The following is a 72089-nucleotide window of genomic DNA, read 5'->3' as shown; positions in this document are numbered from 1 at the left end:
CAAAAGAACTTGGGGAGCAAGAAGAATTTGAGAACTCACTTGTAGAAGTTGTCATTTTCAAAATGCACAAAAAAAAACTTCAAACGAGATTATTAAAGAGCTTATTCAGTAACCTCTTGAAACAACCTTTTGTGCTTCAAGGATTGCCCTAAGGTCCTTTAGGATAGAAGAATGCCTCCAACCCTTCTTCCTTCTTGCCCTTCCTGGACTGAGCTATCAATAGCTTTCCGTTCACTTCTACAAACTCAAACAATAGTCAGTCTGTAACCAAGCATACAATCAATGAGGCAATCAATCCTTGACTGTCCATACACCTTTCTCACAAGCAACCTTTTCCCTGTCAATCAAGAATTCTGATACAACCTTCTTTGAAAGTGGGGTTAATCAATATTAAGCTCTGATACCACCTGATCTGAAAATATGGCTTTTAGGCTTCTTGTCTAACTTACAAGAACCTCTCCCACTTCCAAAGCTTTAAATTTTCCCAAGTCTTAATGATTAACCAATGTGGAAATAAGAATACTTGAAAATATAGGGTTATGCTTGTATTTTTTTTTTACTACTAAGTGCTTATGTTCATTTTCTTATGCTGATGTGAAACACAAATAACAGTAAATAAAGCAGCAATTCAACAAACCCATAAGGCAACAATATAATATGGAGTTCACCTTGATATCTTGGGCTACATCTCCTTAAGCTCTAATCAACTTGATTAGGCTCTCTGGGATTATGGCCCCAATTCTTTTACAAGTGCTACACTTAACTCCACTGGTTTACAGCTAAACCAATGGGCTTAGAATGCCATCTTACCCCTGGTTGTCCTTGTTCTGCAGACAGGTCTAGGCTTCTCTGGACTTGACTCCTTCAGTTAGTGCTGTGAGCTTCTCGAGCTTCTGGCTTCTCTGACTCCCTCAGAACTCTGCATTTGTCTCTAGAACTCCTTCTCCTATCTTTGACACACCTCAGACAACCAACAATAGCTCGATCATTCGATCTCCTGTTGTGCTACAACTTCACTGCAGTCTCATGGCTCTTTAGAATTCTATTAGAGCTCTTTGGCTCTTCGGCACTGCCTCCAACCTCTAGTGGCTCTACCTATTACAATGAGCTCAATTTGAGTCTCACACAATAGATACAAGCAGTAGGATTATACTTGGATTCCCCAAGTCTCTCTGGAGTACACAGACTGTCCTACTCTGTTGATTATAATGGTATGAGTCCAATCTGAGACTCAATACCTGATAGGAAATATAGAGGAGTTCACTTGAACCTCTCAAGTTTTCTCTGGAGTACCCAAACTCTCTGACTCTATCTATCTTTATCTTAACCCTAGTTCACTTGCTGCCTTTTCTTCTTCAGGTCAGCTCGGCTCTAGTTTCTCTGCTTCTAGATTTTCTTACTGCTTCCTAGGCTTCTCTCATCAACTCTTTGTCAGTCTGTGGCTTTAAAGCCAATCTGCTTCCTGACTGTCTATTTCCACTTCTCAGCTTTCTGGTTCCGTGCCTCTGTCTGTTCGAATCCCTTCTTTCAGCAGTTACACTAACTGCATAATGCCTTATAGGGAGTTGGCCACTTATTCTTTTAACGGATGAGCGTGTCAGGTTCACCAGAAACACTCGATCATTTGAAATGGCCATTATTTCCATTTACTCCAAGAATGCTCGCAAAACACGAATCTCTTCCAACTCATCGTCCATGTCGAACTTCAAAATCTCGTAAAATCTGCTTTATAACTTTGTCAAATCTGGCCATCCATCGGGTCACATCTCCGCTATTGATCTAGACCCTCCCGATCCTACGATCATTGCACATATCGGGCGGATAACTTGCTCGACGTTTACCCATCCGATGTGAGTGGTTTTCTCCCTCTTCCATCGGATGTGTGTCACTTGCTGTGTGGCACCGGGCGGGCCTCGGTCTAAACCGCTTACTCTTTGAAGCCCTTCCAGTATCCTGCTGGTCTCTGTGGAATCCCACCTCGGATGGAACCGAAACACTTTCCGCTAAATTTCATGATTTTTCGAGTCCAGGAACATGTGGCTCCCCTTCTTTGAGGGGTTTGCCCTGCAATATGTGATTAGTGACTTGTCACTAATCGCATATCAGATTCCTCCCACGTTGACTCAAACCATCACTGACTTTGCTAATTCACGATAGTGCGTGTTACCATGGTTCTCCGCTCTGTCCGCTTGATCAACGGCCCTCGTTGATCCGCGCTGATCGCAATTAGAAACTATCATGAGGATTCCTTTGATAAGCTTGATCTTCACAAGATTTTTAATCTTTGGCATAAATTATAGAGAGTTCATGAAGACTTAGAGAGTTTTAGGATCCATTTTGGATCACCAACATCTGCATATATTGTTTCTCGATCTGTTGCAGCACTTCGGTGGTGGTATCCCTGATTGTATCCATGATCTCATTGAAATCGCCCTCCATCAAGACCATGGGATCACCCTACGACTTGTCTGATTTCTATTTCTTCCTTGTACCTCCCTGTTGTTCCTTTCCATGTCTCTTGAGAATAAATGGGGTACTCTACCCCTCATCTCCTTCGCTACGTTGTTCTGATAGTTGTTCCTCCTCTATCTGTGTTGAAGGTGACCTGCCACTTCTTTATGACTCGCACTGCTCTTATTTTGCCTGCTCCTTGGCAGCGCGCTCTTGCTCCACTCAAGCCTTCTCTGCGGCTTCCTTATTTTTATGCTCTGCGAGTGTACACGCAACTTATTTAGCCACCTCCTTTCTCTTTTGTGCTACCAAAATTCCCGCGCACTTGCTTTTTCCAGCGTCTAAGTTTGAGGAGGGACGCCACTCTGCAGGCCATCTCACGATCACTTATTGCACATCTGTCTCTGTCACCAAATATGGAAATTCATGCCATTTCTATTGTGGATCCTTCTGTGCTTGAATGTATACTCTCTGCAAGTTAGCCTTGAATGCTGCATAACCTAACATTTACGTGTACAAGGTCGGGGTAAACCTTGGATGTTGGTTAATAGCCATGCGGATACTTGATTCCATCAAGACCCAAAATATCTTCGTCTCTATGATCCATGTGGGGTCCTTTGTAGCCCAAAAGGATGTAAATTGCGTTGCTTCCAGTAATCCTTCTTCAAGTAGAGGAAACTGGCTATCCTCCAACAGTTCTTGTGCAACCAACATAATAGACAATAGTAACCAACCGTAATGAAATGGATTGGTTTCATCTTGGGCCTCGCGGTAATTTGTGAGGAATTCTTGGCACAAGTACCTGGACCAATTGAATTGTACACCTTTCATTCACTGAGCAGTTAGGGACACTACGGGTGCTGTAACTTCGTTCATGCGGCATTTTCTCATCACCTTCCCTGCTAAAATTTGGGTGGTAATTTGAACTGTAGGGTCTATTAATAACAGGATGGGACACCCTCGCGCCTTCTTCACAAGGTCAAATTCTATCTTCATTCTTTCTGCCAGGTCCTTTTCCCCCGTCTTTCCGCCAAACTCCTTGGCCAGATTCATTCCTTCGTATGGTATGTGCGTAATCTTGTGAATTAGCATGTCAATGATGGGGATAGGCCCTCCTAGCCATAAACACCCATCATTCACCAAAGTAAGTAGCTGGCACACACAAATTTTGTTGATAGGGGTGTGTGATATTGGGGCACCCACAACAAATTCAATAACCCCAAATTCTCCACACCACAGATCCATTCCACCGTCTCTAATGCGGTAACACTTGACTTCACGTAGTAGATGTGCTTCATGTACTTATTTGTTGCTAAGTGTGGAAACCTAGCATGATCTGCGAGGTCCCAATCCTCCATCTTTAGCAGTGAGATCCGTGCAAGCTGCGGACCTTCAAAGGGAGCTTTCTCAGGTAGTAGGGGTGTAGAAATGGAAAATTTATCTGAATCTGAGTCCTTTGTGACCTTCGCCTTTCCCTTCCATGGAGGGATATAGTCAGGTAGCTTCGTGATGGGCTCCACTCCCTCAGCATCTATGTATTTTGTACCCTAGCCTTCTTCTGCCTCCAGGTCAACTACCTTCTTGAGCTGCTTATCTTTCTTCTATTTGGCTTGTGATGCGGAATGCTTTCTTAGTGATTCGTACACCGGTAGTGGCCTTTTCTATTTATCCTTCTTTGGTTTAACTATTTGGGTTTCTCTAGCAAGGGTAGGCTTTGGCCTAGGCGACCTCAGTGCCATAGGTACAGGAGACAGAGCTTCCATACTCACAACTTCTGGGGCAGCTCCTTCAGAGGTAACATCACCACCAGTACTCATGGTTTCTATGGGGCTTGGTCCAAGCATTTTTACCGGGATGAAATTTGGATTTAACTAAGACAACTTAGCAAATGCAGGGCTCACGACTAAATCCTCCCAATATGATTGGTTTATAGGCAACAAACGAAAAAATCTCAATAACAACTCTAAGGGCACAAAGATTTCTCTGTTGGACTAGCACACATAGTTTATAGGGATTTTTGAATTCAAATCCAACTGTTCCCCTAATATTTTGACAATTAATGTTGTTTTGGTGACATATCTTCAAATATTTTTGCCTTAAATACCACTGGCCCACTCCTCTTAACCATCTTCTGGCTATCAATTCATGAACAGTGACTCCAACGGTCACTTTTCTTCTATTCTACACAGACCTCCCTCCATGGTGCAGCTTCCTGCGTGCAGCTTCATATGTTGCAACTTCACCATTTTTTATGTAGCCTGCCTGCTGTGTAGTCCTCCGACCCTGGAAATGTAGTTTATAGTCCCACACTCCCTTGGAACTACCTGGGGCACTAAGATTTTCTTGCCACCATATAGTTATTACACAAGATCCCCTGTATACATCATCAATCAGCTCCTGTTCACTCTTTCTGGGAAATGTTTTCCATTCAGCTTCATGAGCACTGCGCCTCCATCTATAATTTATTTGATAATATATGGCCCCAGCCAATGCATCTGAAATTTCCCTGTAAACTTAGTGAATTTACTATCGTATAACAAGACAAGATCATTTACCTTGAACGTGTGAAGCTTTATGTGGCGATCGTGCCATGATTTTTCATGTTCCTTATGTACTTGCTAATGGAATCCTACGAAGAATTGGTCCTCTTCAAGCTCCATCAGTTGCTGAGTCGTTCCTCCATGGCTTTACGATCTTCCATACTTGTGAGAGCTATTATGCATAGACTAAGAACAATATACTCCATTAGCATTACAGCTTCTACCCCATAGACAAACCTAAATGACATTTGTCTTGTCATCTTCTTCCAAGTAGTCCTATACGCCCAAAGTACTGTAGGTACGTGCATATCCTAGCCATTTCTCTACGCATTGCATATCTTTGTTAGTGTGTTCTCCAAAATCTTGTTGAAGGCCTCAACAGTTCCATTGGCTTGTTGATGATATGGTGTACTCTTTTGATGGTAGACCTGGAATTCCTCTGTTAACGCACTAATTGTTTCATTCAGAAAGTGCATGCCTCTATTGCTCATCAACACTTTTGGGCAGACAAATCCAATTAAGACATACAAAAAAAAAATTGATGTTGTAGCCCTTGTACAATAGTTAATTGGCTTTGCCTCTACCCATCTAGTTAGATATTCCATCGCGGTGATGATATAGTGTGCACTAGTTTTCTTCCTTGGGATTTGAATTGGACCAACAAAATCAATCACCCATTTTTCAAATGGTTCCAATGATACTTGAGGATGTAATGGCAATTCATCCCTTCACGATGGTCTACATTTCTTCAACATGCATCGCATGCCTTGCAATACTCTTTTTTATCCTTGTGCAACATTGGCCACCATAGAACTGCGCACAAAATCTTTTGCGCAATCACCTTTCCTGCATAATTTCCTCCCACAGCCCCTCCATGAGCTTCAGCAATAATTTTATTCCTCACAAAATTTGGCACATATCTTTGCAATATTTCATCTGCACCCATCTTATACATATGTCCTGTAATAACTGAGAAATCTATCGCGCTCACTACTAGTTCCTTCCTTTTTTGACTTTTATACCCTTTTAGTGCCATCCCCATAGTCAAAAAGTGAATAATATCTAAAAAATATCTTCATCGCTGTGATCCATGTGGGGTCCTTTATATCCCAAAAGGAAGAAAATTGCGCTACTTCCGGTAATCCTTATTCAATTGGACGAAACTAGCTATCCTCCGATAGTTCCCATGCAACCAACACAATAGACAGTAGTAACCAAGCGTAATGAAATGGATTGGTTTCATCCTAAGCCTCGCAGAAATTTGCGAGGAATTCTTGGCACAAGTACCTGGACCAATTGAATTGCACACCTTTCGTTCACTGAGCAGTTATGGACACTACGGGTGCATGAAATTCATTCACGCGACATTTTCTCATCACCTTCCCTGCTAAAATTTGGGTGGCAATTTAAACTATAGGGTCTGTTTAATAGGATGGAATACCCTCGCACCTTTTTCACAAGGTCGAATTAATTCTTCGTTCTTTCTACCAGGTCCTTTTCCCTCATCTTTCCGCTAAACTCCTTGGTCGAATTCATTCCTTCATATGGTATGTGCGTAATCCTGTGAATTAGCATGTCAATGATGGGGATAGGCCCTCCTAGCCATAAACATCCATCATTCATCAAAGTAAGTAGCTAGCGCACACAAATTTTGTTGATAGGGGTGCGTGATATTGGGGTACCCACAACAGATTCAGAAACCTCAAGTTCTCCACACCACGGATCCATTCCACTGTCTCTAACGCAGTAACACCTGACTCTACGTAGTAGACATGCTTCACGTACTTATTTGTTGCTAAGTGCGGAAACCTCGCATGATCTGCGAGGTCCCAATTCTCCATCTTTAGCAGTGAGATCCGTGCAAGCTACGGACCTTCAAAGGGAGCTTTCTCAGGTAGCAGGGGTGTAGAAATGGAAAAATTCTCTAAATCTGAGTCCTTTGTGACCTTCGCCTTTCCATTCCACGGAGGGATATACTCGGGTAGCTTCATGATGGGCTGCACTCCCTCAGCATCTATGTCTTTTGTACCCTAGCCTTCTTTTGCCTCTAGGTCAACTACCTTCTTGGGCTGCTTATCTTTCTTCTGTTTGGCTTGTGCTGCGGAATGCTTTCTTGGTGATTCGCACACCGGTAGTGGCCTTTTCTATTTATCCTTCTTTGGTTTAACTGTTTGGGTTTCTCTAGCAAGGGTAGGCTTAAGCCTAGGTGACCTTAGCACCGTAGGCACAGGAGTCGGAGCTTCCATACTCACAACTTCTGGGGCAACTCCTTCAGAGGTAACATCGCCACCAGTACTCACAGTTTCTGCAGGGCTTGGTCCAAGCATTTTTTCCAGGATGAAATTTGGATTTAACTAAGACAACTTAGAAAATGCAGGGCTCGCAGCTAAATCCTCCCAATACAATTGGTTCATAGGCAACAAACAAAAAATCTCAACAACAACTCTAGGGGTGCAAAGTTTTCTTTGTTGGACCGGCACACATAATTTATAGGGGTTTTTGAATTCAAATCCGACCGTTCCCCCCAGATTTTGAGAATTAATGTTGTTTTGGCAACAGATCTTCAAATATTTTTGCCTTAAATACCACCGGCCCACTCCTCTTAACCATCTTCTAGCTATCAAGTCATGAACAGGGGTTGTCATGAACAGGGGCTCCAACGGTCACTTTTCTTTTGTGCTACGCAAAACCCTCCTCCATGGTGCAGCTTCCTGTGCGCAGCTTCATATGTTTCAACTTCACCATTTTTTGTGTAGCCTGCCTGCTATGTAGTCCTCCGACCCTAGAAATGTAGTTTATAGTCCCACACTCCCTTGGAACTGCCTGAGGCACTAAGATTTTCTTGTCGCCATATAGTTATTGCGCAGGATCCCCTGTATATAGCATCAATCAACTCCCATTAACTCTTCCCAGAAAAGGTTCTCCATTCAGCTTTGTGAGTTAAACTGCACCTCCATCTATAATTTCTTTGATAATATATGGCCCCAGCCAATGCATCTGAAATTTCCCTGTAAACTTAGTGAATTTACTATTGTATAACAATACAAGATCATTTATCTTGAACGTGTGAAGCTTGATGTGGCAATCATGCCATGATTTTTCATGTTCCTTATGTACTTGCTGATGGAATCATGCCAAGAATTGGTCCTCTTCAAGCTCCATCAGTTGCGTGAGTCGTTCCTCCATGGCTTTGCGATCTTCCATACCTGTGAGAGCTACTATGCGTAGACTAGGCACAATATACTCCATTGGCATTACATCTTCTACTTCGTAGATAAACTTGAATGACGTTTCTCTTGTTAGCTTCTTGCAAATAGTCCTATATGCCCAAAGTACTACAGGTACATGCATATCCCAGTCATTTCTTTGTGTGTTGCATATCTTTGTCAGTGTGTTCTCTAAAATCTTGTTGAAGGCCTCAACAGTTCCATTGGCCCATTGATGATATGGTGTACTCTTTTGATGGTAGACCTGGAATTCCTCTATTAACACGCTAATTGTTTCATTCAGAAAGTGCGTACCTCTTTTTCTTATCAACACTTTTGGGCAGCCAAATCTAGTTAAGACATACTCAAACAAAAAAATTGACGTTTTAGCCCTTGTACAATCCTTAATCGGCTTTGCCTCTACCCATCTAGTTAGATATTCCATTGTGGTGATGATATAGGGCGCACTAGTTTTCTTCCCTGGGAGCTGAATTGGACCAACAAAATCAATCGCCCATTTTTCAAATGGTTGCAATGATACTTGGGGTTGTAATGGCAATTCATCCCTTCGCAATGGTCTGCCATTTCTTCGATATGCATCGCATGCCTTACAATACTCTTTTTTATCCTTGTTGAGGGTTGGCCACCATAGAATTGCGCACAAAATCTTTTGCACAGTCGCCTTTCCTGCATAGTTTCCTCTCGCAGCTCCTCCATGAGCTTCATCAAGAATTCTATCCCTCACAAAATTTGGCACATATCCTTGCAATATTTAATCTGCACCCATCTTATACATATGTCACGCAATAACTGAAAAATTTGTCATGCTCACTACTAGTTCCTTCTTTTGTTAACTTTTATACCCTTTTAGTGCCATCCCCGTAGTCAAAAAATGAATAATATCTACAAAATTATTATCTGCTACACACACCATGAAGAGTTGCGCATTTGGCAATCCTCCCTCCAAATTATTAGGCTCCTCTCCTATTTTGATCCATGATAGATGGTTAGGCCCTGCATTTAACCTCCCTGGCTTCACAATTACCTCAAAGTCATATTCGTAGTATAATAGAAACCATCTGTATATCTTCCCCCCTAACACAAGCTTATTGACCAGGTATTTCAAGGCAGAATGATCTGTGTACATCTTGAAATTCCCTCCTAACATATAGTGCCTAAATTTCTACAGTGCGTATACCATGGACAATCCTTCGCGCTTAGTAGTTGAGTGATTTTTCTCAGCTTTTGATAATTTCGTACTCACAAAGGATATAGGATTGTCCATTTCTCCTTCACCGGCTTGCGTTAACACTACACCCAACGCAATGCAAGAGGCATCCACATGTATGTGAAATTCCTTCTTCCAATCTGGGAATACAAAGATCAACATAGTCACCATCTTTTCTTTCAAGGCATCTAAGCTGCGTTGACATTCTTCGTCCCAACAGATTGTTGCATCCTTCTTTAGCAGTTTCTCCATAGGCGCAGTAATTTGAGCATATTCTTTGATAAATTTCCTGTAATATCTCATATGTCCCAGTGTCGTGCGCAATTTCTTAACATTTGTTGGGGCCTCCAGATTCACTATCACCACAATCTTGGCAGGGTCCACCATCAGCCCTTACTTGCATACCACGTGACCCAGAAAAATTCCAAAGGGAACACAGAAGATGCATTTCTTCAAGTTCATCACGATCTGGTATCTGTGACATGTATCCAACATCAAGCGCAGACTTGCTACATGGCGCTTTACTAGTCCAAACACTATCCATTCATCAAAGTACACTTCCAATAACTTATCAATGAACTCCTTGAACGCTGTGATGACTACGCGAAAAAATATTGCAGGAACATTCTTGAGTCCAAACGACATCACAGTGTATTCAAAACAAACCCACTCCGTCATGTCGTGAAGGTTGTTTTTCTCCTATCCTCAAGTGTAATCTTGATCTGATGGTACCCCAAAAGCCCATCAGTGAACGAGTAGGCCTCCTTCCCTCCAATGTTGTCTAATACTTCAATGGTAAACAACATCAAGAATGGATCATGGACACATGCATCATTAAGCTTGCACAAATTTACACAAATCCTTATCTCACCCTTCTACTTCTTCTCTTGAACCACCATCAGGCTCACCTAATTAGATTCCTCAACCAGTTCTATGATGCCTAATTCTAGCATCTTATCCAGATCTAGGCGAACCTTTTTCTTGTCTTTAGGATTAAGGTGATTCGGCCTCTATTTAATAGGCTTCCTGTCAAACTTTAGAGTGATTTTCATAATGCCCGAGTCTCCTATTATTCCCTTCAATTCTGAAAACTTGGTAGGGAATAGATCCTGATATTCATGGAGTAGCTCAGAAACTTTATCCACAATATCATCGTCCCAATAATCTCCAATAATTTCAAACTTCGGTTTTGCTATAGTCCCAATGTTTACTTGCTTTTTTTTCAATGGTGCAGTGATGTTCGGGTTATCAATTTGTGGGCCCTCGACTTTGCAATGCCCTTCTACCTCTAGAATGTTAATCTTTCTTGGATCTTCATCCTCCTCCAAGGTGGTCACATTATAACATTCCAGCGCATGGCGCAATTGGGTGCTCCAATCTGGTTGGACCCACTCCAAAGGTTCTTGTGGCATTCTAAAGATAACTTCCTTAATCTCCTATAGGGCTTCGTCGATGCTTATGAATCTGTCTTCGAAACTGAAGGTAAATAAGAACCCTTTCCTCAACATATCCCACTCTCTGGTGCCATGGCGGAGCTCCATTTCTAGATACTAGTTCATGGGAATTATATCCAAAGTATGGAAAAATAAGTGTACCCATTCTAGTTGCAATTTTGTCCCCCATGCTTTAGTCCATTTCACTAGGTGTTCGTAGGGATCATCCTTCCCCCTATATTTCTTAGTCAATCTAGTGTTAGGGTGCCCAAACCATAACCTCATCATTCTTCTGTAATCCCGCCATCCATCAAAGCTATCCTTGTGCATACCCCACTATCATGTAGGAATAGCTCACATAGCCAAATCTAATGCTTAGAAGCAGTGATCCTCAGGGACTTCGCGCTCAAATGCATCCAAAAACTTATCTACGTCAATCAAACCATCATAATATGGTAAGTTTCTTACTTCTATCGAATAGCTCGCATAGCTAAATCTAATGCTTAGAATCAGTGATCCTCAGGGACTTCGTGCTCAAATGCATCCAAAAACTTATCTACGTCAATCAAACCATCATAATAGGGTAAGTTTCTTACTTCTATCGAGACAAAGTGTAGCAACTTCATCATCATATTTCACCACAGCATGGATACTCAATGCAGTCGATTCTGCCAATGTTCCAATTGTTCATCTGAATCAGAGGTATAGGAACTCTCCCAGTCCCATGAAATTCGCCCATCTGCCATTGGATTGATCCAGTCCCAGTCTCACACTATTATTTTTTAGATCTGATCCAGTTCATCCTCACTTTCTTTGTAATCGCGGACTGATTCAGTGTAGCGTGCCCCTTTTGCAGGGTCCAATGACAGTACAACCCAAAGTGATTTCTTGTCAAACGCCATTGTCCTCTTCTTCAATTTGATGATCCCATTCATGTCAATGGCCTAGTCAATTCCCAGGAGCGTAGGGTATGGATTAATTTCATCAACGATCTCTATCACCTTAAAGTCAGCCATCGTGCTCGCACTTTTGATATCAAAAGTTACTCCATATAATCATCTCATAGGGATGATCTTTTTCTGGTCCACCATTCTGAGTTGAATTGGATACCACTGTAGCACAGGTCTCTGCATTTGTTCCCATGTTTTCTTTGGTAGTACGTTCACATAACCCCAGATCCAAGGTGACCTGGTCCATCTCATAATCTCCTATCTGCGTAGTGAGCCTCATCTCACGCCCTGTTATCACCTTATGCTTGCCAATTTTTATAACTATGTGGTGTCCATCAAGGACATTCTCTTTGCTGACGCATTTGTTTATTAACTCCTGCAGGCCTTTCACAACTTTTATATCATGCAGCAATTTCATGTAAGTCTCTAAGAATGTAGTAAGAACAGAGTGATCAAATTCTGCAGGTATGCTAGTGTCTTACATCTTGTCCTGACTTCTTGAGGTGGATTCCTCGACAAATCTTTTCTTAGCCACTATAAATGTTTCCTTAGCATGCTCCAAATCAAAACCAACTTCCCTTTCTGGGGCCTTGCGGACCCATCCATCCTCTTCATGCTATTTCCTTTATAATAGCTAGTTGTTATTCCACTTCTAAGAACTATATTCATGCTTTGATCCTCTTCGCGTGGCTTAGATCTCATCATCTGTAAGTTCTACGTAGGTTGCTAACGCTGTGCCTTTTTCTCCTGCATCTTAGCTATTATCACCGATCATTCTTCTATAGTATAGTCAAATCGGCTACAGTAGTGACGTGATGGGCGTGTCTGATTCTGACGCTCTTGCGTGTAGTTCCCTAATGTCCCGCATTTGTAACAAATAACCTGACCCCGACCTCTACCAGGCCCTCCTCCCCGTCCCTAATATCCTCCGTGTGCTCCTCTAACGCCCTGCTCTAGAGGCTAAGTTTCTTCTTGCATCTGGTATGTAGGTGTCCTTTCCATCATCAGTTCCTAGTTGTGGTAGTGGCGTTCATCTTGGCCTAATGATTTGTAGAAGTTATAGAATAACTGTTGCAGTGTCTCGATGAACTTTTGAATCAAATGGAAATTATATGTCACATGTTGTCCAACAACCTGCCAAATAGCGCACCATAGCATGGCACCCACAGTCGACCCTGCTAGAGCTCCTGGCCTAAGGGGAATTGGTCCCCCTCATGTAATATAATTCACGAATATGGGACAGTGGTCTTTATGTTGCCCCTGGATCTTACACTTCAGACACTAGACTTCCGCGCGCACCTTTGGTTTCATCGCCTTGTATTTCTTCAAGCTTTACAATTCTAAGCAGAGGCTCTGTAACTGAGATTGAATCTGTTATACCCCCAAGGTCGCATCCTGAATGGATGTTCCATGCAACCCCATCGTGATTTCAAAAGCTTTCGCCTGTGTTGCTATCTTTTGTTGCGATAGATAAATCATCATGTGGGGCAGAAGTGAAGCTATAAACCACCCGTGATGTTGATCATCCATGAGCTGCATGTTAGCTTCTTGAATCACACATTTCAACCTTTGATCTAATTCCCAAGGCGTCTCATCAACCCTCATCATGATTTCCTTAAATTCGACTACTTACTATGATTCAAACTTAGGCTTACTAATCTATTTGTTTAAAGCAGCCTTAGTCTCTGCTAGCAATGCCAGAGGATTATCAGAACAATACTTAATATACCAAGTTAGTGCGTGATCCTGTAGAGCGGTAACCAATTGTGCCTTCTTTATGCTATCATCAATAATATGTTGCACCATCCACACAACATTCGCAAAAAACTAGAATTTCTCTGTATCTTCACTCCCTATGCCCTCTAAAATTGGCAGCTTCATTGCATTGGACATGTTGAATGATGATGGTGGTGGTGGAGGTGTGGGCGAATGTGTATGCGGCGGAGGTGGAGGTGGAGGTGGAGTGGATGGATGATGTGTCCATGGAAAACCCTGTGTTATTAGTTGGAAAATACTCCATGATGACGCTCATACCGCTTCCTTGTCGTCACTCGAAGGAGGTCCGATCAATGGGCTATATTCAAGACTTGATCTCTCTAGATCTCTAAACAATTTTCCACTTTGCGTAGCTCCAAACATAAAGGCAATGGCACAACCCTTTTTTCACATAATAACATTTTAATCCAGGCATTCAAAGATCTTAAATACTTACCTCATGGTCCTTTGAAAAATCATCACTCCACTTCATTGTAGCTGACTAAGGTATCAACTACCAATTCTGTAATAAATCCTCCCAAAATCCAATCGAGCCAATGATCAACAACCCGCGCGACCCGATTTTCAGAGGCTTCTAATCGTCGCACTAATTCGGGAGTCCACACTATAGGATTATCAATCTTCTAACTTCCTTGGTTGTTTTTCAACATAGCTAACCACTCATATAATTTGATCAGGAAGGTGCAAAAGAAAATTTCATGTATCTCCATATACAACTACTTATCCAACCACTGCTCCTTTGACAGGCACGGATTCTTGTTTTCCTGCACCACGAATTCATGAATCTTCCGATCCAATCACTTCCCAATTTATTTCTTGGTCGGGTTCCAATTCTGCAACATCACACATCTCCTTCAAGCAGATCCTGGTCCGAGCAATGGAACCATTTGTTGGCTTAGGGGGTCTTGACCTAGTTTCAGAGTTAGTTGCGTCAACCAAAAAATCCCTATGCTACTTTCCCTTTTGGCAACAACCCATGTAGTGCATGCTACAGTCTCACTCGAAGTAGTATGGGGGGATGCAAGAACCAAGTATCTTCATCCAAAGATGAGTGTGATGTCTTTTAGCACCTCGGATCTTCCTTTGTGCAGATCGATAAGCCCTTAGGGATTGGTACTGCAACTCTACTAAAACATTCTTCATACCTTCGCGAAGGTCTATGATCAGCCTTTGCAGACCCTTAACAGTTGATTTATCCACTTACGTGCATTAGAGAACAATACTAAAGTAGTGTTCATGCAGATCTACTTAAGTTAATTAGTAAACATAACAGAATTCATCACAGTCTTCGTGAAAGTACTTAACATGCATTGTGCACATTTATTAAGACTTATTCAAGAGACTCATGCATCACGAGATCAATATTCCATAAACACATTATTCATCAACATCGTATATCATTAGCATAAGTAAACAGATATACACAAGAATTCTTCAGTAACTTTCTTTATTGATCTTTAGTTCATCTCTACAGACTCAAAACTACCCTGCGCACTCAGCTGCAGGGATCCGCGCACTCAGTTTTGGACTCTTCCTAGGCCTCTACGCACTTAGCTACAAAGCCTTTCTTCTCCTATCTGACCCACTTCTCTACGCTAACACTTCTCTTCTATTGACCCATTACATCCGAGATTATCTTCTAACATGCCTTAGACTCTCTAAGACACACCTATTTATAGCCTTTTACATATAATCCCATGGTCCGCGGACCATGGGTGGATCTCAAACCTGACTCAAACTTTACATGAACAATGGGCTAGAAGCCCTTTGAATCCTAATCCTCTACGTGCTCCACTTCCACAAATCGCAGAGACTTTACATTACTTACAAAACATACATCAAAACTTGAGTTATTTTAACCCCAAAACTGACCTAGGGGACCCCATCCCAACACATCTCCACCATGATAAAGTGTATCATTGGTAATAACATATTAGGTAGCCTCATGACATATATGTTAATGCACATTATGGTATATTTGATTCCAAAAGCATCGATTCTATAGATATAGCAAAAACATTTCCATACCAAGGGTAAAATGAGGTAATGAGTAATAATGATTCATCACGAAATGTGTAACAGCCCTCGTTAAAAATACATGTAAAAAAAATATAAGACCAAGGTCATCAGACACATATTCCAAGCTAAATGTTGGGAAAAAAATCCTATTGGGTGTTCATTTCAGTTATTATGGCTAAAGGAAATTGGCAAAGGCAATGGCAAAGGCTTTGGAAAGGCAAAATGGCATTTTTGCCACATTTATTTATGAAAATAATGGAAATTAGGAGAAAAGGAAGGTGAAAGATTGCAAGTTGCATGTGAGGAGGAAAATGAAGGAAAAAAATGGAAAATGAAGAAAATGGTGGCCTCATTGATAAACAGGCTTCTGAGGATCAGTTGGCAAGCTTCTACTCAACATTGGATCAAGAAAGGCAAAGGAGGAAAGAGGAAGCAAGGAAGAGCATGATCAAGTAGATACAAGAAGATTCTTTGCAGGTATCAATTTGCATGTGTGTTTTCCTTGCTAGATTTGGCATGCATGGTATTGCATGTGGTTCTTTGCTATTATGGCATGGGTTTCTCCAAGCGTGATAGTATTTTCAACCTAGCTTTCCCATTTTCAGATAGCCATGGTGTGATGGGGTTCTCATGTTTTGGTTGAGCTAGATTCTCAGATGGATTCGAAGCTAAGTGAGGTGGATCTTTGAAAGAAACAACACATGGCCTAGTGATCCCTGAACCAGACTATGGATTGTGGTAAAGCAACTGGCCTAGTGACCCCTAAACCAAACTGTGGGCTGTTGTAAAGCTAGGTATTTTGTGCCTTGGTGGGCCTAGGAATCCTCGACCAGTTAATTACAGGATGTATGGTAAAGCCTAGAGGGTGGAGCCTCGGTTTAGGGCCTAATGATCTAGTGTGGATTGCGATAAATCCTAAGAGACTAGGGGATAGGAAAATTCCTCACAGTGTAGGTGGAGAAATTCGGTGGCATCCATGATCGTTTTTCCCTAGTGATCTACTAGAGATCATGGTAAAGCCTGTTATTACACATTTACTGTGTTGGCCTAGTGATTTGGTGTGGATTGTGGTAAAGCCTAGTTTCTATTAATGAGGATGAGGTGCTTTAGCCTTGGGCTTCCCTGGTTGGTTCTTTTGGTTTGAGTCCCACATTCATGCTTGGAATATGGAACGGGGGTGATTGGCTAATGAGCGTTTTGGCTCAACTAATCTATGGTCGGGTGGAATGTGGTAGTCCCATACCGAGTTGGATTTTTCATTCATCGATAATAGGGTCTTTCCTTGGTATCTTATGTGTAAATGTATTGGTTTATATGTGGATTATATGGATGATGTATCCTTGATATTTGTGTTGTTATTATGCTATTTATAAGCATGTATTATGGTAGTGATGATGTATGCCTCGTCATCTTTTGACTTGCAAATGAATGAACATTGTATCTATGACCTAATAGATGATAATGCAACTAATGATATAAGGAAACAATGCCTCACAGGAAATCTTAGATAAGTATGAGATCCATATGCTTAGCTCTGTTGTTAAGGCCTATAGATTACATATTGTGACATGTTTGACGAAATTCCAATCATAGCTAGTAGGGGTCCAGTCTAGACCTGGTCAATGTGTTTGCAAATGTATCATTGTTCTGTTGTGTAAATTCATTTCTGAACCTATCATTGATTTATGGTCAGTGACCTCAGCTCTGTGCCTAAAAAAGTGGCACAAATATTGGAGTCACAGGCATAGGTTTGAGGAGAAAAGTCCCCAGATGCATGCATACCCATGATGTGGGAGTGTTTAGAGCCTCCCAAACGCACCCTTGTCGATATCAATGGAGCGTCTGAGGGTTTAATTGTATAAAATATCAGTGCAACCCATGGGATGTTTACTTGAGTGGTTCAAATGGTCCTGGGAGGTCTTTTGTTGATGTGGAAGGTCTTTATGGTGTGTTTTCATCAATTCCACTTCATTAAGGTGACTTAGGAGGTTGAATCCCATTATAGTCGCCTCTCGTCGCATATTTACCCTGGTTGGCTGGTTACTTGGGTAGATTTGGGATGAGGGTGTTACATAGTGGTATCAGAGTGGGTTCCATTCTCTTTGGGTGTTTTCTAGTTTCTATTCTCCTTGTTTTATATCTGATACCACAGATTGGTATCAAGCATGGTTCAACATTTGGTCTAGATGGGTGGTGTGTTGGTCATGCATTCAGGTCAGTTGCATATGTATTCCTTATGCTTGTAGTCCATGTGCTTGTTTCATTTGCATGGTGTTGATCATGTTTGTAGTGATGTTTCCATGTGAAGGTTGATCGTGTTGTTGTGGAATGTGTCATCATGAGTGTATGGTTGTAGATGCATTTGTGATGACCACTAGTATTGTAGCAAGTATGTTGTAACTCCTAGGCTACCAACTTTACTTCATCAACCCGGGGTTCATACTAACTTGGAGGTGACAATGCTATATACACAAATAAATGTAATGGGTCCACTCTTTGTCACTGCTGAGCTAGGGCCATAGACCACTAGGGTTTCTCAAACCAGCCTTCTATTGATTAAAAGAAGTCTAATTACCAACTGAGAAAGAATAATTTTACCCTAATTGACAGAATTGAAATGCTACTTACTGCAATAATGAAAGACTGAAATAAATGCCTACAAAACACATAACTCATCTAGCTATTTTTTAATATACCTTTCTTTCAAAATAATTCTAAATCAACACATGTGAAGTCTGATCTAAACAAGCACTTAACTGTTGTGTGCATGAATGAATATAAAGACTTTTTCTTTTTATATTTTTGTAAAAATGTAAATGCTAATCCTTCTTGGTTGCATGGAAGGTGAGATAGGTATGGAGGGAGATGAGTGCAATGGGTCAGATGGATTGGGAGGCAAGTAGGGGTCTACTCCTAGCTTTAGTGATGTTTTTTTCACAATTTGGGCTCAAAACAGGCCACTACAGGTTTTCCTACAGGATGTCTATAGGATGTCCTAGTTCACCTACAGGATCCCCTGTTTTCCTATAGGAACATGACGAAAGCATAGGTTGTGGTTTGAAAGGTGGTATGGGGCTTGGAGAAGGTGAGTAAGGAGGAAATAAGGCAAGGGAGTGGTAGGCACTCACTCAAAACTCAAACCAAAGCTTTACGATGGTTGGATTTTCTCAAGAAGCATGGCAAGTTTTCCTTGTAAAACGAGAATCCAAATTGAGAACTTAGTGGCTTTTGGTGATCATGGGTGGATATGGTTAGGCTGAGGCTGATGATATGAGGTCTTCCTACAATATAGAAACTCCTGCAACATACACATCATTGTTGGAATTTACCCATAAATTCATCTCAAAATGAGAAGGGTTACTAAAATAGAAGAAAATAGAATTTTCATCATTTATTTGAATGGGAATTCTTGACACCATTATGAAAGAAACATGAAATAAAATACAATACCTAATAGATTAGAAATTTCAATTGCAACCTATCTTCTAAAACTGAAAGATGATGACTTAATTAGCAGAAAAACCCTAAATTTCATAAGAACTAGAATTTTGTCTTTTTTAGGGTGAATGGGAATTGTTCCTCAAGACATGGTCCTAGGAAGGGAGGAATGAGGTAAGATCCACTTTTTATTAGCCTTTTTTTAATATTTTCTTATCCCTGTAATGCTATTGTTAAATCTATTCACAAATGGAAGCAAACTAATCAAATCTACCAATACATGCAAATTAACAACACCAAATTTAGTTTAACAACTAACTATGAGATAACCTAAAAATACATATATAGTAATAGGAACCTCTACTGCAAGGGTTGGGCCTAACCCAAGAGCTTCATCCCTCTAAGTCAACTCAGTGTTCGATCAAGGGAATCCTGCTCATTTTCATTAACATATAAAAAATACATCAAAGTGTTTGGTCACAATCCTTCAACTCAAAAACTGCTTAGATATATTGCACAAAAATCCTAATCCTAATGAGGCTCTAGGCCTCTTTATTTATACAACTAAATTTTCCAACAACTTCCTTAAATCTAGAGAGACTTGGCTCCCAATATTGAGATTAACTAGTTCTTAACTTTCATTGGCTTAGCTACCAATGATCCTCATGACTCAGCTGCTTGCAACTCCGAGCTGGTGTGATTTGATTGAGGGATCTTCGAGTGAGTCAGGAGTTAAGGAGGGAGATCATATCTCATAGAGTCTCTCCTTCTTGTCTCATTTGAGTTCCTGCATCCTAATTAGCCACAATTTTCTCCAAAAACCTGTAATCAATGCACATTAGACCACTAGACATGACATCTTACTTTTGCTCATCTCATTAAGCAAAATATAATTAAAACATGTAAAGAATTATGAGAAGAGTTGATTTTAGTAAGATGGAGGTTCATTAAGGTCCATTTATTTTACCCATTGATGAGCCTCATCGTCACCCCCTACTGAAAGTGTTTCTCATCCTCTGAGAAACTCAACTATGTCCATGTCCTTCATTGCTTTAGTGGCTTGCCTGACATCACATGCTTCTGCGGTAGTCTTGGAAAGGCATAGTTCCTCTTTGTGCTAGGGTATTTATTCGGAATTGTAGCCATTGTTCCTTGAGGTATAAGGCATATGACATTGCTAGAATTCTACACTAGATTGCCTCCATGGATAACTTGCCATAGTTTCCAATTGGTGTTCCTTTTCTTGTAGCTACTTCCTTAGCCATGTGTTCTCAACCTCCAACTGAGATTTAATTATTACTTCTGTGTCTCTCATGCTACTTAGTTCTGCGCCCATTTCTTGCAATTTCTCTTCCATGTGGCCTACATCCACTACCACTTTTGATTTAGCAATTTGCATCCACTTGTGTGTCCTTGTCCTCTATTTTTTAAGTTCAAAGAATAGAGGAATGGCAAACTTTTATGGTATCACCCTACATCCTTCAATGAATTTGTACTAGGAGTTGAGGTTTGGTTGTGGGCTATGTTCCTTCAGTTCCTAGGCCTCTTCCTCTATTTCTTCTTGAGTAATTCCTTCCTAGTCCCTTTTCTCTGTTTCCTATAGGTTTGACAGGGTTTCCTGTAGGATTGTCTTTGCTTCTTGTAGGTATGACTATGTCTCCTGTAGGAGACCTTTTCCTTTGTGGAGGTTGACCTGGTGACAGGCCTCCTAACAAAGGTGATTGGAGAGTTGGGAGAAGCTTTTTTTGATGTTCCTTCTCCTGCCTTTTTCCCTAGAGAGACTGTTTTCTCTTGTTGTTTTGGTGAGTCATCTATGATAATTGGACTTTTCGTAGGGGTTTGAGGTCTCCCTTGTCTAATCCTGGTTCTCTTTCTTGTCCTGAAGTAAAGTGGAGTTTGTCTTTGTCTCTTTCCTTTTGAATTGGCAGGTGTACTTAGGGCTGTTAGAGCAGCGGTTGCTTCTTTCTATGTAGGCTCTAGAGAAACTCTTGGTGATTCTTCTTCTTCCCTGCTCTGAGTTGCAGACTTTTGTTCATCTTTTTGTCCTTCATCCTCTTTTCCACTTCTTTTCTCATCCTCTTCTTTGCCTCCTTTTTCCTCTTCTATCTCTTCATATGTTTCTTCATTCTTCTCATCGGTTTCTTCTTTTGTTTCCTCCTATGTTTCTTCTTCATTTTCCTCCTCTATTTCTTCTTCCTTGATATCCTCTATTTCTTCTTCTCCCTCACTAGTAGTTAGGATTCTGTCATACTCAATGGCTTGAAGTTCTCCTTCTTCCTGCATGTCTGTAAATGTTTTCCATGCAATAGGAATTCTTAAGTTTTGTAGAGCATCTTCAAGGATGAGTTTTATCAACCCATGATCGGCTAGTTGCTGATGTTTTCCTTCTTGTTCCTTGATGCTCATGTCTATCATGGATTATAACAGAAAATAGGGTATACCCAGTCTGTTATGACGAGGCGCGTTCTCTCCAAATATCAATTCTTGGAGGAGTCTGAAGTGGTATCCATACACTTGTATCTCCCTTCACAAGAAATATATTTTATGATGTGATAACTGAATTCATTCCAAGGGTATGGAATACTCTCCCTTCTAACCCCATTTTTGGCTTCAATTGGCTCTTCTTCCTCCAAAAAGAAACTTTTCTTTGCAAGGGTTCTATTACTCTTGTCCTCTTTTCTCCATTGCAACCCTAGGGGGAGTGTAGTTATCCTACTTATAACCTCAGGGGTAATTTCTACTGATAAACCCTTCACTACAGCAGTGGCACTGGCTCTAGTGAGGGGTATGAGTGACAGGGAAAATTCTCGGACCACATCATCATCGTATCCTCTCATCCTCTCAAAGAATCCTATTAGAGTCAATATTTGCATACTGCCATCAATGATCAAAACTCCTCTTTTATATCATATTAGAGTCCCATTCTAAAATTTTTGTCATTCCACCTAGGTCCTCATTCAAAAATTTACTCATTGATGGTAGCCCTATGTCAAAAGCCCTACTCTCTCTCAAAAATAAATATTTGTTGGGCATCCTCCTTGTGTCTTACTAAGCATACATTGACCATAAAAGCTCATTTCATCATGTTTTGTGTCAGTCAAGTCCACATTGAGTCTGCTCATTCAAGGTCCCATTAGGTCACTAGGTTTCATTTTTTCAAGGTCCAATAATATTCCATTTCACTGCATAAAGCTAACAAAAAGTATGAGAGTGAGAAAAATAATATCCTTTTGCCATTTAAAGAGGATTGGAAAACATGTAATTATGCTTGCCCAAGTTCTAATTTTCATTCCAAGTATCAATTTTAGTTCATATTGTAATTTTATTCTAAAAACAGAGATGTAATATTTTTTTCTAATTTATGTAATTTTATGTTCATTATATGTAATAAGTTACTATTCCTAAGCTGTCAACTCAAAAAAATATGTGCCAACTTCATCCAAGCAAATTCAAATGTGAAAAGTGCCAAAACTCCAGCATCATCCACCTGCAAAAAAGAAATTCAGAGTGTAAAGGGAAAGTAGCAAGCATTTCAAAAAGGAGAAGAGAAACATTAGAAAGTGGGTTTTTAAAGCTAATGATCAATTTCACTCATGTATAAAGGCCTTCCTAGCATCTAACCCAACTCCATTTTCCTCCTATCATTGCTTGATCAAACCCCAAAGCACCATTCCTCACGATTTTGGGTGAAATTAGAAAAATAGAGGTAGGCACTGCGCACGGGCTTAAGGCGTTGCGCACGGGCCGAAGGAGTTGTGCACGCACTAAGGGCACTACACACCGGTCAAATTTTTCCCACAAGCTCTCAAATTGCAAAAAAAAGGTTCCTAACCTTAGTAACATGGTTTCTAAGCCTCTTATCAAGTAAGTAAAATTATGTCCATCCATTCATACATATTTCAAATTCATCGTTCATGCTATGAAGTTCGTTGTGTGAAATTGGGAATTCTAAAGCCTTCCAAACCTTAGCTTTTTTCCTACACCCCTAAAAATTATTCCTAAGACCCTACAACCCTTCCCACATCACAATAAACTCCATCCCTACCCCTATGTCGTTAAATCCATATCCCAAGTGCATTCTCCCTTAAACCCTAAGTCATAGGCAACGGAATCCCTAGGCAGCCACACTACATACCTGTAATTAAATATCAAATCCTAAATCCCATACACATTTAACTCCCTATCGCTTCCCTAAGTTGCCTAGTCCGTTCCTCCACTCCCTAAATTTTTCCTACCCCATTCCCCCTCCTATTTCCTAATCCCTACAGTTTCAAGAAAGAGGAAATAAAACACATAATGGAGGAAGTAAACAGAGATTTTTAAGAGGAAGAAGGCCAAGAAGAAAGAAAAACACACAAAGGAGGAAGAATCTTGAGGTTTTAACCTACCAACACCAAAGAGTTAATGGCCTTACTTATGATGGTCACTTCCTTCAAGCATTTGGGGTGTTTTGATTTTTGTGTGATGGTACAAAGATTCCAAAGCCATCCTATTTTGACTAGAGTGTTCATTTCAAATCTTGAAGACAATCAAGTGACCCTTGCTAGGGTAACCTTCACCATATGCTCAGACATTATTGTTGTTGCTACTAGAATACCTAATGTGGGTGAAAGGTGGTTTAAAGCTCAAAAGCTAGATCATCAGTATTATGAACCATATTTTAAGCCTCGATATAGAAATGAGAGAAAGAGAGTCTTCCCTTTCAGCCACCTTCTTGGTATTTATGCTCCCATGATGAAAATCATCATGAAGTACTTCACTTGTGAAGGCAGATTTTCCATACTTTATTCATACCATATCAGAGTGCTCATGCACTTCAAAAGAGTGAAAATGCTCAATATCCCTTATTATTTGTTCAGGAGCATTGAGAAAATGGCATACACAGTTCTGGGAAAAAGATATGAGCAGCAAATGAACAGTCTTTCCCATCACTCTTTGATCAAGATCATTGTCCTCCATCACCTTAACTAGCTGAACATTGCATGGGACACCTTCATTGCCAATTGTATTTTCACTGGTCTAAAACCTCCACATGCTCAAGATATGCAATCTTCATCTCATCCCACTAATCATCATGATGAAGACATACCCCCTCCATCATCACCATTTCATGATCATGCAGGATTACCTGGCACAGCTAAGGTCATCAAGCCTAAGAGGGTAGACTTCAGCACATTGGCACATACTTATCAGAGAGGCCATAGGCAGGTGTTTTCCCCATAGATTGTGGGAGGGGCCTTTCCTTATTCATCAACAAGGCAGGGACACAAAGGTAAAGAAAAGATGACATAGGTATAGATCCAGTAGCAGGAGGAGGACCTCCATGAGACAGAAAAGGATTTTGAGATTGTTGATCTAAATGAGCAGGATGACTATGAGAACATTAGCATAGTCCTCAAGGGGAAGGATTCAAATATTATAGAACTCCAAACTAATCTTGACAGGGCCATATTTGTCATTAACTTCTACAAGCAGAAGAATAAGCAGCTGAAGGCAAAGCACTTCATTGATGAAGTGAAATTCATAATAGCACAAAGAGAGGTAGAAAAGGCTAAGGCCTTACTTGATGAAGCATATGGGGAATATGATGATGAGATGGAAGAACAAGTGCCAAGAAAAATTCCAAGGACCAGAGGCCTAAAAAGAGCATTGGAACAAGAAAAACAGAAAAAATTTGAACTAGCCAATGAGTTTACTCTTAATGAACAATTTTCCATGATAATCAATGAAAACTGGGAGCATTGGCTTGAGAGGGTGAACAACCATCTTGAAAAGTTCCTAGAAAAGTATAAAAGGGACAATGACATACAGAGGAGGATGGAAAAGTACTATTGCCAAAGAAGCCAAATAGCAAGTTCTAAGCGCAAGAAGATGAAGTTAAAGCTTGAAACCCTAAAGGTGAAAGAGGAGAAAGGAAAGTTGGATATCCTTGTTGAGGCCTCTTTCCATGCCTAAAACACATCATCAATAGCTCATAAACCAATTTTGATAGGATCCTGGGAAATTTTTGGCATTTTTGGGTTTTTTGCAATATTGGACAGTTGTGGCACAATTGAACTATCCTATGCGTAGCTCCCTAGGTGTTGCGCATCTTCTAGAGGCCTCCAAATGGAAAACCAAGACCATAATTGGATTGAAAAGACCAAGAAAATATATTTTTTACTATTGGCACACCCAATTTGGACCATTCGATAGGGATAAATGGCCAAAAACACCTCAAAATTCACCTTTTTTCCCTCTTTTTCAGCTAGGCACTGTGCACAGAAGAAGTCATGGGAGATTGACTTTTTGGAGGGTCAAGTCTTATCATGTTTGGGAACCAAGGGAATTTCTGGAAATTAGATAGGATAAGATTTCCAATTAGATATCCTACGATCAATTTGGACATCAAAAACCACTTCAAAAATCAGCTTGAAGTTGGCATTGTGCACAGGCTTAAGGCATTGCGCATAGGGCAAAATTCCCTGATTGTTTCACTATTTTTCTCTAGTTTTGATTTTCACCTTTCGAAATCAATTTTCACTTATGTAATTGATGAATTAAATGTAATTATCATGTTTTTATTGTTACCTAGGGTAAATACATTAGGTAAATGGACTCAATGAGGTATAATGAATCAGTCCACTTAAGTTAGCGATGAGTCACTTTGACCACCCTACACTCTAGCTATCAGTTCAGTTTTTGGTGGAACTGCTCCTCCTCTCATGGATTCGACCCCGGAGGCTGGGAGGAGTTGTTTTGCAGCCTATATCATGTAATTTTTCAGTCATTCTAGAGGTTAGACTCAGTTGGATGTTGTACTAGTGATTAGAGACATTCTTGTAATCAAACTTTGGCATGGAATATTGTTATAGACATTTTTGTGCCCTACAACCCCAAGCATGAAATGTCCATAAACCAAGGGCTACTAAGTCCCTAAATGTGTTTTTCTAACCCCTAAAGGAACAAGGTCAACAGATTACAGCTTCTCCCAGAAGTTCTCCATGAAAAACTACTCATAATTGGTCAAAACAGGATCATTGCAGCTGCTCCACTGGCTAGGTGCGTTGCATCTCACCCAAATAAACTGTGAGGGTGCATTTCATTTCAAAAGTCCCTTCTATAGGGTGCGATGGGTGAGAAATGACAAATGGCAATGTCATTCCGCGAGGTGGAGAGGCAATGGAAGCTTCCAGAATCTTCCCCTGTGACACTTGCCTCACTGAATTCGACCAAGGATGAGTAAGAGACCCCCAGTCTCTAAGTGGAAGCCAGAACTGTCAGAGAGAAGACACTAATCATATCACAAGCTAACTCATCCCCCTTACAGATATCTATATATGGATCCCTCATCCCAGAGATCCAGAGGCTGGAATTTGCATATTGTAAGGAATTGTTGTTGGTTTCTAGAGACAAAACATCAGATTGTTGGGTGATCTAAGCTTTGTTTGAGGTGAAGAGGGGCTTATTTGCTGGGAGGTTGATGCTGGGTCAGAACAACCGGTTGTAACTCCTCCTAGATCTTTTCGTGTTTTATCAATAAAAGCTATTTGAGTTTTCCTCCATGCTTTTGTATCATTGATGCTTGTTACATTTGCATGGTCAATTTACATCTGATACTAGATTGTTTATGAATATAGATCCATGTCATTGTATAGTGCTATATTTCTGTGATCTTGCAGGTACTTTGTGAAGCTAGGCGTGCAAGGGAACAAGTAGCTGGGGACCATCAAAGAAGAGAGGGATCGAATCAAGGGATTAGCGCAAGACAGAGGTTAGTCCTTCTATTCCTCTCTATCTATAATTCATAAAGGAAAAACATAAGTAGCTTTTCTCTGTTTGTTTCTAAGGCAGCTATCACACCTTAGTGGGATAGAGCAGTTCTATATAGACACTTTTCCCTGTAACAAAATGGCGACTCCACTGGGGAGATAATTAGTTTGTTTGTTTATCATTCTTTGTTGTTTGTTTCATAAACTTATAAGTAGCATTCGAATTGCATTTTCCATATCAAATGCAAAGTAGATAACTGCTGCTTCAATCCATCCACTGGATCTGTTTATGATTAAAACAACTGATTTACAAACTATCCGATTGCCCTTGTGATAGCTCTTAGATCCTCCTTAGATCTACCCCTGATTGTTGCATTACTGATTGCTTTTTACTCTGCCAAAAACCAAGAACTGAACTGCAAACTGTGACCCAGAGAGCGAACAAAGTCTCGTTTCTGGCCCAGTGCAGGTACTGTTCAGAGATTCTAAATTTCAGTGCACTTCCCGAGTGGGCAACCTGCGTTGCATTTCAGATTCTCTGTGTTACAGGTGCGCTGATCAGACTAGCTCTGTGCAGTTGTGGTTTCTGTGGATCATTCTTTCCAGTTCTATTACTGATATTTGCTGCCTATGATCAGTGTATGTCTGTTTGAAACACCTTTTCCTTGTTTTTATTCCGCCTCCTTTGTACAAAAGAACTGTAGATGTTTTTGTGTGTTTGTTGAGTCGTTTACAGTTCTCCTTTGCAAAAGTAACATAGTCGTACTGTCGCCCTTTGATTTGGAACTGTCGCAAGTGTCAATTTCAATTGTAGGAAAGAGTTTGATTGCTGTTGATGGTTGATTATCCTGTTACTATTGCTTTTGGTCTAAATTTGTAATTTTCTAGTGCAAGAATGAGTGTTTATTTCAAAATCATAAGATGTCATAATCGTCTCCATTTTTTATTTTGAAAAAAAGCTTGTTTATATTTGTCGCTTGAAAAGAAATTCAAATTTGTGCATCAACTTTCTTTTTAGCATCCATATACTAAGAAAGTCGAAAAACAAATACATGCATGTGCATTTCCATATAGACAGTCTGTTTGGCTTGATTTAGGAAAGTGCATTTACAGTGTGCTCTTTGCTCTTTGTGAAAAGATTCTGTCTTTCTTTTCCATAGTAGCTAGGATTTTCATTGCATAAAAGAGATAAAAAGTTTGTTTATCATCTTAGATTGCAATTTAGGAATTACATCTACATCTTGTGGTGAACTCGAAAGGAAAACTTCATAAAAAAGATCAACTTAAGATAAATTCAATGAATCTAACAACGCTTTGGAACTTAACGCACAACATTTAGAGATCTAGGCTAGAGACGTATTCCGACATCGTAAAGCCTGGTAACTATTGTTCTCACTGATGGTTGGGTGATTCCTCCACTTTGAGATGATAAGTGCCAGTACGGACTTGTGCTCCCACGTACCGTCGAGTATATTTTGGGATACCCCTATAGGCTTAAATCCTTTATCCATAGGAAGTCGTGTCTGCCACCCTATCGATCGCAATGCACTGAACACAGCATTCGGGAAGACTGACTGCCGTACCGTAAAACGTATTCTGCAGTTTTGCGATTGGTCTGGTACTCCCTCTACCTAGACTTCCAGAGTAGTCCCTTTCGTTCCTTTTTAGACTCCTTAAGGGAAAAGGTCCATCTGAGCACTTTTCACTTCAGGCTCATTAAAAATCGAAGGCGACTAGAGTCATCTTTTGTTTTTTCTCGACTCTTAAAAACTGAAAAAACAAGTTGTGTCAAAGCGTCTAAAATTTATTTTAAACGGAATATTCATTACCCCTTTCCTACATTGATCTTGGGTTGAGAAAATGGAATCCACCAACCAAGGAATTCCCCTTGGAGGAAATCCTAGTCCCTTCTCCTCTTGGGGAGATTTTGGTGCACCCCATATGGCCACATTGTCACTTCCAGGACTGACAATTGGTTTACCTGTATGGATCTTCTCGACCTCTGTCGTTCAGAACACCACAATTCCTGAACAATTGAATCAGCAATTAGACGAGTCCAGAGTTACCCACCAACCTTCTACTTCCTCTAATTCTTCGTCTCCTCCTTCCTCTTCGCTTGATGGGGCTGGTAAAGCCAAAAGTTAGGTACCTAAGGAGAAGAAGGAAAAGAAGAAGAAAGAGAAGAAGAAGAAGGAGCCAAAAGCGAATGGGGGCAAACGAGTGTCGTCTAGTGAAAATCCACACACTGCACCGACCAGGCCTAAATCGCCATGTGTCATTTGCAAAGGAGACCATTATCACAGAGATTGTCCTTTCATCCCTCGTATCCTAAGGGACTGGTCTCCTCATTTGCACAACCCAATGTCGTCAACCTCTGATGATCATGTTGAAAACACACCGTCAACTAGTGAAAGTGAAGCCCCAGGACAAAAAGGAAAACATAGATTTCCTTATAAACTGTGCGAAGGCGATCATGTCATACATCGTTGTCCCTTCTTAGACAAAGCTAAAAGAGTTTTGGACGATCATCCGGTTTCACCGTTACGACTTCCTCCTAGATAAAAAAAACTCTTGCCGAGTCCGTCACTAGTTGAAAATCCGGCTGGCCCGCTCAGGTGGTCAGTCGAAGCACCTATCATTGAAGATAAACCATCTGAATCCATACCAGACGAAAGTCAAAAGGTCGAGGCAGCAGTTGACCTGGTATTGCCTTCAGAGGTTCCATCTTCAGATGATACAGTCACTGAAGAGAACAAGGATGACACCGTCCAAATTATTTTCATAAGCATAGACTCTAACGAACATGGGGGCAATTTACCTGTTCCTTTACCGCAGGAAGGAAGTTCGTCAAAGTCGTACCCGACCGTCTATTCGGTCCCACCTCCAAGCAACCTAGTTGTCTCCTTCGACTGTAATCAACTAGGCAGACCCCGTTTACCGGCCAGTATACCATTCCGGATTATTGTTCAAATATATAGAATGGTTATGGCTGGTACCATCATAGATGAGGGGGCTTCTGTGAGTATCCTTTCCTCAACTGCTTGGAAAGTGCTTGGTTCACCATCGCTTTTGCCTGAGATGAGAAATCTAATAGGTTTTGAAAAAGGAACTAGTCTGTTGTGGGGGAACGTATCCAACTCGGAATGACCCTAACCCACTCTAAGGGTGACAGTTCCTTAGAAACAGTTGAAGCAAAGCTATCTAAAGTTACTTCTTTATGACATGCAAGAGATAAAAAGAAAAGATCCACTTACCGATGTCTTGTGCAAATGGTCGATCCAATCTCCTCTATTTGCCACTTGCTCCCAGCTCCAAGTCTTTTCACGGGCCCAGCTACACGAGATCCTGCAAACAAGACAAAGAAAGGAAACTACAAGAAGCATGCATTCATAACTGATTCAAGGATTATCATAAATCAAATACGCAAGTAAGACAATACACCATTGAAACACATGCGAATAGAAGAACCTCAAATGCTTTATTAATATATGGAAGTAAGGTTCAGGCGGTGATACAACCATGAAAGGTCTAATCCAGCATCACCTTCCCGACGGAGAGAAATCTCTTCTTCACCTCCCTCAAGCAATCACCCAATGCTCACAACTGTAAACCAACAACAATTCTTCGCACTAAATTCCGCCCTCTAGATCCCATGGGATGAGATCCTTATATAGAGTTTTGGAGTGAAGATAAGTCAGCTTGATGTGTGACTTGTTGTCCTCTTCAACTCCAGTTGTTCTTCAGTCCTTGAGTCCACTCGGAGTTTCTACCTTCCACTTGGAGTTTTAGAACCTCTTAACTCATCATTAGGCGAATCTTCTGATCCAAGTGTCATTTTAGAAGCTTCCTGGGCACTGGCACATTGAGAAAAGATTCCTCCACATGTCAAAGTGCGGCCAGCATAGGTAGCCTTTATTGCACTTGCTATGCAGCGCAGGTACACCATAGAGCTTTTGACATTCAGCGCAGATGCTTAGTGGAGCAACTGCTTTCATCCAAAATTGACCTGTTTTGAGTGTTTTTTCAGTGGAGAACTGATTTGCAGTGCTATGGTTTGCTGACCTTGTTCCTCTAAGGGTAAGAACAACATGTTTAGGGACTTTGGATCCCTCAGATTATTGACATTTCATGCTCCATGCTGTAAGGCAAAAAAATGTCTATAACAGTTGCCCCCTAAAGTATGAGGTCGTTTATCGGGTGAAATGCTTTATTAGGAGGATCCGAAGTTCATTCAATCGTCGGGAGGTGACCTGTAACAAAATACAATACAATACATTATCTTTTCATACTTTCTTTTCATGATCTAGCTGATGCGGGCATTTCCCATGCTCAGCTTTATAAATACATTTGCTGTACATAAACAGACGATCGTCTGATAATAGACTGATAATTATCTGTTTTTAATTATCATCCTTTTAGTAGGATGATCATCTGCTGCACATGTCTATGTTTTTATCTCTTGAATATATATCGCAGCCTGGATGGATGAAACTAGATCCGGGGTCTTCAAACTTGTCCGATCTTCACTCTAGTACAAGTCGATCCATGTGATAATTTCTTGAAGTCGAACATGGAAAGACATCGCTTGATTACCAGTCAATAATGTGAACTGTTAACAAGCGCGAGAGGAATCACTGATAATGATGATGACCCTCAAGGTACTGCAGCACAATTCACGTGGTGTGAATATAGGATCTGACGTCGAACACCACGCAAAGTCTCCAGGTCGAAGGTCATTAATGTATACCTATCGCCGGGAGTGAGAAACTTGCCATTGAGGCATGCAAGCTAAGTACTGAGGGGGTGTTCCTAGACCAACTTCTTGGATAATAAGCTGATGTCGACAAGAAGTGATCCGTCAAAGAAGGCCCTTAATGAATCCCACATCAGTGACACAGAACGGAGCTAGTGATGATGGTGAAAACGATCTGTGAAATATGATTCAGGGTGGCGGTCATGGAAGGATGAAAGATGATGTACGGTAGTGGATGGGACCTGGTTGACACTTTCTGAATGACATCTCTTGAACATATAACGACACTGATGTGATGGATCGGTAGCATTACCCCATGTATGGATGGTATGGCGAGACCATGGTGAAGGGAACGGTGAATGATAATAACCCAACCCGATATTTACGGAGGCAAAAGTGTCATGTTCAAGAGCGACTTGCTACCATTAAGCTTTGAGGTTTTCCCAATTTTTCCACAGTCATTTCTGACCAGTACCTCTTTATTTTTGTCAAGCTTGAGGAGGATAACATATGCTTGTTCTATAACCCGCCCTTCGGGCAAGCCCATCGCTATGTTTTAACGAGCCTAGCGATAGGGAAACTCATTCTCGTCTAAAGACAAGTTTGTCGCTATCTAATATTTTTAACGAGCCCAATGACAAAGACAACTCGGTCCTTTTCATTTTTAGAGAGTCTGAAAAGGGTACATAAAGTAGACTCCAGGGGTCCTTTTTCGTCATCTAATCCCTTAAGTCCGAAAAAGTATAAAACAATACAGAAGGGATGAATGTTCGATAGCTTTATCGAGCCGAACTAGACAAGCGCTCGATCTCTTTGTGCAATAATCCCTCAGGTCCAAAAATATTAAAATCTAGAGGAGGGATAGCTCTTCCGGTCCTTTTAACGAGCTAGAAGGCCAAAATTCGGCAAACTTTTCATTTTTTACGAGTCAGTGAAAAGAGCTCAAAGAAGACTCGTATTTTGAGGAACGAGTGATAAACAGGGATAGCAGCAGATTCCAGGTACAGGTTGGAATTTTCCAATCACGGCAGTATTACAAGGATGGCTAGGTGGGATCACTCTTCGCAGCTGTTCCTCAAAATAGGTAAACAATCAAGTGGATGTGAATGATCGGCCAAATGAAAAGTGGAGGTGACGGTGCACAAACACGACCAAGGCTTTTATGGCTGATGAATTTACGGTCTCAAATGGTTATTTACCAGTTCATTTTTTCTGGATGAGCTTGAACTTTGGGGAAAGCTTGCTCACATGCTTATGTTTATTTTTTAACGAGCATGAAGTCCGTGTTAAAACTGCTCGGATCTTGCGTTTATTTTTTAACGAGCATGAACTTTGCCAAAACTGCTCGTTTGATAAGGTCAAATTCATATTTTACCATGACTAGTTTTTCTTTTCCAGAGATAGTACTGTTTTCATCAATTGCTGCAACAAACTTGTTAGAAACGGATAACATGAAGTAAAAATACTAATATTTCACTTTGAACTACGTAAAAAGAAATTTAAAAGATGTTTTTACCTCTCATTTTACCATTTCATGTGCATTTGGTTTGTTGGAGCTTTGGAGGTGCCTCTTCCCCTCGATTTTTCACCAGCGGATTTTGGGAGATTCTGTGGACGATTTTCAGTGCCGTTTCCACCAGGTAGGAGCTAAACCCTAGCTCTATCTTTTCATGGTCTTATTTCTCAGTTTTATGCTTGTTTTCCTGCCCCCATGAGCCCCTGGGGTTTCTCTAGGGCGCTCTGCCATCAGCGCAGGTGCCCTATATCGAAACCTGCGTTGGGGGTTCTCATTTCCAAATGCAGTTTGTCTCCCAACGCAGGTGAGACCCTTCCCCACCAGCGTGGGGCGCAGAAAACTTTTTGGTTGCATATTTTTTCATGAGAATTTTGCCATTTTCTTTACTGAGTCAGGGATCTTACTCCTCCTCTTGTTTGTTTTGCAGAGTTTATTGGAGCAGAATGACTCTCACGTGGCGAGAACGAGAGCATGAAGAGGAGGACATGATTGCCCTCCATGATCCTGTTACCGTGAGCACGTTGCGGAACTGTGGCTTGCTAAAATTCTTCCGTATATCTAGCATGAGGGCACATATACGTTTACTGCAGTACCTGCTTGATGCTTGGGATCCTGTTAACCAAGTGTTCCAGATTAGGGGCAGGTCCATCCCTTTGACCATAGTGGACATTTACTTCTTGACTGGGTTGTCAAGGCGGGGTGCCCCCATTTCCTTGTCCGGTTCGGCCCGAGGGAGCGATTCCGTGAAAGATTATATCTGTCAATATTGTAGGGAGGGATCCCAACCGAGCAGAGACGGCAAGGTTTCTATCCGTGATGTCACTGACAGGTCCCTCAGGTCTATTCTGTACATGATTTGTAGGATGGCCGGCAGTGCATCCCCTCATGTTGCCAACAGGTCATATGTGCAGCACGCCCTGGAGTGTCTTCAGACGAAAGTTTTTAACTGGTGTGATGCAGTAGTGGTTCAGATGAAAAACCAGTTGACCAAAGTAAAGGACAGGAGACTGAAGAATTTTGGCTTTGGTTCAGTTTTGACTGCCTTCGCTCTGGAGAAGATACCCCTGATGGAACCTCAGTACATTGTCCTCGACTTGCCTTCTCCTACTGAGCCACGCATGCAGAGGTGGGTCGACCACATGGCTAGACATGCAGGTCAATCTCAGATTACTTTTACTGATGCCTTCTTTAGGTGGTTCGAGCAGCAGGATATGGCGTTTTCCGAGTATCCATATATTGGCATGGATTTCCGAGGTGATCCGGATTTGGTACTACCGGATGGCGAGCAGTGGGGTGATCTTGGTAAATATTTTGACCTTATCACTGTTTACTATTTTTTATTTATAATGTCCTTGTGCTTTACTCTATCAAGACTCTAATCAAACTCATGTGTGCATGCAGATGTGGGCCCCGTCTGTCCAGCAGTTCGTCCGAGAGTTCCGGCCGCTGCCCCAGCAGGGGAGGCTCCAGGGAGAGCTATTCTCCGTGACCTTGACTTGGCCGAGACTCTTGTAGCTATGCAGGAACAGGTCGAGGGTCTTACCTTTGGGATTCCGGATGTACGGATTGACGAGTTGCCTCTGCGATTGCAGCGACATACTGCTGGTGTTCCTAGACGATGGTCTCGTCTTCTGCGCATGATCGCACAGGCCGTGGCATGTTATCCTGAGCATCACTAGGCTAGGGTGCCCCCCAGCCACTTTTGAGTTTTGGGGTCGTATGACCGATTTTGTCTTGGTTACAGGTCATTATATGTAAACCGTAAACAGTTATATATATATTTTTTATTTTCGGGGTTTATCCCTGTTTTTATGTGATCCATTTATGAAACATCGATGATGCTTCTCTTTTTATCAAATTTGCAAATGTCTATCTAACACATAGTTTGCTAATGAGTCGGTTAATGTGTTTAAGTTTCTGGAAATGTGTTGATATTGGATAAAATCAAACTGTCTTTCCAAGATTTTAACTCTTAGGAACTTGCGATAAATAGCTAGATTTCAGACAGAGTAGGTACCTTTGAGCTGTAGTACCACGAGCTGTGAGTCTAGCCTGACGACTAGCCAGCGTATGCCATGGGTGATGGAATCAGAGAGGAGCTCTATCAACGCGCTATACTCAGCGATATTATTTGTTGATTGACCAATACATACCCCCCTGAAACTCACTAACTTGCCGCTTGGGTCAAAAATGGCCCATGCTGCAGAGGATAGGTTCCTCGAACTACGACTCGCTCCGTCAGCATATCCAACCCACGGTTCCAATGGATTTGACATCTGCAATAAGTGTAAAAAGCGGATTACTTATACTGGAACAAACGCTTTAGCGAAAACAAAAATGTAACAAAAGCATACAGGTTACTATTAGGCATAGTAACGCTTAAGGTACAACCCGTCACGGGGTTGCGCCAGTGGAACTCCGTCATAATCTACCAACTCGTAGGCACCTTTTGCTAACACACTTTTAACAATATAAGGGCCCATCCATAAGGACTTGAATTTCCCAGCTCCCAATTTATCGGATTCTTGGTCATAAAGCAAGACCAAATCACCTTCCGAGAAGACACGGGGTTTGACATTTTTGTCGAACTGCGCTTTGACTCGTTTCTTATGGGCTTCGTTGGCCAACGCGGCATCACGACGGGTTTCATCCAACTGGATTAACTCCAAGAAACGAGCTTTTTCTTCTGAGGTTCCGGGGAGGAGATCAATTGCGAGTTTAAGGGACGAAATTTCACACTGGATTGGTAGGATCGCCTCCAGGCCATACACCAGTTGAAACGGTGTGAACCCAGTGGCATTCCTTACCGATGTTCGGTAGGCCCACAAAGCCGAGTACAGGATCAAATGCCATCTTATTTTGTGAACCCCCACCATCCTTTGCAGCATGTGCTTCAGGACTTTGTTGATCGCTTCAACTTTTCCGTTAGCTTGCGGATAGTACGGAGTAGAGCTGTCGTGAGACAATCCTAGTTTGGCAGTTAATTCAACCATCATGTGATTGCGAAAATGTGATCCATGATCTGTTATTATGGCCTGTGGCACGCCGAACCTGGCGACTACATGATTAAAAAAGAATAGGGTTTTTGTTTCACCAGTGTTATCCAATGTAGGCATCGCCTCGGCCCATTTGGTAAAATAGTCAACTGCGACTATAATATACCCATGCCCCCCGGTCGAGGTGGGGTTACATTGCATGAAATCGATGCCCCACTTGGCGAAAGGCCCCACAGCTATTATTGGCTGTAAAGGAGCGGGAGGTCTTCTGGTTTTGCTGTCAAAAATCTGACATGCATGGCAACTTCTAACTACGGTTATGCAATCTTTGAACATGGTTGGCCAGAAGTATCCTGCTCGTAAGATTCTTTGTGCTGTAGCATATCCAAATTGATGTCCCCCACAGGTGCCTGATTGACATTCATTCAGGGCTTTTTCGGCCTCCTCATGGGTTAGACACCTTCTCAGGACCGTATCGACACCACGACGGTAAAGCGTATCACCGACGATCATGTAGTCTTTTGCTTGGTATCGAATGCGTTTTTGTTCTGAGTGAGAGGTGTCTGGCCGAAACTTTTGGGTTCGGAGATAAACTATTATATCTCCATACCACTCATCACTTGCTGATATCAGAAACAAACTTTCTTCCATGATCGATTCTTTGGACGTTTCATCGTTGTACGATGACGGGAGATCGCATAATAATTCTGCGAAAACTAAAGCTTTCTTTGATTTGGATTTCACAAATTCCAGATCAAACTCTTGAAGGATAGCTATCCACTTTGAATATTTTCCCCCAAGCAACTGTCGCGACAGTATATAAGTCATGGGGTTGCAATCTGATAATACAGTGGTCTTCCTGAAGAGGACATAATGTCGAAATCTTTGTATCGCTTGAACAACAGCAAGTGCTAGCTTTTCAACATGAGAATATTTCCTTTCTGTATCATTTAAGTTTTTACTCAAATAATATATAGGGTGTTCAATTCCGTTGACTTCTTGAACTAAAACCATTGCAATGGTCGTATCTGCTACAGCCAGATACAGGTTAAAGTCTCTTTGATAGTCTGGGGTATAGATTAATGATGTTTTTACTAGCGCTTCTTTCAGAGCATCAAAGGAAGCTTGCGCAACCTGGTCCCAGACGAAAGGTACATCCTTTTTCAAGAGACGGGTATAACCTTTAGCAAGTTCTGCATAATTCGGAATGAACCTCCTCAGAAAGTTTGCTTTCCCTTGGAGTTTCTGAATCTGAAGCAAGTTCAAAGGTGGAGGCAAATTAATGATTGCCTGCACCTTGCAAGGGTCGAGACGAATCCCATCCTTGGAGACTATAAATCCAAGTAAACGACCAGAACCGACGCAAAACACACATTTGTGCGGATTGAGTCTTATCTTGTAGTGTCGGCAACGTAGAAATATCGCTCTTAAATGATGCGGATGATCAGTCCGCTTTTGCGAATGAGCCGGAAGATCGTCGAGATAAGGTTGAACGATGTTCTTGATGTCATGGAAAGCATAATTCATTGCTCTCTGAAATGTCGCCCCTGCGTTCTTTAAACCAAAGGGTAATTTTCGATAGGCGAATGTGCCCCACGGACAAATAAATGCAGTCTTTGACTGGTCCTGTGGGCGGATATTAATTTGATTATACCCGGAAAATCCGTCCATAAACGAAAAGATTTCACATCCAGCGCATTCATCAATTATCTGGTCGATGAAGGGTGTAGGGTAGTTGTCCTTTGGACAAGCTTGATTTACATCCCTATAATCGACGCACACTCGTATTGTTCCTTGTTTTTTCATAACAAGGACAATATTTGATACCTAATCAGTTAGAGGAACCGGGTAGACGAAACCAGCATGGAGGAGTTTTTCAACTTCTGCCTTAATGGCAGCGACTTTCTTGGGGTGTACCTGCCGAAGCCGTTGTCTTACTGGTTTGACATCAGGATACATCTTAATTTCATGTTCAACGATACTCGAGTCAATGCCTGGCATTTCATCATATGACCAAGAAAAGACATCTCTAAATTCGCGGAAAAGAGCTTTATATATTTCTTGTTCTGAAGGGGAACAACTTTTGCCAACATAAATATTCTCTACAATGTCTGTTTTGGTCGAGATATTTATGGCTATAGTTTCTTCTATATTGGATAGGTTTCTCTCGGAGTCCACCGTATTTACAGTATTCGTTAGGAACTCAAATACTGAAGGGTGATACAGGTCGCCTTGAGTATCTTCCTTAGGAAGGGAATGATGGTGGTTATCATCCCATGGTGCCCCCTCAATCCACATTGATTGCAGGATTCCTTCGTCACTTGCATGCACTCGTGACCAAGGATCCAAAGGGGTACCACATTCTCCTGACCTATCTACCCAAACGCTTGACGAGCATTGATTTGGGCTCGCCTCCCATGCCTGAAACATTGATTGCTACAATATTTCGATTGGGCTCGGGTGCAACACCATTGCCCGATCCATGACGACTTTGTCTTTTGCGACCTTCGTGGAAGATATCATGTTGCAGGTAGCCACCAATGGTACATTTCCTATGTACATATGATTTGGTAGCGAGAAAGTCCCCATCATCGTGGGGTCTTTCAACAGGCCTACTCCTATATCTTGAATTGAATGGTCGCTCTCATGGATCATGGGAATGCTTCCCGTAACTTGTGAACCATTAAGGAGGAAGTTCTGTTGGTCGACGACCGTAATCCCTCCTTCAAACGGGAAAGCGATCTTCCTAAAATAAGTCGACACGACAGCTGCCATGGCATAAATCCATGGTCTTCCCAGTAGGATGTTGTAATCCAGATTTCCATCTATGACTTCAACATCAATCTCTATTGTTTTTCCACCTAGTTCAACTTTCAAGTTACTTAGGATACCGTAAGGGGTATATGTCCTACCATCGAAAGCTTTTAGTGTTGTCAAAGATCTCGACAAGGTTGGTGACCCTAGCGTTTTCCAGCAGCTCATTGACATAATACATGTCGATGCCCCCTCGTCAATAATTGTTCTGTGAACAGTTTTGTTGAGGGCCTTCACTTGAATAAGGAAAGATAGTTGAGCTGGTAACTAAGGGTCATACCCTTTGTGATCAAAGGACACAAGATTGGAATCCTTAGGATCAACCCCCCTATTTCCGATAACAAGGCCTGCCTTTGGGATGGACAATTTTGTAGTACTTCTAGAGTCGACATAGCGGATGGCGATTGAGCCAAATCTTCTACTATGTTATAATGTTGCGCCGCTCTGGAACGAGGATTAAAGGTCGACTTGTGTACTACACCCTTAGGTGGTTTTATCGTTAATTCTGGCATTATGGGTGGGACAACTTCCGTCGAAGTCGTTGTCGAACTACTAGGTTGATCTTTACCTTTTTCGTTTGACAGTTGCGGATTCCCGTAATCTTTGCTCCTTGTCGAAATCAAAGCATCATTTTGTTGCTTAGAGATCGACAACATCAGCACTTGCGACGGGGAAGCATTTCCACTATCAACCATATTTTGACCTGGATTGGGAAATGGATCAGTCAACACAGCTGGGTTCTTTGGACTTTTAAAGAATCTCTTGAGCTCAGCTTTGTATGGACAATCTGTTGTCTTGTGATCTTCGTCACATATCATACAGGGCCATTTCTTTTTCCCTTTCTCAGGAGAGTTCGAAGAAGTTTTTTCAGGTGACGGATCATCCTGTTGCTTCTTCTTCCCTTTGTTTTGCTTCTTCTTACTTCCTGGTTAATTGGTTTCTTTGCCTTTATTTGATGATATGGCATTTACTTCCGAAGCAAGAATCTCTTCATGGGCATTTCGATCTGAAGTCTTACGGGCTTTCTGAGGTGACGCCTTTTTCGACTTCGCGCTTGCAGTGCCAATCACGCCATCCCCGGCATGAGAGTCAATATTCGATTTAGAGGGTGGAGGAATTGAAAATTTAGGTCTAGGGGCGTCAGGTATTTTGTCGTAGAGCGTGCCAGACTGAGTATATACTAAGTCTAAATATTGAGCACGAGCGATGACTTGCTCCTCTGTTACGACTCCCCCCTTGGCCACATCTTTCGTGATAGCCGGAAGTAATGACTTTATAAACCATTCGGCTAATAGCTGATCAGGAACGTATGTTTTCACCATCCTTCGACGGCGACGCCACTCATGTATATGATCAGATATGTGAGTGGCCGTCGTCTGTTTGAAGTTGGTCAGTATCTTGGTTCCTGTTTCATACCTGATAGGTAATTGAAAATGGGTTAAGAAAGTCGTGGCTAAGGAGCTGAAATTGTCGAAAGAGGCTCTTGGCAATTCTATATACCATTTGGTCGCCGGACCTGTCAATGTCCTCTGGAAGAGGCGAAGTCTTATCGAATCATCGTTCAGAGTGTTCGATGAACACCATAGATGAAAGGTCATGACGTGATTCGACGGGTCTTCACCTGGATTTCCATTGAATTTAGGAATGTCGGAGGGAAGTTTGTGAGGAATTGCTGGCCACCAAGGGGCGTAGGCAATCAGATTGTTTGTTAACCGATGTAAATCGGGTAACTCCAAAGTCGCCACGAATGGCAGCTGTTGACTCAGGTTAGGTGAAGCGTACCCAGGATACGATGGAATCGCCTGAGCAGTTGGTCTTTGCATACCAACATAATGTAATTGATGCTGATATGATTGATATGGTTGATGGACTACTCCACCATAGAGCGGTTGGTTTTGACCGTATTGTAGGTACGGTTGTCCATTGTTCGCAAAAATTTGCTGCTCGGTACCTTGGTACACTTGCTGGAACTGCGGTTGTTGATACTGCACCAACCATGGTTGTGATACCATTGGTTGTTGTGCGATGCTTACCACTGGGCCAAGATGAGGGGTAAGGGTACCCGTTTGTGCTTGTGTCGCCCCGTCAGTCGGCGATTGTGGTTGGGTTGCAGGGTCAAAGGGTTGTTGCATTACAACCTGAGAAAACTGAGGTTGACAGGCAACAGGTATAGTTTGAACTTGCGACACAGTCACAATTGCTGGTGTCGTCGGGATGTTCGTCACAGGCATCTGTTGTTGCATAGAATACACAACTCTTGGTTACTCGGGTAGCATAGGTATCCAACCACTTGTAGTTATTCCAGTATAACCTGAGTATGGTTGTGAGCTCCTGTATGGGTAACCTCCCGGAGGGGGTAATCAAAAAGCATATTGCCCCCCATACGGTGGTGGTCCAGAACCGAGAGGATGTATTACACCTTGAGGACCGGATTGCCCAAACTGATTTCCGAAAGGATCAATCTGTTGAGTTCCAACATAGGAGTTACCGGGTATTAACCCGGGAGAACAAACAGGAACAGACCATACTGTCGTCATGGCCCCCGAAGGGACCCCCCCAGCTGTTGAGAGTTAGGGACAGATGGTATGCCGGCGAACATTGTCGGAATGACTGCAGGGAGTTCTGTTGTCGCTGTGTCATTTGGCACAGTCCTAGATGTTGACGGTTGTTCAGACATTTTAAGTCTATCCAATAGATTGCCTAGTGATTCTTCAGGAACTTCTTTGGGTGATAGGCTAGCTTCTGATGCAGTAGGAAGTAGAGTGATCCCTGCTCCAAAATGTGTTGGAGTAGTCGCTTGCGGATCTTCTACAATTTCTTCTATTGCGATCAGACTGGGTGGAAGAGGAAGACCGTCAGGTCCGTAGAATATTTCTGGTGCCGAAGAAGGGGTCGTTTCGACAGCGACAGTTGTTTGAGGAGCAAGACTCTCTGAACCGATCACTGATGGAACTGATTCAGTAACACAAGTATTTGCTCTCAGAATAGGATCAGTGATATTGTCCTTCTGGGGCTGTTGAACTTCTTCAATAGGGGCAGGGTTTCCAGAAATGTTTGGAGTAACCGGAACCTCAGATGTCGTCGGAACACTTGTTCTAACTTTGACAGGAGATTTGGAACCAGTTGAACGAGATCGCTTTGCCCGGGTTGTTTTCGAGTCCAGAGACAAAGACGGTTGACTCGTACGCCTCCGCGAACGACGGTTCATCGATTAACTTTCTTCCATGGTTGCGGATTACTTCATCAACCAACAATGCACAGGGTAAAATGTGTTTTCGAATTGAATTAATTTTAGACGCTTTTTAAGACACAACTTGCTTTCTCATTTTTTAAGAGTCGAGAAAAAGCTAAAGATGACTCTAGTCTCCTTCGATGTATTAACGAGCCCGAAGTGACAAATGCTCGGATGGAATTTTTCAGTTATAGAGTTTGAAAAAGGCCAAAAGAAACTACTCTAGAGTTCTAGGCAAAGGGTGTGCCAAACCTTTCGCGAAACCACAGAATACGTTTTACGGTACGAGTGGTCGATCTTCGTGAATGCTGTGTTCACTGCATCGCGATCAGTAGGGCGCCTGACACGGCTTCCTATGGATAAAGGCTTTGTTCCTATAGGGGTCCCCCAATATATGCGACGGTACGCGGGGGCACAAGTCCGTATTAGTGCTATCGTCCCTCAGGAGGAATCACCCACCTTCGTAGAGATCGACAGTCACTATGTTTAACGACGTCGATTCACGTCTCTACCTAGACCTCTACTGTGTTTCGTTATGTTTCAAAGCGTTGTTAGATAAGTTCAGTTCTTTTTAGGTTGATCTTGCTTAGTAGTTTGCCTTTATGGATCACCACGTGATGTATGATACAACTCCTAAATGCAATCTGAGAATGATAAGCAAGGTTTTTCAATTCTTTCAACTTATGAAAACCTTAACTACTGAAGGAAAAGAAAGACATCATCTCTTCAAACAGATCATAGAGCACACACTGATGCACTTTTCCTAAATCGACATGCAAACTGTCAAAATGCACATGCACATTGCAAGTATTTCTTTTCTTCTTCCTTAATGTTGATGTATTACAAAAAGAAAGCTGTTGTATAATTTCGAATTCAATTTCAAGCGAAAGAAAACAAGTTTTGTCCAATAATCAAAAGAACACCTTAAGATTCACTCGTTTCAACACAAGAAATACTGAAATTCGAACCATATAACGCAAACAAATGCTCAAGCAGCTATGAACAGCAATAAACTAGCTCTTAGAATCACAACGACACTTTCTCACAGGTCTAGATCCAAGAGGTCATATCAAGACTAGTTCACTTTCGCTACGAGAAACTGTGAATGACAGCAAGAAATACAATAAGAACAATCACGGTTTCTTCATACAACTGAGGTGGAATGAAGGAAAAGAAAGGTAGTTTCAGCTGGGTATACAGGTTGACAACAGGCTGCAAAAACAATACTGAAAACTGGGCAACAGACAGTGGGGAATCCCAGTTGCACAAGGCAAAACTGGATCAGCACAGGTGCTGCACTATCAATCTGACATGCAGTGCAGGTAGCCCCTTCGGGACCTGCGTTACAGTGCAGGTAGCCTTTGCTGCAGCTGCACTGAAGAGACAACTCTCGTCTCTCTCAGATTCCGGGTCACAGTTTGCTCAAAAATCAATGGTTTTTGGCCAAATCAGAGGCTGTCAGTCAAGTATACACTAGAGGATGATTAAAGGAAGATGAACACTATCACAAAGAGCTAAAAAGAGTCCTTGTGGATCAGCTCTTCAAATCATAAACATGCCCAGCACTGGGCTAGAGTAGCTGCCCTCTACTTTGCATTCGAAGGACTCGAATGCAGTTCGATTCGATACTCCCTTTGTTTAAGAAATGAATAGCAAGAAACACAAGCTACCAACAAGACACGATCCCCAGCGGAGTCGCCAGTCTGTTGTGGGGGAAAGTATCCAACTCGGAATGACCCTAACCCACTCTAAGGGTGACAGTTCCTTAGCAACAGCTGAAGCAAAGCTATCTAAAGTTACTTCTTTATGACATGCAAGAGATAAAAGGAAAAGATCCACTTACCGATGTCTTGCGCAAATGGTCGATCCAATCTCCTCTATTTGCCGCTTGCTCCCAGCTCCAAGTCTTTTCACGGGCCCAGCTACACGAGATCCTGCAAACAAGACAAAGAAAGGAAACTACAAGAAGCATGCATTCATAACTGATTCAAGGATTAGCATAAATCAAATACGCAAGTAAGACAATACACCATTGAAACACATGCGAATAGAAGAACCTCAAATGCTTTATTAATATATGGAAGTAAGGTTCAGGCGGTGATACAACCATGAAAGGTCTAATCCAGCATCACCTTCCCGACGGAGAGAAATCTCTTCTTCACCTCCCTCAAGCAATCACCCAATGCTCACAACTGTAAACCAACAGCAATTCTTCGCACTAAATTCCGCCCTCTAGATCCCATGGGATGAGATCCTTATATAGAGTTTTGGAGTGAAGATAAGTCAGCTTGATGTGTGACTTGTTGTCCTCTTCAACTCCAGTTGTTCTTCAATCCTTGAGTCCACTCGGAGTTTCTACCTTCCACTTGGAGTTTTAGAACCTCTTAACTCATCATTAGGTGAATCTTCTGATCCAAGTGTCATTTTAGAAGCTTCCTGGGCACTGGCACATTGAGAAAAGATTCCTCCACATGTCAAAGTGCGCCCAGCGCAGGTAGCCTTTGTTGCACTTGCTATGCAGCGCAGGTACACCATAGAGCTTTTGACATTCAGCGCAGATGCTTAGTGGAGCAGCTGCTTTGATCCAAAATTGACCTGTTTTGAGTGTTTTTTCAGTGGAGAACTGATTTGCAGTGCTGTGGTTTGCTGACCTTGTTCCTCTAAGGGTAAGAACAACATGTTTAGGGACTTTGGATCCCTCAGATTATTGACATTTCATGCTCCATGCTGTAAGGCACAAAAATGTCTATAACACAGTCGACCGTTAGGGATCCTTCCCAATGTGCCCATAACATTGAGAGGGAAAACCATTCACATGAACGTGATGGTAGTTCAAGGACCCCTAGATTACAATCTACTCCTTGGACAAGACTATATTTATTGCATGGGAGAAATTGTCTCCACACTCTTTAGAGTAATGTGTTTTCCGCACGAAGGAAGAGTGGTCAAGCTCGTAGACCATCTTTCATTTCCTGGATCACATAGAGCAAATAGTCATACACCATCCCTAAATGGCCTTTTCACGCAAGAAATGTCTCAATCCCCAGTCCGTCCACCCAATGAGCGCGAGTGATTCGGGGGGACATGACTGAATCCCAGAGGGCATGCGTCCTGGTCTGCTTCGGCAGGAAAACTTTGGGTATAGGGTAGGTTTCCGCGAGAGAATATGACCTCCATACTTCCATCCGTGATTGGAAGGGGGAGTTGGACGGGAACAAGATTCTCTTGTCAAAGTTATGTGAGTTGGCGAGCACCACCGCTCACCTTTGTTTATCTCGGTAGACATCGCCGAAGAGATGTTTTGTTTACGCCGTAAATAGAACAATCTTTGGTAACCTGTAAGAGGTAGGCCTCTCTCGGTAAAACAAATGTTTTAACGGAATAAAGAAGGGGTAACCTTGAAACTCTATTTTATACCTGGGGGCATGCAAACCTTTTGGAGTGCAAGCAAAGAGTGATCATTTATCTATTTTTTGGATTGGTCGTTTCCTAACTTGCATAAAGAAAGGATGTGGGGCAAAACTCTAAAATTTGTCGTTTTGTATGAGACATTCTTATCACATGACAGGATTAATCGAGCAGTGTTACCGCAAGGTTCAAGCTCGTTAAAAAATAAACCCGTATCGAGCAGTTTTAGCACATAGTTCAAGCTCGTTAAAAAATAAACATAAGACATGAGCAAATGTTTCCACCCGCGTTTAAGCTCGTTAAAAAATGAACTATTCCCTGGTAAATAACCATTGTGAGTGTAGTACTTCAGCCGTTAAAGCCTTGGTCGTGTTTGCACTGTCACCTCCACTTTTTCATTGGCTGATCATTCACCTCCATTTGATTGTTTACCCATTTTGAGGAACAGCTGCGAAGAGTGATTTCACTAGCCATCCTTGTGACACTGCCGTGATTGGAAAATTCCAAACCTTACCTGGAATCAGCTGCTACTCATTTTATCACTCGTTCCTCAAAAGACGAGTCTCCTTTAAGCACTTTTCAACTGACTCGTAAAATATGAAAAGATTGCCAAGCCATTGGCCTCTCCAGCTCGTTAAAGGGACAGGAAGTGCTATCCGTCCTATAGATTTTAATCTTTTTGGACCTGAGGGATTATTACACAAAAAGATAGAGCGCTTGTTTTGTTCGGCTCGTTAAAGTATCAAAAATCCATCCCTTCTGTATTGTTTTATACTTTTTCGGACTTAAGGGATTAGATGACGAAAAATGAATTTTGGAGTTACCTTTACGTTCCTTTTCAGACTCTCTAAAATTGAAAAGGACCGAGTTATCTTTGTCATTAAACTCGTTAAAAATATTAATAGCGACAAACTTGTCTATAGACGAGAACGAGTTTCACTATCTCTAGGCTCGTTAAAACATAGCAATGGGTTTTCTCGAAGGGAAAATTATAGAACAAGCATATGTTATCCTCCTCAAGCTTGACAAAAATAAAGAGGTACTGGTCAACAATGACTGGGGAAAAATTGGGAAGAAAACTCAAAGAAACTTTGTTGGTAGCAAGTTGCTCTTCAACATGACACTTCTGCTCTGTGTCCGAGTCGGGTTGGGTTGTTTCATTCACCGGTCACATCACCATGGTCACGCCATACCATCCGCATTTGGGGTTAATGCTACCGATCCATCACATCAGTGTCGCCGATATGTTCAAGAGAAGTCATTCAGAGAATTCACCTGTGTCTCACCCACTACATACATTATACTCCATTTTTTCATGACCGCCACCCTGAACCTTATATCACCAGATCGTCCTCACCTTCATTAAAATCATTTGCTCCGTTCCATGTCATTGATGTGGGATTCATTAAGGCCCTCCTGTGACGAATCACTTCTTGTCGACATCAGCTCATTATCCAAGAAGTTGATCTAGGAACACCCCATTCAGTACTTTGAAGCTTTCATGCCTCAATGGCAAGTTTCTCACTTCCAGCGACAGGTTTACATCAATGGCCTTCGACCGAAAGATTTTGCGTGGTGTTTGACGCCAAGTCCTTTATTCGCACAACATGAATTGTGCTGCAGTACCTTGAGGGTCATTATCATTATCGGTGATTCCTCTTGCTCTTGTTAACAGTTTACATCATTGACTGGTAATCAAGCGATGTCTTTCCATGTTCGACTTCAGAACATTTCTCACATGGATCGACTTGTACTTCGAGTGAAGATCAGATGATATTGAAGACCCCGGATCTAGTTTCATCCATCCGGGCTTTGATATATATTCACGGAAATAAAGACATTAAATGTACATCATTGCAGCACAGATAATCATCCTACCAAAAGGATGATGGCTCTACCAGAATCATCAGTCTACACTCAGACGATTGTCTGTCCTATGTACATGAAAATGAATTTATAAAGCTGAGCATGGGAATACCCGCCTCAGTTGGATCATGAAAATATTATGAAGATAATGTATTGTATTGTATCTTATTATAGGTCTCCTCCCAGCATTGAAAGAACTTTGGATCCTCATAATAAAGCATTTCACCCGACACCAAAAGGTTAACGGCCTCATACTTTAGGGGGCAACTGTTATAGACATTTTTGTGCCCTACAACCCCAAGCATGAAATGTCCATAAACCAAGGGATCCTAAGTCCCTAAATGTGTTGTTCTAAACCCTAAAGGAACAAGGTCAACAGATTACAGCTTCTCCCAGAAGTTCTCCATGAAAAACTACTCAGAATTGGTCAAAACATGATCATTGCAGCTGCTCCACTGGTTAGGTGCATTGCATCTCACCCAAATGCACTGTGAGGGTGTGTTGCATTTCAAAATTCCCTTCTGTGGGGTGCGATGGGTGAGAAATGACAAATGGCAGTGTCATTCCGCGAGGTGGAGAGGCAATGGAAGCTTCCAGAATCTTCCCCTGTGACACTTGCCTCACTGAATTCGACCAAGGATGAGTAAGAGACCCTCAGTCTCCAAGTGGAAGCCAGAACTGTCAGAGAGAAGACACTAATTATATCACAAGCTGACTCATCCCCCTTACAGATATCTATATATGGATCCCTCATCCCAGAGATCCAGAGGCTGGAATTTGCATATTGTAAGGAATTGTTGTTGGTTTCTAGAGACAAAACATCAAATTGTTGGGTGATCTAAGCTTTGTGTGAGGTGAAGAGGGGCTTCTTTGCTGGGAGGTTGATGCTGGGTTAGAACAAGCGGTTGTAACTCCTCCTGGATCTTTTCTTGTTTTACCAATAAAAGCTATTTGAGTTTTCCTCCATGCTTTTGTATCATTGATGCTTGTTACATTTGCATGGTCAATTTACATCTGATACTAGATTGTTTATGAATATAGATCCATGTCTTTGTATAGTGCTATGCTTCTGTGATATTGCAGGTACTTTGTGAAGCTGGGCGTGCAAGGGAACAAGTAGTTGGGGACCATCAAAGAAGAGAGGGATCGAATCGAGGGATTAGCGCAAGACAGAGGTTAGTCCTTCTATTCCTCTCTATCTATAATTCATAAAGGAAAAACATAAGTAGCTTTTCTCTGTTTGTTTCTAAGGCAGTTGTCACACCTTAGTGGGATAGAGCAGTTCTATATAGACACTTTTCCCTGTAACAAAATGGCGACTCCGCTGGGGAGATAATTAGTTTGTTTGTTTATCATTCTTTGTTGTTTGTTTCATAAACGTATAAGTAGCATTCGAACTAGATTTTCCATATCAAATGCAAAGTAGATAATTGCTACTTCAATCCATCCAGTGGATCTATTTATGATTTAAACAACTGATTTACAAACTATCTGATTTCCCTTGTGATAGCTCTTAGATCCTCCTTAGATCTACCCCTGATTATTGCATTACTGATTGATTTTTACTCGGCCAAAAACCAAGAAATGAACTGCAAACTATGACCCGGAGACTGAACAGAGTCTCCTTTCTAGCCCAGTGCAGGTACTATTCAGAGATTCTGAAATTCAGCGCACTTCCTGAGTGGGCAACCTGCGTTGCATTTCAGATTCTCTGTGTTACAGGTGCGTTGATCAGACTAGCTCTGTGCAGTTGTGGTTTCTGTGGATCATTCTTTCCAGTTCTATTCCTGATTTTTGCTGCCTATGATCAGTGTATGTCTATTTGAAATGCCTTTTCCTTGCTGTTATTCCGCCTCCTTTGTACAAAAGAACTGCAGATTTTTTTGTGTGTTTGTTGAGTCGTTTATAGTTCTCCTTTGCAAAAGTAACATAGTCGTACTGTCGCCCTTTGATTTGAAACTGTCGCAAGTGTCGATTTCAATCATAGGAAAGAGTTTGATTGTTTTTGATGGTTGATTATCCTATTACTATTGCTTTTGGTCTAAATTTGTAATTTTCTGGTGTCAAGAACGAGTGTTTATTTCAAAATCGTAAGGTGTCGTAATCGTCTCCATTTTTTATTTCAAAAGGAAGCTTGTTTATATTTGTCGCTTGAAAAGAAATTCAGATTTGTGCATCAACTTTCTTTTCAGCATCCATATACTAAGAAAGTCGAAAAACAAATACATGCATGTGCATTTCCATATAGACAGTCTGTTTGGCTTGATTTAGGAAAGTGCATTTACAGTGTGCTCTTTGCTCTTTGTGAAAAGATTATGTCTTTCTTTTCCCTAGTAGCTAGGATTTTCATTGCATAAAAGAGATAAAAAGTTTGTTTATCATCTTAGATTGCATTTTAGGAATTACATCTACATCTCATGGTGAACCCAAAAGGAAAACTTTATAAACAAGATCAACTTAAGATAAATTCAATGAATCTAACAACGCTTTGGAACTTAACGCACAACATTTAGAGGTCTAGGCTAGAGACGTATTCCGGCGTCGTAAAGCCTGGTAACTGTTATTCGCACTCATGGCTGGGTGATTGTTATAGAAATTTTTGTGCCTTACAGCATGAAGCATGAAATGTCCATAATCTAAGGGATCCAAAGTCCCTAAACATGTTGTTCCTACCCCTAGAGGAACAAGGTCAGCAAACCACAGCACTGAATAAAAGTTCTCCACCTGAAAACACTCAAAAACAAGGCAATTCTGGATCATGTCAACTGCTCCACTGAGCATCTGCGCTGAATGTCAAGTGCTCCACTATCTACCTGCATTGAATGTCAACTGCAAAGAAGGCTACCTACGCTGGGCGAGTTTGGACATGTGGCACAGTCATTCCTCAAGGTGTTAATGCCTAGGAAGCTTCCAAAATGACACTTGGATCAAGGAATTCGACTGGTGATGAGTAAGAGGTTCTAGATCTCCAAGTGGAAGCAAGAACCTCCAAGTGGACTCAAGAACTGAAGAATAACTGAAGTGAGAGAGGACACTAGTCAGCTCTCAAGCTGACTCATCCTTTCTCCAAAACTCCTATATATAGATCTCTCTCATGAGGTCTAGGGAGGCTGGAATCTTGTGAATGTAAAGAATTGTTGTTGGTTTGAGTTTAGAACTATTGGGTGATTTGCTTTGAAGGAGGTGAAGAGGAGATTTCTTTCTGCTGGGAAGGTGATGCTGCATTGGGCCTCTTATGGTTATATCACTTCCTGAACCTTACTTCTTCCATTAATAAAGCATTTGAGGTTCTTCTATATGCATGTGTCTCAATTGTATTGTTATACTTGTGTATTTGATTTATTCTAATCCTTCAATCAATTATGAATGTATGCTTCTTGTAGTTTCCCTCTCTTGCCATTTTGCAGGATCTTGGTGTAGCTAGGCCAATGAAAGAGCAAGGAACTGAGGGCAAGCAGCAAAGAAAGAAGATTGGATCAATCATTAGCGAAAGACATCGGTTAGTGGATATCTTTCTCCCCTCTTTTACATCTCATAAAGAAGTAATCTCAGATAGCTTTGCTTTGATTGTTGCTAAGGAACTATCACCCTTAGAGTGGGATAGGGTCATTCCGTATTGGATACTTTTCCCAACAACAGTGATTCCTCCACTTTGAGACGATAATTTCCAGTACGGACTTGTGCTCCCACGTACCGTCGAGTATATTTAGGGAGACCCCTATAGGCTTAAATCCTTTATCCACAGGAAGCCGTGTTTGCCGCCCTATCGATCGCAATGCACTGAACACAACATTCGGGAAGACTGACTTCTGTACCGTAAAAATTATTCTGCAGTTTTGCGATTGGTTTGGTACTCCCTCTACCTAGACTTCCAGAGTAGTCCCTTTCATTCCTTTTTAGACTCCTTAACGGAAAAGGTCCATCTGAGCACTTGTCACTTCAGGCTCATTAAAAATCGAAGGCGACTAGAGTCATCTTTTGTTTTTTCTCGACTCTTAAAAATTGAAAAAACAAGTTGTGTCAAAGCATCTAAAATTTATTTTAAATGGAATATTCATTACCCCTTTCCTACATTGATCTTGGGTTGAGAAAATGGAATCCACCAACCAAGGAATTCCCCTTGGAGGAAATCCTAGTCCCTTATCCTCTTGGGGAGATGTTGGTGCACCCCATATGGCCACATTGTCGCTTCTAGGACTGACAATTGGTTTACCTGTATAGCTCTTCTCGACCTCTGTCATTCAAAACACCACAATTGTTGAACAATCGAATTAGCAATTACACGAGTCCATAGTTACCCACCAACCTTCTACTTCCTCTAATTCTTCCTCTCCTCCTTCCTCTTCGCTTGATGGGGCTGGTAAAGCCAAAAGTCAGGTACCTAAGGAGAAGAAGGAAAAGAAGAAGAAAGAGAAGAAGAAGAAGGAGCCAAAAGCAAATGGGGGCAAACGAGTGTCGTCCAGCGAAAATCCACACACTGCACCGACCAGGCCTAAATCGCCATGTGTCATTTGCAAAGGAGACCACTATCACAGAGATTGTCCTTTCATCCCTCGGATCTTAAGGGACTGGTCTCCTCATTTGCACAACCTGATGTCGTCAACCTCTGATGATCATGTTGAAAACACACCGTCAACTAGTGAAAGTGAAGCCCCAGGACAAAAAGGAAAACATAGATTTCTTTGTAAATTGTGCGAAGGCGATCATGCCGTCCACCGTTGTCCCTTCTTAGATGAAGCTAAAAGAGTTTTGGACAATCGTCCGGTTTCATCGTTACGACTTCCTCCTAGATATAAAAAGCTCTTGCCGAGTCCTTTACTAGTTGAAAATCTGGCTGGCCCACTCAGGTGGTCGGCTGAAGCACCTATTATTGAAGATAAACCATCTGAATCCATACCATACAAAAGTCAAAAGGTCGAGGTGGCAGTTGACCCGGTTTTGCCTTCAGAGGTTCCATCTTCAGATGATACAGTCACTGAAGAGAACAAGGATGACACCGTCCAAATTCCTTTCATAAGCACAGACTCTAACGAACATGGGGGCAACTTACCCGTTCCTTTACCACAGGAAGGAAGTTTGTCAGAGTCGTACCCGACCGTCTATTCGGTCCCACCTCCAAGCAACCTAGTTGTCTCCTTCGACTGGAATCAACTAGGCAGACCCCGTTTACCGGCCAGTATACCATTCCAGATTATTGTTCAAATATATAGAATGGTTATGGCTGGTACCATCATAGATGAGGGGGCTTCTATGAGTATCCTTTCCTCAACTACTTGGAAAGCGCTTGGTTCACCATCGCTTTTGCCTGAGATGAGAAATCTAATAGGTTTTGAAAAAGGAACCAGTCGACCGTTAGGGATCCTTCCCAATGTGCCCATAACATTGAGAGGGAAAATTGTTCACATGAACGTGATGGTAGTTCAAGGACCCCTAGATTACAATCTACTCCTTGGACGAGACTATATTTATTGCATGGGAGCAATTGTCTCCTCACTCTTTAGAGTAATGTTTTTTCCGCACGAAGGAAGAGTGGTCAAGCTCGTAGACCAGCTTTCATTTCCCGGATCACACAGAGAAAATAGTCATACACCATCCCTAAATGGTCTTTTCACGCAAGAAATGTCTCAATCCCCAGTCCGTCCACCCGATGAGCGCGAGTGATTTGGGGGAACATGACTGAATCCCAGGGGGCATGCGTCCTGGTCTGCTTCGGCAGGAAAACTTTGGGTATAGGGTAGGTTTCCGTGAGAGAATATGACCTTCGTACTTCCGTCCATGATTGGAAGGGGGAGTTGGACTGGAACAAGATTCTCTTGTCAAAGTTATGTGAGTTGGCGAGAACCGCGGCTCACCTTTGTTTATCTCGGTAGACATCGCCGAAGAGATGTTTTGTTTACGCCGTAAATAGAACAATCTTTGGTAACCTGTAAGAGGTAGGCCTCTCTCGGTAAAACAAACATTTTAACGGAATAAAGAAGGGGTAACCTTGAAACTCTGTTTTATACCTGGGGGCATGCAAACCTTTTGGAGTGCAAGAAAAGAGTGATCATTTATCTGTTTTTTGGATTGGTTGTTTCCTAACTTGCATAAAGAAAGGTTGTGGGGCAAAACTCTAAAATTTTCCATTTTGTATGAGACATTCTTATCACATGACTGGATTAATCGAGCAGTGTTACCGCAAGGTTCAAGCTCGTTAAAAAATAAACCCGCATCAAGCAGTTTTAGCACATAGTTCAAGCTCATTAAAAAATAAACATAAGACATGAGCAAATGTTTCCACCCGCGTTTAAGCTCGTTAAAAATGAACTATTCCCCGGTAAATAACCATTGTGAATGTAGTACTTCAGCCGTTAAAGCCTTGGTCGTGTTTGCACCATCACCTCCACTTTTTCATTGGCCGATCATTCACCTCCATTTGATTGTTTGCCCATTTTGAGGAACAGCTGCGAAGAGTGATTTCACTAGCCATCCTTGTGACACTGCCGTGATTTGAAAATTCCAAACCTTACCTGGAATCAGCTGCTACTCCTTTTATCACTTGTTCCTCAAAAGACGAGTCTCCTTTAAGCTCTTTTCAACTGGCTCGTAAAATATGAAAAGATTTCCAAGCCAATGGCCTCTCCAGCTCGTTAAAGGGACAGGAAGTGCTATCCCTCCTCTAGATTTTAATCTTTTTGGACCTGAGGGATTATTACACAAAAAGATCGATCGCTTGTTTTGTTCGGCTCGTTAAAGTATCGAAAATCCATCACTTCTGTATTGTTTTATACTTTTTCGGACTTAAGGGATTAGATGACAAAAAAGGAATTTTGGAGTTACCTTTACATTCCTTTTCAGACTCTCTAAAATTGAAAAGGACCGAGTTATCTTTGTCGTTAAACTCGTTAAAAATATTAATAGCGACAAACTTGTCTATAGACGAGAACGAGTTTCACTATCGCTAGGCTCATTAAAACATAGCTATGGGTTTGCCCGAAGGGCAAATTATAGAACAAGCATATGTTATCCTCCTCAAGCTTGACAAAAATAAAGAGGTACTGGTCAGCAATGACTGGGGAAAAATTGGGAAGAAAACTCAAAGAAACTTTGTTGGTAGCAAGTCGCTCTTGAACATGACACTTCCGCTCCGTGTCCGAGTCGAGTTGGGTTATTTCATTCACCGGTCACATCACCATGGTCACACCATACCATTCGCATTTTGGGTTAATGTTATCGAGCCATCACATCAGTGTCGCCGATATGTTCAAGAGAATTCATTCAGAAAATTCACCTGTGTCTCACCCACTACCATACATTATACTCCATTTTTTCATGACCGCCACCCTGAACCTTATATCACCAGATCGTCCTCACCTTCATTAAAATCATTTGCTTCATTCCATGTCATTGATGTGGGATTCATTAAGGCCCTCCTGTGACAGATCACTTCTTGTCGACATCAGCTCATTATCCAAGAAGTTGATCTAGGAACACCCCATTCAGTACTTTGAAGCTTGCATGCCTCAATGGCAAGTTTCTCACTTCTAGCGACAGGTTTACATCAATGGCCTTCGACCGAAAGATTTTGTGTGGTGTTCGACACCAAGTCCTTTATTCACACCACGTGAATTGTGCTACAGTACCTTGAGGGTCATTATCATTATCGGTGATTCCTCTTGCGCTTGTTAACAATTTACATCATTGACTGGTAATCAAGCGATGTCTTTCCATGTTCAACTTCAGAACATTTCTCACATGGATCTACTTGTACTTCGAGTGAATATCAGACGAGATTGAAGACCTCGGATCTAGTTTCATCCATCTGGGCTGCAATATATATTGAGGGAAATAAAGACATTATATATACATCATTGCAGCATAGATAATCATCCTACCAAAAGGATGATGGCTCTCCCAGAATCATCAGTCTACACTCAGACGATTGTCTGTCCTATGTACATGAAAATGAATTTATAAAGTTGAGCATGGGAATACCCGCCTCAGCTAGATCATGAAAATATTATGAAGATAATGTATTGTATTGTATCTTATTACAGGTCTCCTCCCAGCATTGAAAGAACTTCGGATCCTCATAATAAAGCATTTCACCCGACACCAAAAGGTTAACGGCCTCATACTTTAGGGGGCAACTATTATAGACATTTTTGTGCCCTACAACCCCGAGCATGAAATGTCCATAAACCAAGGGTTCCTAAGTCCCTAATTGTGTTGTTCTAACCCCTAAAGGAACAAGATCAACAGATTACAGCTTCTCCCAGAAGTTCTCCATGAAAAACTACTCAGAATTGGTCAAAACAGGATCATTGCAGCTGCTCCACTGGCTAGGTGCGTTGCATCTCACCCAAATGCACTGTGACGGTGCATTGCATTTCAAAAGTCCCTTCTGTGGGGTGCGATGGGCGAGAAATGACAAATGGTAGTGTCATTCCGCGAGGTGGAGTGGCAATGGAAGCTTCCAGAATCTTCCCCTGTGACACTTGCCTCACTGAATTCGACCAAGGATGAGTAAGAGGCCCTCAGTCTCCAAGTGGAAGCCAGAAATGTCAGAGAGAAGGAACTAATCATATCACAAGCTGACTCATCCCCCTTACAGATATCTATATATGGATCCCTCATCCCAGAGATCCAGAGGCTGGAATTTGCATATTGTAAGGAATTGTTGTTGGTTTCTAGAGACAAAACATCAGATTGTTGGGTGATCTAAGCTTTGTTTGAGGTGAAGAGGGGCTTCTTTGCTGGGAGGTTGATGTTGGGTCAGAACAACCGGTCGTAACTCCTCCTGGATATTTTCTTGTTTTATCAATAAAAGCTATTTGAGTTTTCCTCCATGCTTTTGTATCATTGATGCTTGTTACATTTGCATGGTCAATTTACATCTGATCCTAGATTGTTTATGAATATAGATCCATGTCTTTGTATAGTGCTATGCTTCTATGATCTTGCAGGTATTTTGTGAAGCTGGGCATGCAAGGGAACAAGTAGCTAGGGACCATCAAAGAATAGAGGGATCGAATCAAGGGATTAGCGCAAGACAGAGGTTAGTCCTTCTATTCCTCTCTATCTATAATTCATAAAGGAAAAACATAAGTAGCTTTTCTCTGTTTGTTTCTAAGGCAGTTGTCACACCTTAGTGGGATAGTGCAGTTCTATATAGACACTTTTCCCTGTAACAAATATATTGGATGAGTTGGAGCTATTTTGGTGGGATTCTTATGGCATGGTATTTTGACATTGTTTCTTATTAAGTTACATGTGTGTGAATGTTTTGTATTTCACATGATCCATTTCACTTCTAAATATGTTTGATTTTCAAGTATGCTAACCAGAATTCATCTCCTATTCTTTGTTTTGGGAAAATCATCATAATTTGTTTCATTTCTTCATTTTAAAAAGAATTCATGATTTCCATGCTCTTTTTAGCACCTCATCAGTATAAACCATTCCATCAAGATACTACAAAGTGTTAAATTACTTGCCTACCTTTCCCCATCATATGTTTTCAATTCTGATTTTCTTTTTCCCTGACCTAATTCACTCATCCAGTGATTACCCCAATCAAATCAAGTCAAAACCCTCAGCTACTATATCTAGCCTAAGACCCTAATACATATAGCCCTCTTGGCTATGATCCTTTGGAGAGAGCCCTCTCCAACTTGGTAGGGCTAGCTACCAAGTCAAAAGATTCTTACGTGGTTACCTTAGTTGGACTCTTCCTCAGCCTTGGAGATCCAGAGGAGTGATAACAAACCCCATCCATTGATGCCTTGTAAATATTTCCACCATAGGAGGATGCTGGTGGATTCTTGTTGTGTTGGTGGGTTCTCATTTATTGAAGCGTCCTACCATATTTCCTTGGTAATTCTTGAGGTTTGGGTTGATACGGTTCAAGACTTCTAGTAGGTGAGGAATTTTTTGAGTTTAACTTTGATTGACATGCAATGCAATCTTTCTATCCTTATATGCACTATGAATTCTTAATCGAATTGAGGATTTCTTCTTTTTAAATGGAAAAAATAGAAGGTATGGCACCTACCTCACTTTGCTATGTTCTAGTTATGATAACCCTTGATTTGATTTACTCTAGTGTCCACTGATAGCTCTGTAGTGTTGGCTTAGGGGTCCTGACCCAGGTTCAGATTTAATTGTGCCAAACAAAACCAAACACTACTGGCCCTTTCAGCATCAACCCCTATAACGCAGGCTAAAGTCTCTCCCGAAGCAATATGGGGGGATGCTGGAACCAAGTTTCCGCATCCACAGATCAGTTTGATGTCTTTTATTGCCCTAGATCTGCCTTCACGCAGACCTAGAAGCCCCTGAGGCTTGGTACTATAACTTCACATAAACATCCCTTAGACCTTCCCAAAGGTCTATGATAGGGTTTTGTGGACCCTTAACAGATAAAAAATCCACTTCACGCACCATAAAACAACCCTAGATCTGAGTTCACACAGATCTACTTAAGTATTTAATAAACACAACAAAATGTATTATAAGCTTCGTGTAAATACTTAACATACATTTCGTACAGTTATCAAGACTTATCCACGGAGTCGTGCATCAATACATCAATATTTCATAAAGACATTTATTCCATCACAGCATATATCGTGAACATAAATAATTGAAGTAAACTGATAAATACATGAATTTCTCTAATAGTCTTCTTTATTGATATTCAATATGATGTTATAGACTCAAAAATTCCCTGCGAACTCAGCTGCAGGGGTCTATGCACTCAGCTGCAGTCTCTACTCTGGGCCTTTGTGCACTCAGCTGTGAAGCCTTTTTCTCCTCTAAGACTCACTTCTCTGCACTATCTTCTATTGACCCATTACATCCATTATTCGTTACTATCTCTTAGACTCTCTAAGACACCTCTATTTATACAATCCCATGGTCCGCGGACCATGGGTGGATCTCAAAACTGACTCAATTTTACATAATCAAGGGGCTAAAAACAATTTTTACTTCTAATTATCTACGCTATCTACATCCACAAATTGCAGAGAATTTACATCTTTTCACCAACATTTACATCAAAATGTGGGTTTTTAATCCCAAAACTAACCCCCAGGACCCCATCCCAACAGGCCCCCAACACAAAGGTCGTGATTCACCCTCGAGTCACTTGGCTGGTGTAGTGATCTTGCTACAAATATCCCCCAACTCCACCTGCACAACTGCTACCTCGGCAGTGCTCTGTGTATCTACCTACTTGACTTCTTTGGCGAGCTTCTCTGTAGCTGGTCCTTCCACAGCTAGCTTGATCTTTTGTTGTGTTTGTTGCAGGCCTGTCAGCGTCTCCTGAATGTTAGTTGATACTTGGTAATCTTCTTCTAAACAAGGTCCCAACCTGGCCTTAAGTACTTCCTCCTTCTTCTGGGTTGCTTCCACCTGTGCGAGGATCTGCTTCCCCTCCTACAACTTGGCGAGGTGTTGCAATGTAGCAATGGAGCGCATCGTCACCCTAACCTCATCATATTGCTTTTGTAGTTCACAAATTTCTGTATTCAGGATATGTAGGTTTGGGTCTTGTTGTAGAGTCGTTACCAACTCCATCGCCTGTTTAAACAAGGTTGTGCAATCAGTGACTGCGTCGTCTAGAGTGACCACTTCCTCGTTGATGGCAGCTTCGCGCTCTAACTTCAAGCGGTGTCTTAGGATTTAATTTAATATGGAGCTTCGTAATCTTCATATTGAGTTTAAATTGAACTCGCCCAACTTGGGCCTTCGCTTCACACACTCCTACAACTAATTTTTGGATCTTAGCATCTGGTTGTGCGTCCTCTGGGATGTGCAACTCCGGCATTGTTCTGCACACCTCTGCAAGCGTGGTTTCCAACCTATAACTCTACGCCTGGATAGTATCCTTCTCCTTCAAATCCTATATTCACTTATCAAGTTGAGAGCGAGTTGCTCCCGAGCTCGCAGTTCCTCCATCACCCCTACCTGCAGTACATGAAGAAATTCACTTGGGAGCATTGCAATGTTCAGCGTGATGTCCTTAAGTGTACTTAGTATGACTCAGTCATCAATAAATTCCGTGCATAGGGACCCTTCTGGTAGAGAAACTATTCGAAGGTCCAATGTCCTTACCAGTTCTACAACTTGACTTGTCCTTGGTGCTAGGCTTGGTTTTGTTGCACTCGCTTCACCTGCGCCCACCTATATCCTGCTAGTTTGGATCTGTAGTTTGCGTAGATCCTTCTGGACGCTCCCTAGCATCTGCATGTACTACTGCTCAAACTGTAGTATCCCTGACTTTGTTGTCGATCTCATTGAGATCGCCCTCTGTCAAGGTCATGGGATCCACCTGCGTTTTATCTGACTTTTTCTTCTTGTGGGAACCCTCCTGCTGCTATTCTCTGCACTTCCTCAACTGAAATGGGGTACTCTACCCCTCATCTCCTCTGCCACCCTATTTGGATTTTTATTCCTCCTTTGTTGCGGGTGAAGGGGATTTACCGCTTCTCTATGGTTCGCGTTGTTCCTACTCCTTGGCAACGCGCTCTTGTTCCATTCGGGCCTTCTCAACGGCTTCCTCCTTACGCTGCACAACCAAATTTTTTGTGGCCTATTTTGCTACATCCTTCCTCTTTTTCTAAGCTGAGCTGCCCGCGCCCTTACTAGTTCTTGCATCCAAGTATGAAGGGGCACACCATTCTACCGGTCAGTGCTTGATCATCTCATGAATGTCATGGTTTGTGACCAAGTATGGTAAATCATACCATTTCTGTTGCGGGTCTTTGCGCACCTAAATGTAGACGCGGTGGAAATCAACTTTAAATGCGACATATGATGACAATTTCTCATACAAGGATGGGGACAACCTTGGCTGCTGATTGGTGGCCATGCAGAATCTCATTTCCATCAAGACCCAAAGGATCTTTGTTTCTGTGACCCACGCATTATCCTTCATCCCCTAGAGGGAGGAAAACTACACAGCCTCCAGCAATCCTTCCTTCAACAGAGGAAATTAGTTGTCCTCTTGTAGCTCCCATGCAACCAGCACGATGGAGAGCAACAACCACAGATAGTGGAAGGGCTTGCTCTCATCCTAGACCTCGCGGAAATTCATGAGGAATTCGTTGCATAGGTAACTTGACCTATTAAACTACATGCCCTTCATGCGTTATATAGCTAATGATACCACAGGCACTGGAACCTCATTCGTGTAACACTTCTTCATAGCCTTTCCGACCAGTATTTGGGTGGAAATCTGTACCGCGGGATTGTTGATAGACGTAATGGAATATCCACTTGGATTTTTCATAACCTCAAACTCCTTTTTCATTCTATCCACTAAATCATTTTCTCCTGCCTTTCCGCCAAACTCCTTGGCCAGATTCAAGCCTTCATGTGGCAGGTGCGTGATCCTGTGGATGAGCATGTCCGTGATGGGTATAGGTGCTCCTAGCCATAAGCACCCATCATGCATGAGAGTAAGTGATTGCTGCACACAGGTCGTATTAATAGTAGTGCGGTGATTTTGGGACACCCATAACAGGTTCAACAACCCAAAATTCTCCACTCCACAGATCCATTCCACCATCTCCAACTTGGTGACACCTGAATCCGGGTAGTAAACACACTTCATGTAATTTGTTGTTGCAAGGTGAGGGAACCGTTCATGGTCCACGAGGTCCCAATCTTCCATCTTCAGCAGGGGGATCCGCATGAGGCGCAGACCTTCAAAGGGGACCTGCTCCAGTAGCAGGGGCATAGAGATGATGAATTTGTTAGAATCCAGGTCCTTGGTGACCTTTTTCTTCCCTTTGCATTGAGGGATGTAACCAGGTAACTTGGTAAAGGGCTCTAATCCCTTAGCATCTATGTCTTCAATGCCCTATCCCTCCTCAGCCTCCAAATCAACAACCCTTTCAGGCTACTTGTCCTTCTTCTACTTTTGAGTGGCAGAATGTTTTTTGGGTGACTCGCACATCGACACCGACTTCTTCTGCTTATCCTTTCTCGGCTTTTGGGTTTCTCTAATAGGTGTAGGCTTCGGCCTCGATGACCTCAGCACCATAGGCATAGGTGATAGAGCTTCCACACTCAAAACCTCTAGAGTGGCTCCTTCTGACGCGAAATCTCCCCTAGTGCTCATAGTCTAAGCAAGGCTTGGTCCTAACATGGTTTCAAGGATAAACTTCTAGTTCAACTCTGGTAGATTGGAAAACATAGGGCTCGCAATCAAATCCTCAAATAATGAGCGCTCATAAGCAACAGACAACGTAGCTCAAAAATTCTAAGTGTGCAAAGTGTTCTCTGTTGGACCCGCATGCGTAATTCATAGAGGTTTTTGAATTCAAATCCGACTATTGCCCCCAAAACTCGATCATTAATGATGTTTTGGTGGTAGATCTTCAAATATTTTGGCCTAAAATTCCACTAGCCCACCCCTCTTAACCATCTTCTGGCTGTCAAGTCATGAGTAGTGACTTGAGTGGTCAATTTCCTATTATGCTGTGCAGTACCTTCCTTCTGAGCGGAACTCCCTTCGCACAAAGTCTTAGCCTATGACTTCAACATTTTCCATGCAGCTCACCCACCGCATAGTCCTCCAACTCGAGCAGTGTAGTTTATAGTCCCGCGCCCCTTTGCAACTGCCTAGAGCACTAAGAATGTCCTGCTATCATATAGTCATTCAGCTGGATCCCCTGTATATGGCTTCAATCAACTACCATTCACCCTTCCTAGAAAAGGTTCTCCATTCAACTTCACGAGCTAAATTGCGCCTCCATTTGTAATCTCTTTGATAACATAGAGCCCAAGCCAGTGCATCTGAAATTTCCCAAGAAACTTAGTGAACTTGCTATCATACAATAAGACCAAGTCATTTACCTTAAATGTAGGCAGCTTTGTGTTTCAATCGTGCTATGCTTTTTCACACTCCTTCTGTACTTGCTGATGGAATCTAGCCAAGAATCTCTCTTCTTCAAGCTCCATCAATTGCGCGATCCGTTCTTCCAAGGCTTTATGATTTGCCATACCTATGAAAGATGTTATGCATAGAATAGGCATGAAATATTCCATAGGCATCATAGCTTCTACACCATAGACCAATCTAAAAGGTGTCTGACCTATCAATCTTTTGTAAGTATTCCTATATGCCCATAGCACTGCATGTACGCACACATCCCAATTATTTCGTTGTGTGTTGTAAATCTTCATTAGTGTGTTCTCTAAGATCTTATTAAAGGCCTCAACTGTTCCATTAGCCTAAGGATGATATGATGTTCTCTTCTAATGATAAACCTAGAACTCTTTAGTTAATGCACTGATTGTTTTGTTTAGGAAGTGCGTACCCCGATCACTCATCAACACTTTTGGGCTGCCAAATCTGGTCAACACACACTCAAACAAGAACTTCACTGCTATAGCCCCTATAAAATCATTCATCGGCTGCACCTCCACCCATTGGTTAGATTCTCCATCGCATTGATGATATAGCATGCACCTGTCTTCTTTCCTAGGGGCTGAATTGGTCCAATGAAATCAACTGCCCATTTTTCAAATGGTTGCAACGATACTTGAGGATTCAGTGGAAACTCCTCCCTCCATGATGTTCTGCGCATTCGTTGACATGCATCACATGCCTTATAGTAATATTTTGAATCTTTATGCAGTGTAGACCACCACAGTGATGCACGCAAAATTTTCTACATTGTCACTTTTCCTGGATAATGTCCTCCCACAACTCCTCCATGAGCTTCAGCGAGGATGCTATTTCGTTCAAAATCTAGCACATACCGTCGCAATATCTTGTCTACGCCCATCTTATACAAATGGCCTACAATTACGAAGAAATATACCGTGCGCACTACTAACCCCTTCCTTTCTTGACTGGTGTATCCTTTTGGTGTCATTCTAGTAGTCAAAAATTGGATAATATTTGCAAAGTGGTTATCTGCTATGCGCACCACGAAGAGCTACGCATCGGGCAATCCTTCCTCCAAATTAGTAGGCTCCTCTCCTTTCTCAATCCATGACAAATGGGCAGGTCCTACATTCAACCTACCTAGCTTCACAATCACCTCGAAGTCATACTCCTTGAATAGCAACAACCATTGGCAGATCTTCCCCCCAGCACAGGCTTATTGACCAGGTATTTCAAGGCAGAATGATCTTTGTACATTTTGAAATGTTCGCCCAATAAGTAGTGCCTGAACATTTGAAGCACGTATACCATAGCCAATCCTTCGTGCTCTATTGTCGAGTAATTCTTCTTAGCCTTTGATAATTTCCTTCTTGCGAAGGATATAGGGTGGTTTATCTCTCCTTCACTGGTCTATGTTAGCACTTCTCCCAACGCAATGCACGAGGCATCGAAATGTACATGAAATTCCTTTTTCCAATTTGAGAAGACCAAAATCGGCGCGGTGACCATCTTCTCCTTCAATACATCCAAACTACGCTGACATTCTTCATCCCAATAGAATGTAGTGTCCTTCTTCAACAGTTTCTCCAAGGACGTGGTAATCTGAGCATAAGCCTTGATGAATTTTCTATAATATCCAGTATGCCCAAGCATTGCGCGCAGCTGCTTGACACTTATTGGGACTTCAAAATTTACTATCACCATGATCTTAGTAGGGTCCACCATCATCCCTTGCTTGCACACCACATGACCCAGGAGGATCCCAAAGGGGACACAGAATAGACACTTCTTCAGGTTCAACGCAATCTGGTATCTGTGGCACGTATCTAGCATTAGGCATAGACTTTACATGGCGCTTCACTAATTCGAACACCATCCAGTCATCAAAATACACCTCCAAGAACTTATGGATGAACTCCTTAAATGCTGCTATAACTACGCTATAGAATATCAGGGGTGCATTCTTGAGTCCAAACGACATGACAATATACTGAAAACAACCCCATTCATTTGCGAATTTTGTTTTCTCCTATCCTCTAGCACAATCTTGATCTGATGGTATCCTAAAAATCCAATAGTGAAGGAGTAGGCCTCCTACCCTCTAACGTTATCAAATACCTCATCAGTAAATAGTGTAGGAAAAGGATCATGGACGTGGTCATCATTAAGTTTCCTGAGATCTACGCAAATCCTTATTTCTCCCTTTTGTTTCTTTTCTTGAACCACCATCGGGCTCACCCATTTAGATTCCTCCACAGGTTCGATAATGCCTACCTGAAGCACCTTATCCAACTCCAAGCGTACCTTCTCCTTGTACTTGGGCTTAAGGTGATACGGCCTCTACTTAATAGGCTTCGTGTCTGGTTTCAAAGTGATTTTCATGACACCCAAGTCACCTATGATGCACTTCTGGTCCGAAAACATGGTAGGAAAAAGATCTTGGTACTCGCAGAGTAACTTAGCAACTTTATCCACTGTGGCATCATCCCAGTAGTCCCCAATCTTCATAAATTTTGGCTTTGCTTCAATACCAATGTTTACTTGCTTGGTTTTCAATGGTGCATTGATGTCTAGGCTCTCTATCTAAGACCTTCAACTTCGCGATGGCTTTCTACCTCTTGAATATTGATATTTCTTGGATCTTCATGCTCCCCCTCATCGGTCACATTGTAGCATTCTAAGGCATGGCACAGCTAGGTGCTTCAATCAGGCTGCACCAACTACAAAGGATCCTGGAGAATTCTAAAGATTGCTACCTTAACTGCCTGCAGAGCTTCATCAATGCATTTGAACCCATCTTCAAAACCAAAGGTCATTAAGAATCCCTCCCTTAATATATCCCACTCCACGGTGCCATGGCAGAGCTCCGTTTCCAGGTACCAATTCATAGGGATTGTATCCAAAGTATGACAAAATAAGTGCACCCACTCCGGCTGTAGCTCCATTCCATAAACTTTAGTCCACTTCACTAAATGATCACGTGGATCATTCCTCCCATCATACTTCTCAGTTAGTCGAATTTTAGGATAACCAAATTTCAACCTCATCATCCTTCTGTAATCTCTCCATTCCTCGAAGCTATCCTTGTGCGTACCCCACAACTGTGCAGTTGTAGCGCACAACGCCAAATCCAGTGCATGGAAGTGATGATCCTTAGGTACCTATCATTCAAAGGCACCCAAAAACTTATCTACGTCAGTTAAACCATCATAATAGGGTAAATTTTTTACCTTCGATGACACACAGTGCAGCGATTTAGTCATCATGTTGCAGTGTAGTGTGGATACTTTGAGCAGCCTATTCTGCCAATGCTCCAGTTTTTCATCTGAATCTGAGGTACAAGAACTTTTCTAGTCCCATGCAATCCGTCCATCACCTGTTGGATTAATCCAGTCATGATCTCACGTAGTTATTTTGTAAATCTGATCCAAGTCATCATCACTCTCTTCATAGTCACGGACCAGTTTAGTATAGCGCAGTCCTTCTACAGGGTCCAATGGTACTACAACCCGAAGCGATTTCCTCTCAAATGACATTGTTCTTTTCTTCAAGTTGATGACTCCATTCATATAAATGGCCCAGTCAATTCCAAGGAGCACGGGGTATGGATTATTATCGTCAACAATTTCTATTACTTCAAAATCAGCCAACGTGCTCATGCCTTTAATATCTACGGTGACTCCATGTAGTTGTCCTATAGGGATGATTTTATGTTGGTTCTTCATCCTCAACTGGATTGGAGACCACTGCAAGTGCAGGTCTCCCCATTCTCTCCCATGTATTTTCAGGAAAAACGTTTGTGTCAGACCCCAGATCTAGAATAACCTAGTCCATCTCATAATGTCCTATCTACGCGGTGAGTCTCATCTCGTGCTTTGTTATTGCCTTATGTTTGTCAATTTTTCATACTATGCGGTGTCCATCGAGAGTGTTTTTTTACCAAAACACGTGTTTATCAACTCCTTCAGACCTTTCACAACCTTGCTATTGCGCAGAAGTTTCATGCAAGTTTCCAGGAACGTGGTAAGTACAAAGGGGTCGACCTCTGTAGGCGCATTGGCTTTTGGTGCTTTGTTCTGACTTCCTGAATTAGATTCCTTAATGAAGCTTTTCTTGGCTTCCATAAATGTTTCCTTCGCGCGTGTTAGATCAAAACCAAATTATTTCTCTGGGGCCTTGCAAACCCATCCATCTTCTTCACGCTATTTTCCCTTATCATCCCCAATTGTTACTCCGCTTCTTAGCACGATATTCAGATTTGGATCTTCCTCGCGGGGCTCAACTCTCATCATTTTTAAGTTCTCTATAGGTTGTAGAGGCTACACCTTATTCTCCTACATCTTAGCAATCATCACAGGGAATTCTTCTATAGTGTGGTCAAACAGGTTGTATTATTGGCAGGACGGGCATGTCTGATTCTGACACTCCCATGCATAGTGCCCTGGTGTCCCACATTTATAGAAAATAACTTGGACGTGACTCCTACCAGGTCTCCCTCCTCCTCGACCTTGTTCGTGCCCTTGATATCCTCTGTGCACTTCCCCAGTTCCCTGATCCGAAGGTCGTGTTTCTACTTACATTCGATACGTAAGCATTATTTCCATCATTAACTCGTAGCTACGACAGTGGCACTCATCATGGCCCACCGATTTGCAGAAATCGCAGAACAACTATTTTGGTTTCCGAATGAACTATTGTAGCAAATGACAATTATCTGTTACGTCTTTTCCAGCCACTTGAAAAATAGTGCACCATAGCACAGGCCCCTCACTTGGTCCTGCTGGAGCTTCTTGCCTCAGGGGAATTGGTCCCCCTCCTATAATATAATTTATGAAGACAAGGAAATGGTCTTTATCATGCCCCTGGCTCTTACACTTTAGGCAGCAGACTTCCTCGTGCACCTCAGGCCTAGCTTCTTTCTCTTTTTTCAAGCTCTACAATTCCAAGCAGAGGTTCTGCAACTGCGAGTGAATCTGTTGGACTCCCAAAGTCGTGTCTTGAATAGGTGTCTCATGCAATCTCATCATGATTTCTAGGGCTTCTTCCTGAGTTCCTATCTTCTGCTTTGACAAAGAAATCCTCAGGTGGGGTAGAAGCAAGGCTATAAACCATTCATGGTGTTAACCATCTATGAGCTGCATATTATCTTCACGGATCACACATTTCAGAATTTGATCTAACTCCCAAGGCATCTCACCAACCCTCATCATGATTCCTTAAATCCAACGATTGACTACGAGTCAACTTAGGCTTACTAAAGTTATTACTTAAATCATCCTTAGTATCTGCTAGCATTGCTAAAGTATGATCAGCACAATACTTAACATACCATGTCAACGCGCAATCCTGCAGAGAAGTAACTAAGTGCGCCTTCTTTATGTTTTCATCAGTGATCTTCTCCATAGTCCAAACAACATTTGCAACAAACAAGAATTGATATGTATCTTTGCTTCGTATACCCTTGAAAATCGACAACTTTATTGAGTTTGACATGTTGAACGGCAGTGGTGGTAGCGGTGGTGTGAGCAAAGGTGTATGTTGTGGAGGTGAAGGTGAGCGTGGAGTGGATGGATGATGTATCTGTGGAAAACCCTACCTTATAAGCTAGACCACTCTCTGCGGTGAGGCTTGTGTCGTTCCCTCGTTTTCACTTGAAGGAGGTCCAATTAAAGGGCTATATTTAGGGCTTTCTTTCTCTTTATTTCTGAAGATCTGTCCACTTCGCATAGATTCAAACATCAAGGCAACGACATAACCCGTTTCTCACACAAGAGCATCTTAATCTAGGTATTCAAATATCTCAAACACTTACCTCATGGTCCCTTGAAGAAGCATTGCACTGCTTTGCTATCACTGACCAAGGTATCAACTGCGAACTCTATAAAAAATCCTCCTATAATTCGATCGAGCCAGTGGTCAACAGCTCGCACGATCTTGTCTTCAGAATTTTCCAACCTTTGCACTAGCTCTGGAGTCCACACTATTGGACCCTCAAGCCTCCACCTTCCTTGTCCATCTACAAACTTACCTATCCACTCGTATAGTTTGATTGGGAAGATGCAGAAGAAAATTTCATGTATTTCTATGTACAAGTATCTGTCCATCCATGGCTCCTTTGACAGGCATGGATTCTTGTTCTCTTGTGTCGCAAATTTGTGAATCTTCTTATCTAACCACTTCTCTATTTCCTTCTTGGTCGGCTTCCAGTGATGCGACATCAAACGTCTTCTTATGTAGATCCCTGTCTTGGCAACGGAATCATTTGTTGGCTTAGGGGGTCCTAACCCAAGTTCAGAGTTAATTACTCCAAACAAAACCCTACACTATTGGCCCTTTCGGCATCAACCCACATAGCGCAGGCTGAAGTCTCACCCGAAGAAGTATGGGGGGATGCTGAAACCAAGTTTCCGCATCCACAGATTAGTGTGATGTATTTTATCACCCTAGATCTTCCTTCACACGGACCTATAAGCCCCTAAGGCTTGGTACTTCAACTTCACTTAAACGGCCCTTAGACCTTCACGAAGGTCTACGATAGGGTTTTGTAGACCCTTAACAGATAAAACATCCACTTCGCTAACCATAAAAAAACTCTAGATCTGAGTTCACACAGATATACTTAAGTATTTAATAAACACAACATAATGTATTATAATCTTTGCGTAAATACTTAACATACATTGTGTACAGTTAGCAAGACTTATCCACAGAGTTGCACATCAGTACATCAATATTTCATAAAGACATTTATTCCATCACATCATATATCATGAACATAAATAACAGAAGTAAACAGATAAACACATGAATTTCTCCAACGATCTTCTCTACTGATATTCAATATGATGTTACAGACTCAAAACTGCCCTGCCCATTCAACTGTAGGGATGCACGCACTCAGTTGTAGACTCTACTCTAGGCCTCTACACACTCAGCTACAGATCCTTTTCCTCCTCTAAGACTCACTTCTCTGTGCTATCTTCTATATACCCTTTACATCCATTATTCATTACTATCTCTTAGACTCTCTAAGACACCTCTATTTATACAATCCCATGGTTCGCGAACCATGGGTGGATCTCAAAACCGACTCAATTTTACATAACCAAGGGGCTAAAACCCCTTTTGAATTATAATTATCTACGTGCTCCGCATCCACAAATTTTCGAGATTTTACATCTTTTCACCAACATTTACATCAAAACATGGGTTTTTAACCCCAAAACTAACCTAGGGGACCCCATCCCAACATGTAGGCTAATCTCCCTGTATCCTATAGGTTTCCTATAGTTTTCCTGCTTGTTGTAGATGTCGACTATTTCCTGTAGGTGATATTTCAGGAATGTCGAGAGTAACCTCTTCGTTCGATGACTCCTCAAAGTTGCCTCTTCCTTCTTCGTATGGGAGTCAGTGTTTATTTCTATTTATGGATGATTGTGTTGGGTGATGTGTTGGCTGGCCGAGTACGAGTACCTTCTTTTGGACTGTTGGTCCCACTACTAGTCCATCATATCACCCTACCTTGTAATCATCTCCCACTCTTATCCTCCGTAACTTAATCATTTTTGAATTCATTCCCCTTTTCCTTTGATTTGACCTTGCCACGTGTGTAGTGGTCTAACCCTTTTCTTCTCGTTATTTGACCGAGGGTGGCCAAGTTAACTGGCCACCTTCACTTATAAAATCAACTCCCGCATTATTCCTACAGTTTTGATCATATCGTACTTATGAGAGAGTATTTGTAAGATGACATACCTATGGATCCTTTGCTTTGTTGATGATGCATGCTGGAGAGTGGTGCCAATTTGTTGTTCTTTTCGAGCTGCATATTTTCACTGTATATTCCCTTTTCTGATGCCTTGTTCCTTTTGATGATGTACAGGTGCTAGACCTTGTTGTTGTTGATATTCCTGCTACTGCTAAGCTCTAGAGGAGCTTTCTTATCCTTGTAGTCCTTGTGCTGAAGATGGCTGCAGACTTTGTGGTCTCTTTTGTGGGATGGTTGCTACAATATTTTCTACAGGATGTCTTGTAGCTTTCTTTCCCATAAAATCTCACATTTTTCCTCAGCTGTGAAGTAGAAGGGGTGTTGAAATGAGTGGAGAATGGGGTTAGGTTATGGAAGGTGGGGGATGATGCTTCTGGGTATACCTCCTCTTTCCTTTTCTCCTTTTTTTTTGTAATTTTTTTTTGAATTTGATTTCCTTGATGGATACAGGGGAGACATGGTTATGAAAGGTATTGGCTGTGGTGTGGTGAGGTAAATGGTTTTTTTATTATTATTTAGACATAGGCTCACATCACCACCTTGTGATTGGACTTCTCTTCTTCTCGTTTTCAAGACCTCCTGTAATTCCTACAGGAAACTCCTGTAGTATTACACAAAATCCTGTAGAAAACACAGAACTGTTTGAAATGATCTGGAGTGGAGTATAGAGGATAATGGAGTAGGGGGATAATGGAGGAGATGAGATGGGTGAAGTAAAACATGGATTTTTTAGGTCTTGTTTTCCTCTACATGTTGCGCTTATCTTACTCTTATGGACCTATAAAACAAAATTGACATCTTTGTATCTTTTTTTCCTTTTTGTTTGAAAAACAAGTAGTCTGCTTCCAAGGAAGTTTTCATCCTAGTTGCTTGCCCTAGGTGCCTCAAAAGATGTTTTCACCCAGAGATATTTTATTCTTTTTTTTTAACATGCTTGGGCTACCTCAAGAGGTTTTCAACCCAACAGTTGTATTCAGGTGCCTCTTGGTGTTTTTTTTTTTTTTTTTTTTTTTTTTTGTTCAGGGACTTGGTGGGGTGGAAGCTGAGACTTGCTCGACCACCATCACTGTCTTGCTGGTGCTATTGATGAATTCCTGATTTGATAAGGGCTTTTTGTAGATTTTTAATCTGTACCCATTGACAAGAAAAGGGATAGCCTCTGCATCAATGGTTCTTATTTGAACAACACCATTATCATGACACTTTTCTATTACATAAGGCCCTAACCATCTAGTCCTTAACCTTCTTGAAATTGTTTATCTTTTATATTCTTGTCATGCTAGATTTTCCTTTGAACTTGAGTCACTTCTGTGTGCAGGAGGGCCTACATCCTAAATTCATCTAACCCATTCAGCTGGAGAAACCTTTCTTGTTATGCCCTTGTGATATCTAGATCCAGTTGTGCTTCCATCCTTAAGGTGTTGTATTCAAATTCAATGGACAACAGGGCTTTCTTCCCATAGGCCAGCTCATAAGGAGTGAAGCCAGTGGTGGTCTTCTAGGTGGTATTGTAGGCCCAGGTGGCCTCAACTAATCTATCTGCCCAATCCTTTCTACTGCTGCTAATCACCTTGGTCAGAATGCCTTCCAATGCTCGGTTGGTTACTTCCACTTGCCCATTAGCCTATGGGTGGTAAGGGGTGGATTTTTTGTGCTTGATCTTGTGCTGGCTTAATAGATTTTCAATCATGTGAGATGTAAATTGACTGCCTTGATTAGTGACCAACTATGTAGGGTACCCAAACTTATAAAACACATTCTCCCTTAATAATTAAGTCACTTTTTCTTCTGTTGCTACTTTGATGGCTTTGGATTCAACCCATTTTGTTAAGTATTCAGTGCACACAATGATGTACTACTTTTTTCTGGATGGAGGGTCAATGGGCCTCATCAAATCCATGCCCCACTTATCAAATGGCTCGAAAGTCACTTGAGGTTACAGAGGCATCTCATCCCTTGGGGTAGGTTTCCCCATCCTTTGGCACTGATCACATTGTCTAGTATACCTCCTTACATCCTGGTGAAGAGTGCAACAGTAATAACCAGCTTGGAGTACCTTG

The sequence above is a fragment of the Pinus tabuliformis genome, chromosome 9 (genome assembly GCF_031772625.1).
Source record: "Pinus tabuliformis cultivar Carrire ecotype Pingquan chromosome 9, CPIR1, whole genome shotgun sequence".
In the NCBI taxonomy this organism is placed as follows: Eukaryota; Viridiplantae; Streptophyta; class Pinopsida; order Pinales; family Pinaceae; genus Pinus; species Pinus tabuliformis.
This window is presented reverse-complemented; position numbering follows the sequence as displayed.